The sequence below is a fragment of the Python bivittatus genome, unplaced genomic scaffold (genome assembly GCF_059951505.1).
Source record: "Python bivittatus isolate LINGU-HERP-01145 unplaced genomic scaffold, Pbiv_v1 ctg000700_np1212, whole genome shotgun sequence".
In the NCBI taxonomy this organism is placed as follows: Eukaryota; Metazoa; Chordata; class Lepidosauria; order Squamata; family Pythonidae; genus Python; species Python bivittatus.
Window position 1 is genome coordinate 49,117,438 of NW_028277098.1, and position 72,089 is coordinate 49,189,526.

At 36.4% G+C, this 72,089-nt stretch overlaps 1 protein-coding gene across 1 annotated transcript; it reads left to right on the plus strand.

Moving 5' to 3' along the window:
- Nucleotides 1-540: 540 nt before the first annotated feature.
- Nucleotides 541-44,790, plus strand: PIK3R3 (phosphoinositide-3-kinase regulatory subunit 3). Its single transcript, XM_088154421.1, has 10 exons — nt 541-1,391; nt 30,712-30,823; nt 31,977-32,075; nt 33,811-33,991; nt 34,832-34,957; nt 36,037-36,179; nt 37,602-37,778; nt 38,554-38,628; nt 39,149-39,319; nt 40,797-44,790. Exons 1-10 carry the CDS (start codon nt 1,286-1,288, stop codon nt 40,993-40,995), a joined length of 1,389 nt encoding a protein of 462 aa, XP_088010547.1. The 5' UTR covers nt 541-1,285; the 3' UTR covers nt 40,996-44,790.
- Nucleotides 44,791-72,089: the final 27,299 nt, after the last annotated feature.

Genomic DNA, 72,089 nt, shown 5'->3' on the forward strand with positions numbered 1-72,089 from the left:
CCAACCGAAAATGCAGGAAGTATGTGGTGAAAGATAACCTACCATTTACTTTGCTACGCGTTGTCAAATCATGACAGGAATCAAGTGCACACTTTGTTTTTTGCATCTTTTGTGTGCCGTTTGGGAAGAAAATGGGGGGAGCTGGGAGAGGGGTCTCCTATCTCTGAATATTCTGGCAGCATTACCGCTGAGCACGGGGGTGTACATTCACATGGCGCAGACGAGTGATGGAGGGGCATCCCTCGCCAGCTGCTCCAGCTGGAGGCATAGCTCCCTCGCATCACTACCACTTGCACTATATGTGTGAAATCTCAAAAGCAAGTCAGAGGTAAAGTTGGAAGCCGACTCTCCCACTCACTAGCAGCTTTTGTCTCCTCACACGGCCAGGGTACTCCGCCAGAAGCAAAAAAAAAAAAAAAAAGGAAGCCCTTCGGCTCAATATCCCATCCGAGCACGAGAGGGTTAAGCCAGGGGGCGGGGTTTCGTTCTCGCTCTGCCCTCTCCCATTTTCCACCTCGGGGGCGGGGCTTATCCCCGGCATAGAGGCGGTTAGCGACGGTTGGGGCCCTCGGTGCCTCTTTAAAATGAAACTGGCCGGGGTTGGGAGTAGCCGAGTACCAAAGCGCGCGCGGGGGCTGAGGTTGGGCTTGCGTGGAGCGGGAAGCCGGTCGGGAGCCGCTGCTTACGGCAGTGGGCGCCGCCGAGCGCGGGGTTCCAAGGGGGACGCCAGCGCCGCTGAACCGGCGGTGGCGACGAGCTTTGCCCTGAGGGGGTAGAGAAGCGAGGCGTGTCCCCGCCGTGGCTGCGCGCTGGCTTTAGAGAGCATCGGGAGGGTTTTGTTGTTCTTATTAATCAGTATAGACCTGTCTTAAAACTTTCCTTTTTAAGAACAGTCTCCCCCATCTTCCAACTGCCTCCATGCAGTTTCATTTTCCCAAATTCTGACCTTTCTCGTCTTAAAATAATTCTTGTTTGTCTACCCCCATCTTTTAATTTGGATTTGCGAAAGAAGCTGAAATAAGTGGCTCCATTCCCCCGAAGCAAAGGGGAAATTTAAAGGAGGGGGGCATTTCTTTTGCTTCCTGAGAGGGGAGTGGTTTTCCTGAAGAGGAAGCCATCGAGCTATTCTTAAAAAAGTTTCTCCTGTACCCCCTCCCTTTTTTTTTTTGTACATGTTTGGGAGGCTAGGCTTTATTTCGTGCTGTGCCAGACTTTTATTTTTTAAAAAGTAAAGACCTGGCAAGAGAACTCCCAGCGATCGTCGCCCACCTGCCTGTTTGTCACAATGTACAATACAGTGTGGGATATGGATCGCGATGATACGGACTGGAGGGAGGTGATGATGCCGTATTCCACGGAGTTGATATTTTATATCGAAATGGATCCTCCAGGTAAAGCAGTTTTTGTGTTCAGGATTAGAATCGTGGTGCTTTTACAGTGTCAGCCATCTGCAGAAGTTCATTGTTCTCTCTCCCCTGTGGTGCAGGCTTTGGCTTTCCCTGCCGGAGAGGGGGGGAAAAGCTATGCTTGTTTGGAAGCCTATAAACTTTGCTCTTATACTATTCTAGTCCTTGTTTTTAAAGGACTTTATTTTGTAAACGTGGAAAACGTTCTCTATTTAAATTCCAAAATCTAGGGCATCCAGTTTTCCTGTCCTCCAAAGTTCTATTTAGTGAGTTAATACCTTCATTGAAATCTAACCTGCCACCTTTAAGAGTTGGTTTATGTGCCAACTAAACTAAATATTTGGTTATAAACCTTTAATACTGCTGTTTTCTAAGACTTTTTTCCTTTTAGTTTTCAGTTCCATGTTGGGTTCTCGCAAAAAAAATCTAGTGTCCAATCCTGTGCTTGTTTACTTGAAAATCTGTCCCCTAAGTTCAGTGGGCTTTTAAGGCCAAGTAAGCATGCATCTTATCACAGCCTAAGTCTCTTAGAAGGGGTAAAGGCATTATAAAATTTAATATGAGTATTTCCATTGCTTGAAAGGTATTGTTCTTACTTTGCTCCTGCATAGTGCTTCTTTTGTGCCTAGGAAGGATTAAGATACAAGAGGAGCCAGAGGTTAGTTGACTCTCTGGTGATGTGTTTAGAATTATGATTGTGAGAGTTTCACAGTGCTTGAAGCTTCTGCTTTGGTGAAATCCTCAGTATGAAAAAATATATCTATACGTTTTCTTAAACATTATCATTTTTGTTTTTGAAAATGTTTTTGTTTTGAAAAATTTTAAATGGAGAAACCACTCTTGCCATTACTTGGTATTGCTCATCCCTGTGCAGATGGGAGGTCGTTACATTGTAAAGCAAAAGTAATAGCAGAAATCATCCTTGTCAACCAGATGTAATAGCATTATACTTTAGACTTTAACCATGGTGATGATGCTAATTTCTCCTTCACTCATATCTCTGGAGAAAGGCATTCAGTAGGTTACTAAGAAAGCCTAATTGATGAATGCATGATAATAAGAGCATTTTCAGGCATCCAAAGTTTATAAAGCTGCTGCTTCAATTTTCTCTGAGGTTTAAGCTTCTTTGATTCTTATAATAAATTATTTTCTGTTTTTTAGAGTAGTCTTCTAGATACTGAAAAACTGCCACTGTGATTCTTTCATTATTACAGGATTATAGTCTCAGTGTTGGAATCCCATTGAATTAAGTAGAATTTTCTTACGAATAATCATGTATAAGAATTCTGATAATCACTAAACTAAATGTGCTCAGTTTTTCAGTGTTTCTTGCATTCCATGAACTTTACAGGTTGTTATCTTTGTTTTATTAATATTTGGAGTTTGATAGAAGTTGTGGTACAGTATGGTAACAAAATAAGGTACTGTAGAAGTTTAGGATAACCCAGACTCTCAAAACTCTTGAAATTTTTATTTTAAACCTTATTTTTAATGTGTCTTTCCATTTAAGTTAAATGTTCACTTTTTAAACAAGAGCATGTCACTTTGGTGAACCAATGCATAGCTAAGTGCATCTAAGCAGTCCAACAAAGCTAAAATTCATTGTAAAGCTAGACTGTTACATTTACAGTCTTTCTAGGATACAAGCTTTTTACACTCTAGAGGGGAAAAAGTTATATTTCTTTGAATTAATAATGCAAATGGAGCAGATTCTGCATGGGACAATTTTGCAGTGTTCACTCCAACTTTAAGATGTTTTAAGGATAATATTGGTTTAGATAACAGAATGTAACAGCTTGTAATTAAAATGCTAGTTATAAGTTCATATTTTTAGCTGTGAACAGGTAATACTGCCTCTAAGAATAGAGCAAGCAAATCATTATAATCCTTATTCCCACTCAAATTTTGATGCTTCATCAGACTTTTATCTTGTTTCATTAAATCCATGAGGACAGGTAACTTGTTCCATAGGTTTTAAAGAAATTGTGTTCTCTGCGGGTTCCATGTGTATGCAGCAATCCTATGGTTGTGCGAAATAACATGGTTCTTCAAGGTACTTCTTATGCTAGGTAATTAGGTGGATTGTTGCAGTTCTGATAGGCAACATGGTATATGTGTGCCTATAGGCATATTCTTAATGCCCTCCAGGCTCATTGTGCTCTCTGAATTTTTTAGATTGTTTTAATTAAAAATGGGACACTGGCATACTGTAATGTGAAGCACCAGCCTGTAGCATCGTATTTGTTTATAATAATTTATCTGAGCTCCTCATAGGCCCAGTAGGTATTCAGAGGAAATAGAAAAGATAGTGCAGCTCAGTGTTTTGTTCAGAAGTATGCCCACCTGTTCAAAAAAAAGGCAAAGGTAAGTTGGAGGGATAGGGAACATTCTGGGGGGTTAGGGGAATAGGAGTGCAGAGAGCAACTTCACTTCTTTCTGTTCTGGTAAATATATGTTGTGTGGCTGATAATGAACACTGTTACAGCTATTTAATGAATAGGCAAACTCCCCACCCCCTGTCAATCATTTGTGAACATGTCTATAATATGCTCTCAGAATTTTAAATGTGCATATTTTTTCAAAAAGTTCATTACAGTCAAGATATTTGGATTTAACTATTTGCCTGTTGAATGCAAGTTTTCATTTAAGCTTTGATTTAACAAGACTTCTATTTGTGAATGTAGAGCTATACTGTTGCCTTTGGTGGCGGTGGGGGGGGGGGGAGCTTTTGTCAAGAAGATGTTGTTTTCCTATGAGGTATATACCAGACCCTAAAATCATGTATTTCATTTCACTGATTTGTTTAGAAAAAGTTTGTGATTTATGATAGAATAGTTTTACTAAAGCTTAGCATGTAATTTGACTTATTCAGGAAAGAACACTATATCCTGCATTTCATTTGCTGAATGTTTACTAAATTATTGAATAGTTAATACAGGCAAGTTCATGGAAAAATGAGAAGCAGACCCTAAAAGCTTTTTTTAGGTGCATAAGTGTAAAAAAAGAAAAATCAAAAGTAAATGAACAGGATAGAGAAAATAATATTGGAAGTAATCATCATTACTATTTGTAAGAATAGGGTATTTGTGCTTAAATAATCCTGATCCTTTACAACATGTTAAATCTTTTAAAATTAAGACTTGTTCAAGCACAATTTAAACTGGTTAATGCAACACATGAGTGGGGAACAGGGATATACTGAGTAATTCCACCCCTGATGTGTTGATTGATTAATTGTTCCTCTGATACCTGCATGTATGCTGTAATCATGAACACTGGAGGAAGGCATATTAGGGGTAGACTACTTGAAATGGCCCCATTTCTCTGCTTGATCATTGCCTTCCCCTTTAGGTAATACCTGACTAGGGCTTTATTGGATTTAAATTCTTATAGTTAAGAGAACTTCATCTTTTTTTATTAAGAAGTTTATTATAATGTTCCTTATTGTTGATTTCTTCTACAGTACTGTAGAACTTGTTTGTGAAACGTAGCACTGGAAAGATGTAGGCCCAATAGTAGTTTCCAAGATTTTTTTAATAGGTGAAACTTGTGTATTTTAATTGAAGATTTTGGGGATGTATAAGAAATCCAATGCATCTAGTCCTGATAGAGAAGCCCCACTCATTTCAGTGAACTAAAAAAATGCATGACTTAAGAACAGCAGTCTGCATTGCTGATAATATAATTTACTTATTTACAAAAATGGTATGTCATTTCAAGCACTGACACGAAGCAACTTCCAACAGTACAATAAAATAAATACGGTAAAATACAAACCAATAATTATTGAACCAGAAGATCAGTTATCAGTATCAAAAAATTAACAAACTCTGTCATAAAAACTCACCAGGTAACACACCCATAACTCGGATACAGCATAAAGCTTATTCCGTGAACGCTACATGAAACAGTATTTTAACCGCCTTCCTGAATTTTAACAGGAAGGGAGCCATCCCAACTTCAAGAGTGGGGGCACAAAATATTCTAGAAGTTGAAAGCCATCTTCAAGAAATATTGTTTCTTTAACCTACTCTACCTCTTTCCCAAATGGCAGGGTGTTACAATTTCAGCTCTGCTTGTTGAAATTGAATGAGCAGATTTTACGTGGTATCAAAGATACCCAGGACCGACACCATACAAGACATTATTGGTAATAACCAGCACTTTGAATTGCACTTGGAAACAAAACCAGTGTAGCTCCCATATTAAAGATGTAACATGGCTGTAACAGCTGTCATCTACTAACCATGACCAGCTGTATTTTTCACCAGCTATAGTCTCTGGACGTCAAGGGTAGACCCATATAGAGTGAACTGTAATAGTCCAAGTACAAGGTGAAAAGGATGTGAAATATTGTTACTTGTGTTTCCCATTCTGAGAACAGCTTCAGCTGGTACGCTGAAGCTGGGCAAAGGCTTTTTTTGCTTGTGGTTCCAGCAGGAGCTGCAAGTTCAGGAGGACCCCTGTTGCAGATCATCTCCACTTAGGGAAGTTCAAACCTGTCCAGAGCTAAAGATGGAGTGGAATATAGCTGCATATAATCTGTCTGTTAGTGACACATCACCTAATAAGAGAATGGCCTCTTTAGCAACTTCATGTAAATATTAAACAATATGAAAGAGAGGGCTGAACCCTAGAGTACCCCACATTGGAGTAGGGTTTGGCCTCTCTTCTACCCCACTCCTGACTGAAGCTACTCACTTAGGGAGGAGCAGAAAAATGCCTCTGACCCCAACCCATGTAGGTCAATGGTATTGAAGGCTGCTGAGAAATCCAGGAGGACCAAAAGGATTGTACTTTTCCTACCCAGATTCTGTCATCATACACAAGAGCAACCAGTGCAATTTCCATCCAATGTCCAGGTGTGAAGCCTGACTGAAAGGGATCCAGATATTCTACTTTATCTATGACCTCTGTTGTTGCCAACACTTTCCTTTAAGGGGAAGATTGGGAATGTGGCAGAAATTGTCCATCTTGGCTGTTTAAGGGCAGCCTCTTGAGGAAGGGTTTCACTTCTTCAAGTGATCTCTTTCAGGTCAGATGTATTCAGTCCTTGTTTTTCATGAGCATTACTTTAGGCATACCTCTGTCATTTCATCTCCTGGAAGTCTTCTGAATACCATAGAGCAGTGTTTCTCAACCTTGGCAGCTCTGACATATGTGGACTTCAACTCCCAGAATTCCCCAGCCAGCCAGAAATTAGCCATGTCTGTGGTAAGCCTAACATAAACAAACTAGTCTTTTCCCAGTTGTATTCCTCTGCAATTAGTATGTAGAGGTACACTGCCTGTGAAAGTAGAGACAGTATGACTAGTAACTTCTGATAGTCTTATCCTTAATTCTCTTATATATTTAAATAGAAGTGCAGACTATTTTTTCCCAGCCAGCATAAATGTGCTCAGTTTTTGCTGAGCTGGCTGGGGAATTCTGGGAGTTGAAGTCCATGCATTTTCAGGTGGCCAAGGTTGAGAAACACTGCCATAAAGAATCCCACAGTCAACTAATAGAATCTGCTCAGAGGCAATTATTGCAAGGATCGAATATCGGTATCCTCGTAACCTAACTGTAAGTTCCTCACACTTCCTGGAGTCTGGAACCCTCTCAGCAGCCCAGCAGATCATTACCCCTTTTTTTTCCCGTGTAAAATGTAACATTTTTATCTTATTCACACATATGTGATCTGCTTAACTAGCTGACTGTAATCAGACCTGATTAAGATTTGGTTGGGAGACCATAAGGATATATTTGAGCTGTAGACTACATGCGGCAGTAAAAAAAAAAAAAAACCCAAGAAGAAAGCAGTGGCAAACAACTTCTTTACTGTTGCCAAGAAAACTATGTGAGCATGTCTGTGAAGTCACCAGGAATTGAACTTAAGAAAAAGCTTTGTTTAGACTAGAGGAATCTGTAGACCAGCACTCTAATCCCACAGAAATTAGCCATGTCTGTGGTAAGCCTAACATAAACAAACTAGTCTTTTCCCAGTTGTATTCCTCTGCAATTAGTATGTAGAGGTACACTGCCTGTGAAAGTAGAGACAATATGACTAGTAACTTCTGATAGTCTTATCCTTAATTCTCTTATATATTTAAATAGAAGTGCAGACTATTTTTTCTGGAAGGTTCCTATACATACGAAATGTTCATCTAAGTTCAGTATTGTCTACTCTTTTATTGTAATTGAAGTTTTGCCCATATTGTCTCCATAAACTGCTTTGAGTCTTTGTTTTTTAAACAGGAAGTAAGTGGTATACAAATATTTTAAATACTGTAGAATAAATGCATGGACTTGGCAATTTAAATTGCCAAAATACCTTATCTTGCTTCATTAGTATTTAATAAAGGGTTTCTTGAAATAATGTATTGCAGTTACTAGTATAAGTGAGAAAAACTAAATAGCTATTTTTTTTTTACACATTTTATTGACTTACAATACTTGCAAATTAGGGGTTAATAAATTTAAAGCCTTTTCAAATATTAATGGCCACATTTTTCAGTGTTTTGGTCCAAATTTGCTGCTGTTTTGTATGCCAGAATATAATATCAATTGTTGACTTATTTCTATAGTCTTCATAGATAATTTCCAATGGTGAAATTTTAAACAGCTATTTTGTGCTGATTACAGGTTCTTGAAGAAAAATCTTCAAAGATACCAAGCAAAGAAATTGATTGTTGATTAAAAATACTACTATAGCTTGCTTATAGAGTTTAGGAGCTCCTTATTTTATCATACATGTTGGCATTTCTTCACTTAAAGGCTTTTTTCAAACTGGAAATACCATATGCGCAGATATGTGGTAGGTAGAACTAGGAGTTTCCTCAAATATTGTGTAAGCTTTATAAACAATGGCCCCAGCCAGGCTTTAAGAAGGAAGTTGGGTTTATCTTTTCTCCTTCCTTCTCCCAAGAGGGCACAACCAGGTTCTGAAAGCTTCAGTACTAGTTTTAAAATAATTGCTTTAAACAAACAAAAAAATGTTCATATTAGAAACAGAGGTCAGTTTCCTCACTTTTAGAACTTCAAGTTAGTTTTTTATGCAGAACTCCATTTGAAGTTAAAGCCACTGGAATTTCAGCAAACCAATCTGTTTGATGTTTAGTTGCCCATAGTTTGCAGAGATGCTAGCTCCTGCAAGGGAGATATGCCTTCTGAGGGAGGCTCACAGATGTGCAACTCTGTTTGTTTGGCTGTTAGCCATTAATTTGCAAAGATGTTAATTATTCTCTCACAACATGAAGCTTCTCAGTATCTTCCAGCTCTCCTCCGCTTTCCTGTGTTCCTGGCTGTTAATTTGGGCCTTGAAACAAAAATCTTATCTCTCTCTCTTCTAATCCAAGGACAGAACTTTTTGCAAGTCTTTCTACAATATTTCTCTTCCCTCATTATCCTTTTATAATGCAACAACTAGAAGACTAGCTGATTCATCCTGTCAACATTTATTTTCAAATCCTGATGACAAAGTTGCTGCTTCTTCTTTACCACATTATCCTCTCCTTAGTTCCCAAATAACGCAGTGGTATGGGCTACTGAAGACTAGTACATAGGAGAAGGATGTATCAGCTGAACTTGTCTTTGGAACTTGGAACATTTCTTCATTAGATTGGTTACAAGGTTTTTGGAGATGTATCTCCTTTCATTTGAAGTATGGATTACAAGTCTATTTGGTAGTTTAGTTATTTTTAATAAAGTTTATCTACCATAAATGGCAGCACTCTTCTCTTTTAATTCAGGACAAATAAACTGCCACCACGTTTTCTTTACCTGGGTCATGTAGTGAACTGATAGAGTTAAACTGCTAAAGACAAGCATGTGAGCCATGGATTGGTTGATTGCATGGCTTGCAGCCATCTCAGAGCCTGATGGTTGAAGGGCTTTTATGCTAAATAGTGATTCCACCGCCTACTTTAAATAGCTATGCATTCACACTCTGTAGTTGAGCATCTAGTTTCTCTTGGTAGTAACTTCTGGCTGATTACTATCAGGCTATGCTTATTGGGTGGCACTTACTCAAGTGTTCCCACTTCCAAAGCATACACCTTCATTACAGTATAAAGAGCTGTGAAGAATTGGAACATTTAGTACTGGAGCTTGATCGAAGGTGGGTTTCAAATTCTGAACACTTCTTCACATGCCCTAGTCCATTGCACTTTTGTTGATTTTGATTTATGAGTTGGGAGGAGCATCTTATCTGAGAACTTAAGGATGAACTGTCTATACCAGCCACCATTCCTAGAAATTTCCAGATGTTTAATATACCAGATTTATTTTGATAGCCATCCTCCATGCATGAATATTTCATAATTTAGACCCAGTGCACTATATAACGTTGAAGAGTCCTTGCCAGTTGTGATAGAAAGAAGCAAAAGCAATACTTTATATCCAAGGTGGAAATCTCGTAACTTAGTATTTCACTCATATAGCATCCTGTTGTCTGTGGACTTGATATAGTTTTTCTGCTGCCCCCTCTTTCATATTCTGATTTGGTCTAAAGTCTCCTGCATTTTCAAAATGTACCTGGTAGCACTTGTGATAGATTTGGGATTTTCCTCCCAGTTGTCTCTGACCATTTGGAGAGGTCCTCTGACCTGTCAAGCATATAATAATACAAAGAGAAAGAAATCTAAGAAAGCTATTGGTACTTCTCAGTAAGCAAGTGAAAGGTGAATCCCACCTGTGCCCATTGGAGCTGGTCCTAATAATGTATTTGATTACATCTATTTATATTTGATTAAAGCTTTCCTATGTACATGGTACTGGTCCCTTTTACTCTTATTTTTTATAAAGGAGTTTAATAACTTGACTAGTTAAATTTTTCCTTGATTGGTAATCAGCTCCTTGCACATTCTAATCTGCAAGAACAATTCAAACAATGCCATCCAAACTGCCTGGCATGGACCAATTCTGGGTACCTGATAACCTGATTACATACTCTGAGAATGAACTTGAATCTTCTTTGACTTTTTCATAAAGATCCATAGCTTTTCACTGAAAGGGAACAACCTTCACTGGGGCTTTACATAGTACTCAAGATTGCACCATTTCTGCATTGTTTGTATCTATCAGAATTATCAGCTGACATCCACAAATCTTCCCGGGCACCAAAGCATATAAACTATACAGGGAGTCACAGTTGCAATTGTGAGATGAGCAGCTATATAAATCAGTATAATGAATAAATAAATAATATACATATATTCATGGCTTTGATGCCTGACTTAAGGAATCATATGCCTTAGCCATAAGACTAGTGCCTGGCACTCAAGCAGCAGTACTAACATAGCCTCTTTCAGAATGTGGTTTTTCTGATTTAAAAAACCTCCTCTCTCCTGGAATCTTGCTTCAGTTTAGATTTTTTTTTTCAAGGTAGGAACAGCAGCTTGCAATTCCCAGGGAGTCTCACTCCAACTCTTCCTTGATTCCAAGGATCAGAGTGAAAGTTTTGCTGTGGTGGTCCAATTTATTCCCCGCTTCTGTTCTTGTGCCTTCTGGTTCTTCCAGGTTTCTTACTTAGACTTTTCTGTGGATCTTCAAGTGCATCAAATAAGCCACAGGTTGGGTAACTCTGAGAAATTAGTGTGGGGGTCATTAAAATTCTTTAATGAGGTCTTGAGATAAGGTCATAAGGCAGTTTGGGACTCTCTCCCATTCTCAAAAAAAAACCCTTTCTAGTCTTACCTGATAGTAAGAGTGGTGCTCTCACTATCAGATAAGGTCAGGACTCTGAACTCAAAATCTTTACACTTTCTCTTGGGAGAAACACAGCTTTAACCACATACCTGTCTCTATTAAAACTGGAAACAGCCTATCTCTAAAAATACTTCTAATGACACTTGGCTATCGCAATCACCATTTGATGTTTGGTTTCTATAAGATTAGGTACAGTTTCAGCCACTATGAAGTGACCATCACCATCACTATGGTGCCCCTTCATTTCACATTGTAGACTTCCTTTTAAAAAGGTTACCTTTTTGTCCTTTAGTTTATTGAGGGCTTTATTCATTGTTGCAGCCATTGGACCACTGGCTCCTTATCAGAGTAGTGTTTAATATGTTTAGGGATATTCTTAGTCAACCAGATCTTACAGTGTTGAGTCCTGTAGCCTTCTTTTCTACAATTGTGGTACAGTTTCTTCTAATTTCTTGGCTTTTTGTGGCTTTCTTTTAACCTCCAAGCAGTTCTCTTTCTTCCAGAAATCCTTCCCTTTTGAGGGCCAGTTATTTTTTTTCCCTTACAAAAGGCACTAGGACTAGGCCTGCCACCCTTGCCACCATGAAATCTTCAGCCAGTTCCAGAGCACAGCTACAGCAATCTGAATGGTATTCTGAAACACGCCGACATACAGCCTTCAGTAAAATGAACACATATTGGGAGACTGTCTACTATATCTTTGACAAGAGAGCTAGTGACCCTTCTATACCATAGGATAGCAATATATGTCGGATTCTGTCAAAGTCTATTTGTTGTTTTGAAGACTTATCAATTGAAAATTAGACTATCAACATAGGATTTAAAATCTTAAGCTGGCCACATTTTGATTGATAGCACTTCAGACATGAAGGCAGCAGAATTCATTAATCTTGCCGAATTAAAATCAAAAGTGTATATAGATGCTTAACCCCCTCCACTACAAGACAAATATATGCACATAAAAAAAAGAGGGTAACCATTTTAATGAAGGAAAAATCAAATATGTGAGACAGTACTTTTAGATCAATTGAAATGTTGTCATTGCATTCTTTTGAGTTTCTTATAACTCTTCATTTTGTACATCTGCCTGCCAAATGTATGTAAAGCATGCAGGGGCATATTTCTCCCATCTCCAGATATTGCCTAGTAGCATGATTAGATAATTTTATTCCACAGTTTTTTATTCCCCAAAGCTTAGACATTATAACATTGACAGTGGACGTTAAAGGCAAAATTCTTTTTAACTTGAATTACTTTAGCAACAAACTTTGCATTAGTGAACTGTTTTCTGTTGCATTAAATTTTGGAATTAAACCTGCTACAGCACACTGACTTCATAAAATGTCTTTTTGATTGTCCAATGAATTATAGAATGAAGGTTTTAACATGCTTTTGTTAAGTAAAAAAATGTTGGGAAAAAAAGCATGTTGTGCAGAGGTGTTATCATTTTCTAAGAATAATACTTTTGTGAAGAGAACTTTACTAGATGTGTGAAGATTAGATGTCATAGTTGCTGAGTCCACATAAACTACAGAGAACACAATGTAAAGTATATATGTGTGTATTCAGTAGCATTCATATGGTTGTCAGATGACCCAATCTGCTAAAATTCTGTGGTGTGAATCATGATTACATACATTGAATTTGATCTTTATAGATTTCTTTAGTCAGATAATGAAAGTTTGTGAAACATGCTTTTTCTCTGTTATCTTTCCTTCAACTCAACTTAAAACAAAATATTCTGACTTCATAGTTTTGTTGTAAATTTCTCCAACATTAATAGAAAGAGAACATGATACATAAACACATTATAGTTGTGGCATAATGCTGCTGCAGAACACTTCAGCCATTGTTATAGTTAATATTCTGTTTCAGAAGTCAATTTCCTTCTTACTGGCAAAGATTTTTAAACCAAGGATTAAATGTGAAGCAGTACTTATTGATGTTTATAGCCGCAAGTAACACTGAAATTATAATGAGTAGAAAATAAGTACAGTTGAAAAGGAAGGTTTTTTTCTGAGTATTAAGACTTCTAGTGGAAAGTAACACTGAAATTATAATGAGTAGAAAATAAGTACAGTTGAAAAGGAAGGTTTTTTTCTGAGTATTAAGACTTCTAGTGGAAAGCTATCTGAATCATTGGATACTAGGGAGAAGCACAGTAGTAGAGCTTGAGCATACAACTGATAGGATTTGTGTCATTTTGGGGAGTCTGATTATCATATTTTATACCGTACTCCAAGTGAACTCTCTGCACTTTGTGTGTATCTGTTGCTTCCCTTGTGCTTGGCATTTTTGAACTGTCTGAATTATTATTTTACTAATATATTTGTCTTTGAATCAGCAGTGTTTCTAGCATGGGTCATCATATTGGAGCCATTTATTTTTTTTCAAACCACTATGTAAAGATGATTGCGTTCTTAAATTTATGGTTATATACGGTACCCACTTGTTTGGAGGCTGATTATTTATGTACTCCATAAGAATAGATAATTGTATGTGAGAGGTTATTGGTCTACATGTTTCACATTATTTAAGAATTTATATGTGATCCTTCCCAACATTTTTTCCAAGCTGTCATAGAATAGCTTTCCATATCTACTATCGATATGACAGGACTACAACACTCAGAATGCTATTGACTATGTTCTTAGCAATTGTATTTTCACTATTGGCTTCCTATGATTTGTAGACTTAATGCATCCTATTAAATTTAGATCCTAAAAATTGAAGAAGGAATTTTAAAGTTTTAGCTGTGTCATTTTTTAAAACATACTAAATGAATATTTACAATATGGATGGACTGTAGAATGCTGAACAAAATATGTAATTTTAAGATGCTTAAAGGCTTTCTAGCAACAATTGATGGATATTGTGGAGTTACATATTGATTTGTGCTGGATTTCATAATTCCCTTCTGTGGGATTGTTAAAAGATAATGGGATTGTTTCAAACTTCTTTCTTACACCACAGAAATAGAAGGGTTACAAAGTACTGTACTTCTCAAATCAGAGATGTAGCAGGGGATAGCCCATCTCTGACACTGTTCTGAAATCATGCACATGCCAGAAGAGCAAATGCAGTATTAATCTTGGTGCTGCATTGTGGGTCTTTTGGGTCAGTTGTGCATCAACATGTAGATCATAATGGGTGGTTGGCATAATGGGATTAGTTGCATGTCAGGTATGTATGTTTGCACTTCTGTATCTTAGCATAGATATGTATTTAGCTCCTTACTGAGTAGGTCCTTTAATAGTTAGCTGTAATGTTTCTGTTTTTGACTTGAGATACGATAGTTGGTGCATCTGTTAGATTCATCTTTTTATTTTTGAAATTCCAGTGGCAAAATTGAAGCTGGCAAACTATACTTTGGTGATCTTACTCATAGTAATGAAATAGCTATGTGTTATGCTATTTGTTAATCAGAATAGTTATAACTGGACAACTTTCTGGAAAAATAACCATTAATTTGGTTCAGTTTGGACCAGTTTGTCTGTTTTTGTAAAATGTATTACTTCTGGCCACACTCAATTTACTTTATTAAGTTTACAAATTTTACTCAGATTTTAGTCTGAGTGAAATTAAATGGCATTTATGGCATTATGTCTTCTTCAATATACCAATAGATAACCAGTGTGCCCTAATAAAACAGCCTGTCTTTGATATCTTTTCTTTGTGGTAAGGTAATCAAGAGCAGCAGGTTTTGGCAAAACTCACACCCCTGTGGCTGGACATGACAGCCTATTGATTTTTCATGTGCAGGACTCTGTGGTGAGATACACAGCCCTATGCTGCAAACATCTGTCTGACTTCACCTTCCAAGTATTTAACTGAGTAACCTGTAATAGATTTGACTTTTATTTGTGGATGTGGATAGATTGAGAACTAAAGGAAGACTAATCTAGACAATAAGGTAATTTTATTTTTTATTTTATTTTACATTTGTACACATATATCTACTGAACTATAGTATATTTCATTAATCACTGCTAGCTTCAGAATGTTAAATTAGTTAAATGATCTAACAGTTTCCAGAAAATAGTAGTCTTTTTCCAAATCAAAATTATTATAAGATCTCCTTAGGTGAATTGTATCACTATGGGATTTTTCGGTATACATGTTTTTTTTAATCAGCATAAAGCATTCACATTATGTTACTGACCAGACTATTTCTTTAGGGTTTTATTTTGTCTTAGCAAAGCATGGATGCTATATGGAAGCTAGCAAAAGTTACATGTGTATTGATTTAGGGCCTATCACTGTATCTCAATCCAGCTTATCAAACAAAGTAATTATTGTGCAGAATGCTATATATGTTGCCTTGAGTTTCTGGAAGATGGGAATTAACTAACTCTATTAGAGGAAAGGAGAGCTCTTTTTCCAAGGAAAAGTTTTTTAAAAATCAGAATATAAATAACTTTTCGAAAGCTTATTTTATTTATCTCACTGGCTATAAATACTCATTTAGAAAGCTGAGAAATCCTGTCAGTACTCTATACAAATTTGGCTTAGGCAACTTCTATATCCAATCTTAAGTAATTGATCACCTGCTTCATGATAAAAGCCATCATTCTTTAAATGTAGCACACTATAAAGCTGTTTTTTCCTAGTCAATAATCCTGAATCATCCTGCTGGAAAACTGCTGGGGAGCCTCCAGGTATAAAGAGAATGTTACTTGTGATTTTGCATTCATCTAAATCTAAGGAGGTAAGGGGCTGCAACTTGAATTCAGTAGAAAGAAGGTGCTATTCATTAAAATGTTTGGTACAACAGAAAAGAAGCTACTTTTTCTGGTATCATATGGCAGCAAATGTGCCATTACTCACATGCTTGGTTATAATAAATAAAGGTTGCATCCCAGTTCCTTTTCCTCTACATATTGAGGGAAACAGTGCTGCAGGGCTATTTGTTTTCTTCTGCTTTTCTACCTTTCTCAACTGGTAGAGGCAGTACGTACAATAGCATTAATTTTAGACCACTTTTTGTGGTGTGTGACTCTTACTTTTGATGATCAGACTGTGGAGAAATAGAAGAGACCTAGCTGAAAAAATTGCTACAGTACTATCAAGAATTGATTTTGTCTGTCTTAAAAGTCTGAAAAATGAAGCTACAGAAGCTTTGTCCCACTGTTCCATCGCTCCCAAAAAATTGCAGAGGAATGCGGGTATCGTTCTTTTGATGCTACTATAGTAATATTGCAGGAAAAAAATAAGCAAAAAACAGAACCTATAATGGTTCATTAATGATTTTCAGAATTGGTTGAAGCAATTAGAGGGGTTCTTCAACTGCAAATTAATGAGAACAGTGAAAATGTTCTCTAGGGGTATCTTTTAGTGCCGAAAGTACAATCTTTCTTTGGCTTCCTTATTATAAGCAGTAACATCTTGGAGAATATTCTGAAAAGGAGAACCAAAATATGTTTTATGACAATTGGATTTCAGCTTATATCTCAGCCATATTTATATTACAAGCGTTCATTTGGAATAAAATAGTAAGATTCCATATAGCAAATAGCAAATGTTTCTATACATGCATGTAATATCTATCTTGCCTTCTTCCTTTAGTTTTGTTTTGTGTAATGATGTGGCTACTTGGCTCTGAGTGTGCACTAATATTGCTTCACTCCTTCCCCTCATCCTAGGGATGAATATATTTTTAGATTGTAGCCTGAGGGAAGGGACTGTCTTTTTATTGTTCTGTATGCTGCAGTGAGAGACATTCCTGCTAAAGTATGGGATATTAAATAAATAGTCCCCCCCCCAATGTTAGGCATATTCAGTTATCTATTTTCATCTTATTTAAAGTTTTATGTTACAGCTTGCAATTTTATTATATTGACCTGCCAGTTGTTTGGAAACCCTCTTCAGAAGGTACATGTCTTAAAAGGCAGGAAAGAAATCTTAGTTAAATAAATTGGTTCCTAAGAAAGAAAGAAAGAGAGAGAGAGAGAGAGAGAGAGAGAGAAAGAAAGAAAGAAAGAAAGAGAAAGAAAGAAAGAGAAAGAAAGAAAGACCTTATGATACTGCATTGAATGCAGTGGCTTTGTAATTGTCAAGAAGGCCACTAATCAGAGTTGTACAGTTGGCTTCTGCCTGGAATGAGAAGAACTGGTTGGTCCTGAGGTTGATTACTGTATCTGGAAAAAGTAGTATGTCTGAGAGAGATTAGCGAGTTAGGATCACAGCAAATTTGCATTTAAGGTATCTACATATTTATATAGCTCAGGAGCCAAGTAACAAATTATGCAGGTTATTTGCTATTGGATCTTGAAAAAAAAAGTCAAAATGATTTTTAGAGTGTCTGTATAACCTCTTTTTCATGCCATTTTTGCAAGCTAAATTGCCCTTCCTCCCCTTGGTTGCTATGGGGTGAGGATACAGATATCCTCCATGAAACATAGAAGACACTTAATAGCTTTTAGTTTAAGCTAAAGATACAAGTCTCCATTGAATATCCAGATTACTTTTACCTTAGGGATAAACAGGCAGAGGAGACTAATTAATATTATTCTAGGTACTGTTATAACTCTTCTTTTTTAATCTCCAAGGACTTTTCCCTTTATATGAAAACAAATTATAATAGTCATAAAAATGAGAAAAGTACATTCTATTTTTTCACGGCTCTTCTAATTCTTGATTAGCCTAATGGTGACATGTTTTTACTATTAAATACAAATGTACAATTAATAGCATACGAATATTCTTTTTTAATCTTATTACTGTTCTGATCAAATTTGTTTTGTTATGAGGTAACAAATCTACAAATAAGCATTGAGTAAAATCATCTTCAAATATTCGGCTGCAAAAAAAAAAAGGCAAAAGAAAGGATTTGTCTTATTTCAGAAGAACATGAAAGCAAAATAGCTGAACTAAATGAATGTTTCTCTTAGAGAGTAAGTTTTGAAATGATGAAAGGATGCAACGTAAGCCAGTACAATGTAGTGGTTAAAGTGTTAGATTAAGATTAAAGAGATTCACTTCCAGTCCACTCTTAGTGATATTTGGTTGGTCACTCTCAGCCCAGCGTATCTGACAGGGTTGTTAGAATAGAATGAAGGGTGCTCCCCATAAAAGAACTGGTATTCACAAGGAGGGAAGGGATATTATATTTGTCATTATATTGTTACAAGAATAATACATATAAAATAATTTGCATCATTTGTCCAATGACACTGAAATAGGCATAATGTCAGTGTGGCTTCCACCAGATGCCTACACGTGTAAGCCTCCTTGAGCTCCTGAAAAAAAGGAGGAATATAAGTTTAACAAATAAATGAAGACTATTGGATTTCATCCATTCTGCCAGTTGGTGACCACCTGATCTCATGTTTTAGCTTCATACTAATATCAGAACTTCCATCATTCTTTTATACACCTACTGGATTACTTCTCAGTAAATTTCTCAGACATTAACTGATTTTTAAAATTAAAAAAAATCATTAAATATTGTTATGATCTATGCATAAAGTATAGGGAGATTGTGGAGTTGTAATATTTTTCTTTGTGAGGGGAAAACATACTTTATGACAGCACATGTTCAAAATTTGACAGTAGTGACAGCTATGTATATTTGAGTGTCACATTGGCATACATGCTGTTAAATGTAATAGGATTTATGTCTGAGTAAATATGCATTATATTGTACTATAACAGCATTTCCTCCTCTAATATATTCACTTTGACCCCTTTGACATGGTTTAAGTTGTTCATATAGATCCTGTTAACAGCTGGTTTAATCTTTTGATAAGAAGAGCTCATGATTACAGCTGGATTGAGGCTGTTGGCCTCCTAACTTCTGAATGTAGTTCATAATATGCATGAAGCAAGAAATTCATTCAATAGTCTTGTGATACCTAAAGACTTAAAAATATGATATTAATGTTTTGTTTGGATGCACTAAGGTATATGTGCCCTAATAAATCTTTCATTTTGCATTTGTAAGTACACGTTTGATTTGGTTATTTTGCTATAATGGAATAATACTCATCAGACCCAAAAGAGATAGTAAAATAATTTGGTGGATGTATTATTTCCTATCTCTGTTATCAAATGTGATTCTAGAAAATTTAGAAGGTTGTAGATGTTATCACTTGCTTATTTAATATTTGATGTCATTATACAAATATGAGATATTAAAGGGAATTTTTTAAAGTTTGTTTAATGAAACCACTAGGAAAATTCTGAAGTGTGTAAGTAACTTACCATTACTTAACACACACAAAGCCATAGTAATAGCCTATTCGTGCCCATTGGTACAATAACCATATAAAGTTTGTTGCATCCATATTGTGCCTGACACTTACTTTATTCATTAAATTATGTTTTCTTGAAAATGGTATTGATAGTTTACTTAGTAATAATAATTGTGACTTCTGTCTCAATGTATGAACTAATAAAATGCTTCCTATTGATGAGTTTTAGGATTTAAATTCTTGAAACAGAATACATTCTAAACAAAAGCTAGAATAAATCCTAAATGAAAGTACAACAAAAGTAGTCAGCTTTTTAAAAAATTTTCACACAGTATAACAAATCTGCATTGCTTTTCAACAAGATGAATTGAGTATTACTCAAACAATAGTTAAACACAATCACAATCTGTGGATTAATGTACAGAATAAAATAAATGAGTGCATTCTCTTATAAGTGTAGAATTAATTTAGTATTTGCATGTACCCATTTTAAGTCTACTTAGTATCAAATAACATTTTTCTTTATCAGTGTTACAATGTAAGATTGCAGAAATATTTATTCTCTAAGGTTTATTGTGGTATGATTTAGAGCATTTCCACACTGCCACTGTTAACTCCAATTCCTCCAAAACAATACCGTACTGTATTTATCTTTACTTTTGCCAAACTCAGAACACAGAATATGCAGGAAATACCCTAAGAAAATCAGGGCTTAAGCAGGTAACAAGTAAGAGTTCAAACAAATCAGTTTCCCATTTTCTGAGCTGCTACTGAATAGCAGCAACAGCTCCCACTCATCCCTACTCCACATCAGAGGGAAATTTAAATTGTTAATATCCCCCACTTGTTGATACTAATTGATACTAATGTATTTGCTCATTTGTAGGGAAAGGAAACGTGATTGCTATGAAATAAGCTTTCTGGTTGCAAAGTTGCCTTTTCTCCTGTATTTAAAATCCTTTTACAAGTGATGAAGATGAAAGAATAACATATCAACATTTTTGTAACAAGATATTTTACCCGCAGCCTCTTAATCATGGGTTCCATACTGCTATGGTGGGCCAAAGAGGGAAAGATCCTTGTCAGTAGGCATTGTTTAGGGGCTATCAGAAACAGGATGCTGAAGCTAAGAATCAAGTGACAGGATGAGGCAAGAATTCCTGCCAACGAGAAAAACAACTCCATTTCTGCAGAACATCAGCATTGCAGAAGAAAGTACTAGCTTTTCTCCAGTTTCAGTTTGATATAAGCCACATAGAACCAGGAAAAAAGTGGCTCAACATTTACAATACAGACCATACTCTGGGAACCCTGGAGTTTGAAGCAGATTTTAAATTAGCATAAAAGTTAATATGGAAATGCTCGTGGTATGCTATGAGTTTCAAAGGTTATAGTCTAAATGAACACCTGCAGTAGATTTGAACATATTTTTGGAACTTAGATTTCTAATGTATACTTTATTAATAAGGAAAAGCATTGGAAAAACACGACCAAATCATCTGTTACATTTACAGTGCATTCGGAAAGTATTCAGACCCCCTTCACTTTTTTCAATTTTGTTATGTTGCAGCCTGATACTACAATTGTTCAAATTCAATTTTTTTCCTCATTAATCTACACTCAGTACCCCATAATGACAAAGTGAAAACAGAATTTTAGAAATGTCTGTAAATTTATTAAAAAGGAAAAACTGAAATATCACATTGGCATAAGTATTCAGACCCTTTGTAACACTTTAAATTTAGCTCAGGTGCCTCCCATTTCTCTTGATAGTTGCTGAGCTGTTTCTACACCTTGATTGGAGTCCACCTGTGGTAAATTAAATTGATTGGACATGATTTGGAAAGGCACACACCTCTCTATAGAAGGCCTCACAGCTGACAATGCATACTCTATCAGAGCAAAAGCCATGAGGTCAAAGGAACTGCCTGCAGAGCTCAGAGACAGGATTATTGTAAGGCACAGATCTGGGGAAGGCTACAAAAAAATTTCTGCTGCACTGAAGGTTCCCAAGAGCACAGTGGCCTCCATAATTCTCAAATGGAAGAAGTCTGGCACCACCAGACTCTTCCGAAAGCTGGTCACCTGGCCAAACTGAGCAATTGGGAGAAGAGCCATAGTAAGAGAGGTGACCAAGAACCCAATGGTCACTCTGACTGAGCTCCAGAGATCCTGTGTGGAGATGGGACAAAGTTCCAGAAGGACAACCATCACTGCAGCCCTCCACCGATCTGGGCTTTATGGCAGAGTGGCTAGATGGAAGCTTCTCCTCAGTGCAAAACACATGAAAGCCCACTTGGAGTTTGCAAAAAGCACCTGAAGTACTCTCAGACTGTGAGGAACAAGATTCTCTGGTCTGATGAAACCAAGATTGAACTGTTTGGCCTCAATTCTAAACGTCTGGAGGAAACCAGGCACCGCTCATCACCTGCCCAATACCATCTCAACAGTGAAGCATGGTGGTGGCAGCAGCATGCTGTGAGGGTGTTTTTCAGCAGCAGGGACTGGGAGACTGGTCAGGGTTGAGGGAAAGCTGAATGGAGCAAAGTACAGAGATATCCTCAGTGAAAACCTGCTCCACAGCGCTCAGGACCTCAGATTGGGCTGAAGGTTCACCTTCCAACATGACAACGATCCTAAGCACACAACCAAGACAACACAGAAATGGTGTAGGGACAACTCTGTGAATGTCCTAGAGTGGCCCAGCCAGAGCCCTGACTTGAATCCTATTGAACATCTCTGGAGAGACCTGAAAATGGCTGTCCACCAACAGTCCCCATCCAACCTGATTGAGGTTGAGAAGATTTGCAAAGAAGAATGGCAGAAAATCCCCCAATCCAGGTGTGCAAAGCTTGTCACAACATACTGAAAAAGACTTGAGTCTGTAATTGCTGCCAAAGGTGCTTCAACAAAGTACTGAGTAAAGGGTCTGAATACTTGAGTACATGTGATATTTCAGTTTTCCTTTTTAATAAATTTACAGACATTTCTAAAATTCTGTTTTCACTTTGTCATTATGGGGTACTGAGTGTAGATTAATGAGAAAAAAATGAATTTGAACTATTGTAGTATCAGGCTGCAACATAACAAAATTGAAAAAAGTGAAGGGGGTCTGAATACTTTCCGAATGCACTGTATATCCCACCTTTCCTCTAGGAATTCAAGGGTGTATATATCAAAATTCCTTCATTTCTTTGAATCTGGGTCCCAGTCCATGTCCTTAACCACTATACCGCTAACTTTTTAAAAATTAGGTATATTCAATTTTATTTTATCACATCTCAGGCCACTTCATCAGATGCATGGAGTGAAGTCCTATGAAAGGGACTTTTCATTGCATGGACCTGATTAAGTGGACTGAAATGCACAAGGGTTAGTGTGACAAAATAAAATTGTTTAATCTTTTAAGTTACCACAAGATTCCTGGTAGTACAGGTAGTCCTTGCTTTCTGACTGCCTTGTTTAATAATTGTTCAAAGTTATGACTGTGTTTAAAAAATAGCTTTGCAACCAATCCTCACATTTATAACTGTTGTAACATCCCATGGTCATGTGATCACCATTTATGTGCTTTGCAAATGTTTCAATTAATGACCATGGTGATTCACTTAACGACTGAAGGTGAAGTGAGGTTGTAAGCCCGTTGTGTTCACATGATGTTTCACTTAGCAGCGGAGTTGCCAGTCCCAATTGTGATCACTAAGTGAGGATTACCTGTAGTGTAAAAGACTAGTATGACTACCTTTTAGAAACTCTTTCTTTTTACTATCTAAAGCTTCAGTTTGTTTCATATTTTGAGAATATGAAGGCTGAAGTCTTGTACACACTTTATTTGTACATGAAAGCCCACTGAATGCAAAAGGCCATTATTTCTATGTAGATAAACACATTCACACAAAAATTGAATTATTGAGCTAAATTATATGTACAGAAAAGAAAAATAATTTGCAAAGCATGAGCAGCTGTGCTAAAACTCCCTTCTAGAAACTCATAAATAGTCAGTGTACTGACATCGCCAACATATGATCTCAAGCGCATTTCATATTTGGCTGAAATGCTGTTTCTTTCAAAGTTCAGTTTCCCAATTATCAGTTACCATCATCTGAATTCTGAATGCAGCAGATCGGTTGTTGATGTTGAGTTTAAGAGTGGAAGTAGGGCTGATACTTTAAAAGAGCCTATTGCATTGTGAGAAGTTGTGTTTCTTATTGTGGGAAATCATCTAATTTAGCTTGCATGTGCCAGCTTGCTCTTGAAATCTGAAATTGATTGTGTCGATTCCCAGATATAGAAAAAGAAATATTTGTCAAATCATTAGCTTTTAAATAACCATAGGTTATTTAAAGCCTAAACACTGTATGTAAAACTAGATATGGGTATTGTTAATCAAAGTTGCTTTTGTTGTACTGAATTTTTTTTCCAGAAGAATAGTTCAACTGTAATATCCGGGCATCTCAGGGGCAGGCAACATTCCTGACAATGAAAATCATTGCTAGAATTTTTAACATTGTGTTTTCAAATAGACCCTTATATTAAAGAAAACCTAAAATATTTAGGATTCTATCAAGAGACCACAGTACGAATAAGAGATCCCCAAGGGAAAAGAGCTATTCATGCATTTATTCACTATATTCATATTTTTGTATAATTTATATTTATTGCATTAGTGAAGCATTAAGTGAGGGAATCTTATTTTCAAAGGAAAATATTTTTTCTGTCTACATTCTTTATCCTCCCACTCTCCTCCCACTACATTAAACTATTTTATGTTTGGCAGCTATAAAATACATGTCAGGGTTTAATTTAAAGTGCACATGTGTATGTACCTCTGTGGCAGTGCTCTTCTTCATCAGTATGATTTTTAACAGTTATGTAATTCTGTAAATTACTCTTGTGTGATACTTCTGGAGCACTGATACCAGGTGTTCCACTGTTGCTGTATGCCAAAGACTAGAGATTTGTTAAATCAGCAGATCAGATATTTTGTTCATTAATGCTTTATTGGGAGAAAGAATCTAAATTATTTTAGGCATCCATTGCTTGGTTCAAACAGATGTTAATTTAACCTAGAACTGTGAGGTTTTATTAGCTGGCTATATAACTAAGGTTGCATGTGTCTTGTAAATCTAAGAACTTAATCTTGAGGGCCCATCATGTGACTCTTCCCTCTTTCTGTGTACTGTGTTAACTTCCAGAGATCTCTCTAAAGTAGCAAACTAATATATTTTGCTTTGAAAAATAGGCATCATTTACAACCAATTCATAGTGCTTTATTCCCACTGAATTTCAACAGTATGGGTTTTTAAAATACAGATTTTCAGACCCAAGGTATATTTATTCTTATGTTATTTTTTTTCCTTCAATCTTAGAGCAGTAGATCACTAATGAAAAATGATGGATTTTTTGTTATACAAAGCTGCCCAAATATGTAGTAACATCTTTAGCATCTCTATAGATGAGAGGATATTCCATGTTGAATTAGGTCCAATCAGCAAGATAGAAGTTTTTTTTTCCCTGAAAAAAAGCAAGTTATTCACCCTCCATCCAGTATTGCCTTTATACCTAGAATAGTTAAGAGGAAGTTGTCCCTCCAAATCTTGTTTGAACTAAGTCCCAGCATTTTTCAGTATTGGCCATGCTGGTTAGGAACTGAATTTCAAAATATTTGAGAATCAAAGGATCCATATCTCTGCCAGAAATAGTAGCTTTCCTGTTACACCCAGGGCCAAAAGACCAAAAGAATCCATACTTCCCAGCAAGTCAGGAGTCTTGTGCGATGCCTGTCTGACCCTTTTATTTTGGGTTTTTAAAAAACTACACAAAGAATCACAGAGTTCTTATAATGTAAAAGAAAAACAGTGATGTTTTCATTTTTGCCTTTGCTTTTTCTGGTTTTTTTTTTAGTTATATTGTTTAGTTTTCCTTTAAAATATATAGTTTTTTCTTTAATAGATCAAAATTCAATGTATAAGTTTTGTTCTCAATTATTATTGTTTATATTGTTTTAAAATGCAATAAAATGTGTAATTTGAAAAGTTGGTACTCTATTAAACAAAGCAATGGGATGATTTGGCATAGTTTTAGTTCTGTTGGACAAGTTTCATCTGGATATGTTTGCTTTCTGGTTCTCAGCATCGCTTGATAGTAACACAGCAGCTGGTATTGGATTGGTTTCTCCCTCTGTTAGTAAAATATTGGAAGTTGGTTATTAAAGATGCCAAGTTCACACCTGGCCTGGGAGACGAGAGAAAATCCACCGCAGTTAATTTTATTGCTCTGCTACTTGTATGAAGCCATTGAATGAAATTGCCTAGAACTTTGAAGTGGAACTTCTTTCACATTTAAATCTATTTTTCATAGAATTATAGAACTGGAAAGAAGCATTTACATTTTCTTTAGCAAAGAAACTATTCTGAATCTGCACTGTATCTGGAAACTTTGTTGAGGGTGATGTGGGTTATAAATGAAAGTTGCAGACACAATAAAAATATGAGTAACTTAATGTATGCAAACTCCTTACCATCAGTAATTTAGTTATGTGCCATCAACTTGGGCCTAACCCCAGCAGCTATAAATGCCTGTCACCTGGACTTGTGCCCAGCAATAATTTATAGCTCTTTCAAGGACATTCCAGTAATCTTTTTGATCCCATCCATTTATCTTCTCTGTTGTCTTCCCATTCTCTGACTTCCCTCAACTTCCCAAATTAAGGAGCATCGGTCTTTGGTTCATTCAGAACCAGTTGATTGATTCTTGCCATTCATAATGCTCTCAGTAAACATCTCCAAATCTGTAAGTTGAAGGTGCCTGTCTTTTTATCTTTCTTTTTCTCAAAGTTTTGATTTTACATTCTTATATATATCACTGGAATAACCATTGCTTTAACTTTTTGGGTCTTTTGAGGAGTGGGGATCATAGAAATACCTTTTGTGATCTTAATTTGTTGTTGTCTTTTCCTTAGCGTAAACATCTTTTTCCAGCACAATGCACACTATCTTTTCTTGATCCCAAGAAAACTAAATTATATCAAGCTTTACGATTGAGTGCCAGCTCAATAAGCAGTCTTTCTAATATTCAACATCAAGCCAGATTTTTCAGTTTCCATTTTTACTTTCATACTGAATTCTTCTAAGGCTTTTTTACTTTTAACTAACAAGGTGGTGTCATCTGCATATCTTAAATCGTTAGTATTTTTACTTCAAATTTTGATCCTAGCCATCATCTCTTCTTATCTGCCATTCTTATGATGTATTTGCTGTACAGATACGGGGACAATGTGGATCCTTTTTCAATCTATTCCTTATTCTCAACTACCCTGATTCTCCAATTCAGTTCTTATAGTAGCTTCTTGATCATTGTAAAGATTCCTCAGAAGAATAATTGGGTCTTTGGACACTCTGATTAGCCATAATGTAGGACACATTCTGGTATGATCTACACAAAAGCCTTGTTGTAGTCAATAAAGCAAAGGTCATTCTCTTTTTTACATTCTCTTGCTCTCTCTGTTATCCATTTTATGTTTGCTGTCTAATCTTGTGTCCCTCTGCCTTTTCTGAAAACTGCCTGTTCATTCATATTGCTGTCTCCATTTATGGCTTTGTTCTTCTTTGTAAAATTATAAGCAAAACTTCGTTGTGTGAGAAATTACTGTGAGGGTTTGGTAATTTGCGGGGGGGGGGTTATCTCCCTTCTTTAGGATGACTATACATGCTAATATTTTCTCATCTCTAGGCCCCACAATCTCATTTCATTTTTGTTGACTTGGACCTGTTAGCAATTTAGCTGCCTCTTTGCCTAAATTTTTAACAATTAAATAAGTATTTTTTTTTCAGCACCTAATGCTTTCTAATTGTCAGCTGGTTTATTTCCTATTGTACCTGGCTTTCCTGTGGAATTGGTTCCTGAATATATTCTCTTTACTGTATTAATCTTTCTGTCATTCTTTAAAAGGGGGTTGATATTTTCCTTTAATCTCTTTGGTCTCTATTAGATATTTTCTATAATTACTCTTGAGTAGTTCTATCTTAGCTGTAAACATTCCTATAATTTCTCTGTTCTTGGAACCATTTCTCATCTTTCTTTTTTATTATTTTCCTTTTATTTATTTTTTTTACATTCTTGATTGAGATATATTCATATTCCTTTCTTGCTTGATACTAAAAATCAGCATTCAATTACTGTGCATCCTTCTTGTTGTTCAACTCTTTCTTCTTTAAAATTTTGGGAATATTTTTTCCATTTCAGTGTTTCTAATATCTCTTTGCATAGCTCCTTAGCGTCTCTTTCACGTTAAGCATATTTAATCCGTTCTCTACACTGATCTTAAGTTCTAACTCTGTATCCTTCAGGTCAAATCTTGCTGGCACATGTTTTCTCTTTAATTTTCTAAATGTAACCCATATATTTGGTACCTAAAATTGATGGTTTGTTCCACAATTTATACCTGGAAGTATTCTGACTGAAAGTTCTCTTTCTTATTATGTAGCTGATTTGGTTCCAGTGTTGTCCATCTATGTGAACGAGGTTTAATAATGCGTTTAATTTTTTTCTCTACGGTTAAATACATTTGTTTCCTTAAGGTGTTTTTCTGTTATATGGGGTTTATCTTTCTCTCTCTCTCTCTCTCTCTCTCTCTCTCTCTCTCTCTCTCTCTCATAAGGAAGAATATATTCAAATATTTTGCCAGCTGCACTGACTGCCTATGAAATTGTGGGCTGCTTTTAGCCCACCAGGGTAACCAGAGCAGCTCACAGATTATTAAAAATAGCATGCTAGCACACAAATCCTCTTCTCTCTTTATGAACTGCAAATAACTCAGGAAGTATTCTTATCCTTCTAAAGAGACAGATCCAGTACATTGCATTGGGCTTTGGAACAGATGCTGTAAAAGATTATGAGAGAGGTCTTTGCTCTGGCCTTCTGAATCCTTTGGCATGCACACTAATGACTGGCCACTGAGCCAAGCTGAATTTTCAACCTCTGTATGTCTGCTTAGATTATGACTTTGCATACTTGCAAATTTTTCTTTATATAGCAAGTAGTAAATTGCAACTGACATACATTGTTCTTAATTCTGTAAGTCCCCTTCCAATTATAGAAGAGAGTTCAGAGTAACAATATTCTAGCATACTGTTGTTTATTTCCTGGAATCATAGAGTTGAAAGGGGCCATCTACACCACTGAATCTGGCCACTGCTTAGTGCATAAATCCAATTGAAAGCACCCATAACTGTCCAGAGTGTTTCAATACATCCAGGGAAATGGAGCTCATGTCCTTATTGGTTATTGATTTCTACTGTTAAACTGCTCTTACTGTTGAATTTTTCCTAATATTCAACTGAAATCTGCCTTCCTGTTACTTAAGGTCCCTATTCCTGTTCTTATATTCATGATTTATAGTATGTTCTCTTCATTAATAACATGTGAAGCAATTTTTTCCTTAAACACAGTATATTGAAAACTATTTTTTGAACAACTTCAGTATTTGCTTCTAGGAATTTTTACTTTGATCAGGAGTATAACGCTCTTGCAATTGAAGATATTTTTGATTTTGGGATGGGGATTGGTTTGGTTAGAGATTCACTGAAAAGCTCTTCTGCAATGCTGGCAAATAAATTACAGTAGTAGACTTTTAAAATAAAATCTAAAGTGAGTTTTACTATAAGTGTGGTAAATGTATGTATTTATTTATTTATTCAATTTAATGCTAAAAGAGTTGAATATCTGGATTTATATCTATTTTAAATCAAAGATCAATACAGTATCTGATTATTTGGGATCATGCTACTTGCAGAGATACTGAAATCCTGTTCTGTTATTCATAAGGACCTGGGGCTACAAATAATTGTGTGCTATGTCAATTTGTTCAGTTTGTTCTGTGAAACAGTGATGGTTTCATAGAGATAGAGTTAATTTAAATATGCCCTATTATTTTGAAAACGTAATTCAGTATATTTTTCTTGAGTTCATATTCTGCACTGTAATTGAAAGTAGTATGACTGGTTAATGATCACATGATGCTTTTTGCAAGCCCAGTGTCTAGCAGACATGTAATGAGTGTTCTAGGCCCAGAACAGAAATTGAGATAAGAATCCTAAATTTGTCATATCGATAGAGTTTTAAATTTATAGGGGCAAAAATCTATACTCAAATATTTATTTATCTGAAAGATATAAGGACATTGGTCTTGTAAATCTGCACCTTTTCAGCAGAACGTTATGTGCTGTAATCTGACTGCTCTGTAGTACAGAATGCTAACAGCTAAAGCAGGTGTTTAGAAAATAATTGTATCATAATTCCTGTTGCACTCTTATTCTAAATAGAAATTCATTCCAAATCTACCCCCAACCCAGCCCCTTTTCTAAACCTTCTGTTATCCCTATCTTCCACTCATCATCAAAGTAGCTAATAAAGATATTTGTTTTCACTCTTCAAATCAGGCTTAGAAACATATTTTGGGATAGGAAACATTTAGAATCATGAAGCTGGAAGGAACCTCAGAGGTCTAGTTCAATGTACTGGAACAACGTCAGTATCTAAACAAAGGGTACAAAATCTTAACAAGGGAAGTCCAACAGCTTCCAAGATAATTAATTCCACTTTTGAATAGCTTCTGCTAAGAAGTATCTTTTGATGTTTAGTTGAAAAATCATTTCTTTTGACTTGAGTATATTGGTTTATTTTCTACCCTCTGGAGTAACAGAGAATAAATTTGCTGTATTTACATGAAATTCTTAAAATATTAGCATGCAGTTTGGCCTCAGCCTTGTTACTTGTTTCCCCTTTATCTGTATTAGTGTGGCTACATTAGGATTTACTTTTCCTGCTTATGAACATACATAGCTGTCTTAAAAGCATCAAGGGGCATTGTTTCATAGGCCATCTATTTTATCTCAAAACACACACACACACACACACACACACACACAAAACCTGACCCAGTTTGGATAGGGTGATTTTAAATGGAGATATCAGGAGCTTTATGCATCCAAACCATGTTGCTTTGGTGATATACTATCAAGTTCCTTAAGGTGCAGCAGACCTCACATGCATATACAAAATGTACTCCTGAAACCAAGCAGTTTTTATTTTATACAATATCTTATGTAGTGCTAAATGTTTGAGAAAGAATTTAGGAAATATTCTTATATAAGATCTGTAATGGTTTGCAGAAGTCTTGCTTTCACCCAATATTGAAAAGACATGGAGTCCATCACTCATAAAATTGTATGGTCTCCTATGAGTCACACCTAATTCCTGATGGATACATCCAGGTATTTTTCTTGGCAGTGATACAGAAGTGGTTTGCAATTGCCTTTTCAGGCCTGGTATTTCTTGATGTTGTCTTATTCCCACTTGAATCTTCTCTTTAATGGTTTTAGATTATACTATGAAGTCAGAAATAATAGAACAAATCTCTCTTTCAGCGCTTCCTCCAAAGCCCTCAAAACCAATAACTTCTGTAAATACAAATGAGGTAAATGAGAATTGCAGTTCATCATTGCAGGATGCAGAATGGTACTGGGGAGACATCTCAAGGTAAAGAATATTAAATAATATGCAATTATTTAGGTAGTATTGTGAATAAAGTAAGTTTAATTTGGTGAAGAGTTTTTACTGAATGTTGTTAAAATTAAGATTTTGCTGATTGTTAAACAATAATGAAATCAGTGTAAGTTCCACAGTGAAGCTAGGGTTAATGAATATGTGTTTCAGAAATTGGACTCTTACTTTAATTTTTTTAAATTAAATTTTCCTAAGTGAAAACTAACTTTAACATTAAAATCAAATGTCTAAAATACCCTAATTTCTGGTGAATCTGATCTTAAATCTTTTCGCACTGAATACGGCTGTCTAATATTTCATTTAAGAAAGAATCAGGAGAAAAAGTATTTGTTTAGGTAATGCAGAATATATGATTCAGTAGATCATGTACAGAGCAGACAGGTGGCAGGGGAGTGGCAGTGCTTCTTTCCCACTGAAGCTACAGTTCCAATTATGGCCACATTATAACCATTATTGGGCAAATTAGAAATATTGTGATTGCCAGCAAGGCAGTTTGCATATCTCTTTTCATTTCATTAAAAAAAAAAAAAAAACCTCTTATGCTCAGTAACCTCCAGACATTAGTCTTTAAAAAATTTTGTTCTTCAAATCATTGATTCTGCATGGTTTTCTTATATTGGTTCAAAAAGACAACCAAAAAGTAGACTACTATTTAGGTATAAGCTAATACATCTTAATTGTTACAACCTATTATATGTTCAGGAAATAAACAGTTACAAAACAGGGAAGCTGATAAATTGTGTAAATGTAAATAATGTAAAATTGTCTTTTGATTCAGGTGACTTAAAACTATCAACAGTAAATAGTCTGATGTGAAGCAGTCCTTAGTTACTTCTGATTAATTATAGTTACTGATAAGTGCAATTAATGTCTATGTTCAAACATTAGCTTGGTTTTTTTTTTAAGTTTAATTAAAGATTCAATCCACACGAGTAAATTCTAAAAATTGACTGCAAACTACGTTAGGCAACAAAGTTCTGACAGTTTTAAGTAGGAAATATGTAATGGTTTTAGAAGAAAGCAAGGCAAGAGTCCCTTATATATTTTTGCAATTAACAGTGGTATTATGATTGAATCCCATTAAAGGTAAAAGTAAATGCATTTTATTTACTTTTTATACTTCCAGAGAAGAGGTAAATGACAAACTCCGAGATATGCCAGATGGAACATTCTTGGTGCGAGATGCATCAACAAAGAAACAGGGAGACTATACGCTCACACTGCGGTAAATAACTGGGATTTTATCATATACATTGTCCTGTCCAATTGTGTTTAGTGCTTGCTAATAAATTGCTGTAAGGGTTACAACTAGTGAATGTGAATGGTAAATATTCTTTGTTTTTCCTAGAATATTCTTTTATGTATGTGCTAAGCCATAAAAGTGTTGCATAATAGGAAAGAGCAGCATCACCTGTGCCAGAGCATTTGCAAACTGCATGGGAAATTGGCAGCCTAGGACTTTTTTCTTCGTCTGTAAAACCAGGTTCTAGTGCTGATGGCTTTAGAGTGGTTTCAAAGGATGTGGGAAGTCTGTAGTAAGAATAGGGTTGTCAGGATTTGTGTTGCTTCTGGATACTGCAGAGTTCCTTTACATTTTCTTGGTTGTTATTCTTGTCCTTAAAAGCTTCCCTATAGCTATTCTCCACATCTTTTCCTTTGTCCCAGAAAATTATCTGAAGGGAAACTTCAAAATAAGCATTAATATATGGTGGTTTTCTTTAATACTAATGATAATACTTGCCTTTCCTTGGAATAACTCTGGCATAAAGTAACTTCACTGAAACTTAAATACACAGGGGAAAGGAAGGGATGAAATTTCCCAGTCTCTGCTGTACTTCCAGTCTCTTGATATCTCTCACATCTCTTTCATATATACTACTGCCATATCTAGAACAAATAACTGAGCCATGCCTACTGTCCCTCAAATCAAAGGTTATTTTGATTATAGATGGGCAAGGCGTGTTGTTTTGCGTTGTATCCTTCTCTCTTGTATCTAGCTTCTAATCTGGGATGAGGAGGAAAGTCTTCTCCTTATCTTACCCTCATAAGCTTAGATCTCCTTATTATGGGATTCCTGTTTGTGTCTATATCTTCCTTTGTAAAGTAATTCTTGGTTTTTTCTTTGCTTCAGTTTGCCCTCAAATAGTGTATTATTTTGCTTTCTTGAAATTAATGGCATTTGTTTTTTAGTAAATGCCGGCTAGCTCTAAAAAAGAACGCAAAAGCTAAAGCCTTGTTTCTGCTCTCTGGTTAAAACATTTTCTTGACAGGCCATTAATATGTTTAGTTTTGTTACATATATATGTATGCAGCAACCACATATTTAAAAACTGTTGAAAATTGTATTTTCATATTTAGCTCAGCTCTCTTTAGGATACTAATTCTTCCAGTAAAGTAGAGTTCAGTGAAAGAATATCAGGGAATGGAAAGCATTGAATTTTCCTGGCTCACCCTACCAATTGTTTTAATGGATTGAATCCAGAAGAACCGTTATATTTGCCTATAGCAACATAGATATGCAAACAGTGTATTTGAGGCCAACTAAATTATTTTCCTTGTAGTTCTGTAGAAAACCTGTTGAATAACTGGATCGTATAATTAGGTAAAGAAGCCAAATTGTGCCTTATAAAATTTCTCAGGATTAAAAAAGAATGTGTTCTGTAGATTCTTAAAAAACTTCCTTTACTGAAATTTTAATTAAGCTTAGTGTTCTTAAAAATTAGTGAGGTTTGGGACAGCTCTACTTATGATGCATTTTCATATAAATATTTAAGTACTGATATTAAACAAGTGCATGAAGTGTTACAGACAAAAGTGAAAATTTATGGTGCAAAATAATTACGCAGGAATTTTTCTTTTTAGCTTTCTGTTCTAGCATAATTAAACTATGTTATATAATTTGTATGCATCATCAATGCAATGTGCTATGTACCTGATAATTTTTATTATCTCCCTTCTAGGAAGGGGGGCAACAATAAATTAATAAAAATTTATCACCTGGATGGGAAATACGGCTTTTCTGATCCGCTGACATTTAATTCTGTTGTGGAATTGATTAACCACTATCATCATGAATCTCTTGCCCAGTATAATCCTAAACTTGATGTGAAACTGATGTACCCTATATCTAAATATCAGCAGGTAAGATTTCAAAGAGCCTGATCTTACCATTATGTGCAGCTGGATTTCATTGAAAGTTTTGGAAAAATAGGTGGTGAACAATCTTTTCTACTCCTATATGAGTATTTTAAATTACTACAGCTAAAATTGTTTTTTTCAAGAGCCTTTATTTTAGAGTTCCCTTTTCATTAAGTATCTAATGTGAAAATAAAAGCTTATTATCTCAACGTAAGTGCAGATGCTATTCAAACTATTGTTAACCAGAAGAGGTATTTGCATCACCTACATGTATCAATTATTTAGCATCATTTTTATACTGTAATGGTTGAGATCTGTTTATCCTAGTTTCACATCAAGTTTTAAAAAATGTATATCTAAATGATGTGAATCTTGATGCAAAACAAATATGAACAGATCATAATTTTATCTACTTACCATAAAATCTGAGTCTTGATGTCTTATTGAAAATAATAATAATAATAATAATAATAATAATAATAATAATAATAATAATAATAATTTTTTTGTTTAAAGCCCCAAACGGCTTCATTGATAAAAACCTTCCATGCTTTGTAATGGGATTAAGGAATTAATTGAGAAGTTAGTCTTGGGCATTCATTCCAAAACAGTTGATCTCCCAAAAGTCCAAGAACTATATGGTCTTCAGACATACAGATTTCCTTAGTATTTAGAACAGTCAACATTCAAAACCTGGGTTGGGAAATGTCAGTGATTGAGAAAACTTTGTTCTATAGGATTAAGAAGATCGATGTGTTTTCCCTGAGGTAGTTATATGGCAAAAGCAGCGTCTGAACTTCTTCTGTACAAAATTATATCTATTTTCTGCTCTGATGTATGCAGGATCAGTTGGTAAAAGAAGATAATATTGATGCTGTGGGCAAAAAGCTTCAGGAATACCACACTCAATATCAAGAGAAAAGTAAAGAATATGACAGATTGTATGAAGAATATACTAGAACATCACAGGTATATTACAAGTTGATTTACATTCTCATGGTGACCTATGCAAAAAGTAGAATTTGACAGTAAATGCCAATGCAAACCAAATGGGTGCTTGATTTTCCAGTATATACTTTTCCTTACTATACTCTGAAACCCAGATTTGACAACTTGACCAGTAAAACAGCTGTGGAAAAGTTTTTTTTTAAACATACACACACGTTTGTTTTGCTCATTTCTACCCTGCAAATGCCACTTTATGCTATATATCAGAGGCTAATATGAAGTTAGAATCTGTGACTTGAACAAAGCTGCTATATTAGCAGTTATGCAGGGTCACCAATGACTGAGCGCAGACAAAAAAAAAAGAAAAAAAAGTTCCTTTGCAGGATTTGATATTCCCTCTAAATGAGCTTATATCATGGATATGCAAATTCTGGATTCCAGGTGGGGAATATTCTTGCAGAATGCAAGAATTAGGGGGTGGTTCCTACTTTTTTGGCAATAAATCTTCTGGAACAGGAGGTGTTTTGGTGTGTGTTAGACATTTTGAGACACAACCACATCTGGAATGCTGCAAACTACTTCCTGTTCTAGAAGTTTTATTTCTAAAAAAAACTCCCAGATTGGCACATCCAGGAGAAAAACAGAACATACATTGTTGCAAAACTTATTAGAAAAATCATCACATCATCTATGAAAGCTCCTCTTCATATCTTATCAGTATTATTTCATGCACATGATGTGTTTACATTACCTTTGCTCTTCAGGTTGCTTCTCTCCTTAAACTCTCTTGTTCATTAGGGTCTAAAGCTGGAGAGTTCATCCTTACACTTGGTTTTGGGGGCTAGGTTTACTCAATCCTGGATGCTTGAGGCTTTTTAAATTAATTTACATATTTGCTTCTTACAGTGAAAGTCAACAAATCTGGATTTGATTCAATTTTGAAAAATGTAAAGTTTTAGAGGCCTGAATTTTGTAAATTCTGGTCCCTAAATTAATAGTGTGTTATATTTTCATATAATGGTAATATATAGGAAGCCATTCTAATGGCTTTATGCTTCCAGTGGTAAATTATCATCTTTTAAATGGATTGCTTTGTGCAGGAAATTCAGATGAAGAGAACAGCAATAGAAGCTTTTAATGAAACAATTAAAATATTTGAAGAGCAGTGCCACACCCAAGAACGATATAGCAAAGAATACATTGAACGATTTCGAAGAGAAGGGAATGAGAAAGAAATTGAACGGTAAGTCTACCAAATACCACACCTACTAATAATATTTAGTTCAGTGTGGTAATTACATTGTCATCCCCATATTGTTTAATTGTTCCCACTCAGCTCCAAAGTAGCTGCATTAAATATTAAAGGATACCTAAATAACTGATCTGGAGTCATTATATAAATAGGTACTTTACAGCTATGAATTACAGGAATGTTCTGTTGAGTTCAGAAAGTTTAATGATTTTAACACACAGTATTTTAAAAAAATATTTTGAATTTCCATTTTCTGAATTAAGGGACAAACAGCTCAGGTATATTTCAAAATTCTTCATTATAAAAACAACTATAATTGAAAAAACTAATTATGCTGTTTGAAATCAGCAGAATCTCTACAAGAAAGACAGGAAGATACAACCAAGCAGAAAAATGTAATAACACAATCATGTGTTGAATGAAGTTTTTACATATTATAGAGGTATAATTAGAGCAGCAGAACAGTACTCAATTTTATAACTGATTTCTCTTTTTAGTTCAGATTCTGATATCTTATGTCAAAATCATTTTACCCAGCATGTAAGTCAATTTCCTCACACTAACATCTAAATAGTACCTGAAGGAAGGAAATGGTAGTGGTCACACTGAAGAGAAAATAAATCCCTCCTTGGGTAATAGGAATGTTCAAAAGACGGGGGCAGATGTCAGCTGCTGAAGGTAGATCAGGCTAACCAACAAATGCCAAATGCTACAGTAACAGAACCGTGCAAGTCTGAATGTGCTTGCCTCCTCCCTCACTTCATCTTTGTATAAATTAGGGAGGGCCCTGTCTGCGGCATTTTCTTAAACTTGTTTCTTCGAACGGGCTCCTTGCTTATCTGATCATTAGATTGGTCATGGATCTTCCCACTGTCCTTCAAGGCCATTCTCTGTGCCCTCTACAGCAGTCTTAGCATTCATCAGATTCTCAGCCCCCTCTCACACTTGTGCTTGGGCTTTCCAGGATTGAGCTATTCCATCTTGTCAAAAAGCCAGCATTGGAGGCTGGCAAAAATTCAGGAGGAGGCCTCAAACAGTATTTCCCCTCTGAGATCAGTTCTATCTTCATTCTCAACACTTCTATAACTCCAGATACATCAAAGCAATTTGTAGGGATACAGGTACATTCTGGATACCATAAGGATTTTTCCTAATATAATGAAGATAATTTAGCTTACTGAAGTTGGCATGAGTATATATTATTAATTAAATCTAAAGGCTTAAAAAAAAAAAGAAATGGAAATGGGATGTTTTCAAATTGGACAAGGAGTAGTATCCTGCAGAGTGCCCGCTATTGATTTTGTGTTATAGAATTATGGATAAAATATGCACATGCTTTTAAAGTCAGAGTTTAATATTTTAGTTTGAGAAGTGTAATTGTAACTTTTAAAAACACTAGATATTGTTTTATAGAATTATGATGAATTATGAAAAATTAAAATCACGTCTGGGTGAGATTCACGATAGTAAGATGCGACTGGAACAAGATTTGAAGAAGCAAGCCCTGGACAACCGAGAAATTGACAAGAAAATGAACAGTATCAAACCTGACCTTATCCAGTTACGCAAAATCAGAGATCAGTACCTTGTGTAAGTAAGGACAAGCTAAGCACCTAACAGTTATTCACTGCCTACTACAACACCCAATCTCTACTTTAATACAAAGCAAGGGGTGACCAAACTAAACATTACAAAAGCATTTTTAAAAAATGCTTGAATAGTTTTTCATTCATAAAATATACAAGGGTCCTGGTTCAAATTGAGACTCTAATTAGGAGCAAAAAACCATGCCCAATCAGATAACCTTAACCATCACTGCTTGCCCCTGCTAATAACATAGTATAAGGTAAGCTGAGTTTCTTGACACAGAAGAATTACAAATTTAGTTAACCTTTTTTCAGTGCTCGTTCAATACTGTTCTTGTTCCAGTTCCATATTCCCATACAATTTGAAACGAATGGCAATGCAGTGTTCATAGACTAATTAGTTAAATTATGCCATTCTGTGATACGGTGACTTCCTACATTAGTGCTATGATGATTGGGGGCATCGTTGAACAAATCAGCCATTCTCCCATCATTATGGAGGGAAGAGATGTGTGTTCTTACATACCACAAATATTTTCTGTGCCATAATTAACTGTTTCTCCCCAGAAAGAAAATGCCACACAATGTGTATCTGTACATGAAAAAAGAAGCACAACTGTTTTCCTCATTGTTATTGTTGGGCATATTTCTGTAGTAAAACCATTCATATAGGTGAAGGCAATAGGTCTAGTTATTTTTGGGATCTTGGAGAGACATTTTGGTGGAATGATCCAAATTATTATACAATATTAATAACATGCATTGTATCTGTTTGGCAGCTGGCTTAATCATAAAGGAGTGAGGCAGAAACGAATTAATGACTGGCTGGGAATCAAAAATGAAACTATTGATGAGTAAGTGCAATTGCTTAATGTTACAATACTATCAAATTGCATTTAAAATCCTAGTATAGGGCCATATAGATCTGTGCTAGAATAGTGCCTGGTCACCACATAAACATGTATATTGTTCTTAGTCAAATGACCCTGGCTAAAATCCATAAGCACAGCCAAATAACACTAATACTAATATTTTCTATTTGCTATATATACTTTCAGAAAAAAAGTAATGTTCATCATTGTAATGCATTTTATCATAGGTAGAATATAACATGAAAGTTGTAACTAATGCTTAAGAAGTTATAATATCATTATTCATTACTTTAATTATATACATGCACATATATGAGATAACTGATACCCACTCCATAGTTTGTGTTATACTTCTAATAGGAGTTAATGGTAGTAGTGTTGCATACTGTTTTTTTAAGGCAAGCTTTTGCTGATGTTTGCATAAATTGTTTCAGTCAAGAATAATGATCCTATTATAAAAAATAATCCTGCATTAAGGAAAAAGGATTTGTTGTTTTCCTAGTACATATTTTATGAATGAGGAGGATGAAAATCTGCCACATTATGATGAAAAGACTTGGTTTGTGGAAGATATCAATCGCATCCAGGCAGAAGATTTGCTTTGTGGGAAACCTGATGGAGCATTTTTAATTCGAGAAAGTAGCAAGAAAGGCTGCTATGCTTGTTCTGTGGTGTAAGTATTGGCTTTATGAATTTCCTAAAAGCTGAAATCTGTTAGCACGCTTACAAAGCATAAGCCGTATTAAACTCAACAGGGACTTGCTTTAGAGTAGGAGTGGTTTAGTCTGGCTGCTTTTTGCTTTAAGATGTGTTTTCCCCTTTAGTTCCTAAAATTTAAAAAAAAAATACTGAAAAAAACTTTAGATTTTTTTAGGTGTTGCAAGAAGTGTTTTGTGAATTCAGCGTCCAAGTAAAATACTTAAACTCAGTTGAGATGGGTGTAGGAGGCAGACACAGTAATTGGCACATTATTTTACTAGGCAAAATGTAACTGATACTACAGGAAATCCAATCTTCAGGAGAAGTGCTCCTGTCTGTGGTATGGCTTACAGATGGCCATTTGTCAACAAAATGGTGGTGGCTTGACAGTGGCTTCATCAGAACAGGGTTCTTAACCTGGGTCCATGGTCCCTGAGATCCTTAGGTCCATGGATAGATTTCAGGGGTTCTATGAACTTGGATAGGGGAAAAATACAACTTTATTTTCACTAACCTTTATGGAAATTTTGCTTTTCATTCAATGATATATGTAGGCAAGAAAGGTGTGGCAGCCTCCCAAAATATTTATTACCTATGATAAATCTCACTATCTAAAATGATTATACCTTTATTATTGATTAAATGGATTAATAAAATATATTACTCTGTTATATATTTGTTACTTTTTAAATATCTTTCTAACTGTATTTGAGCATCACAGGTTTCATTTATAATGTAAAATGCATTTCATTTTATGCATTTAGGTACATTTTTCCAACAGGGGATCCCTAGATTTCACCAGACTCTCAAAATGATCCATGACATAAAAAGGTTAAGAACTCCTAGAGTGTTAGGAGTATGACATTTAGTTGAGTCTTGCAGCTTTTTTTCATGATCTCTGTCAGAGGTAGGGTAACGCACCTGTATAGAACCACCATCAGGAACTTTCTATAGATGTGGAGATTTTAGTTAAGTCTTCTAAAGTAGGAAGAAGAAATACAATTTATTCCATAAAAATAAGACTTGAATAAATCTAAGGCTGAAGATTTGACAAATAATTTTATTAAAAGAGCAACAACAAACCCAAGAGAGTAGAAGCTCTATTCTGCTTTTCTCTGGGTAAGAGTTTCAGATCAGAATATGAATACAGCATTAAAACTTTAAAAAACAAAAACAAGTTAGTTAAGAAAAGTAAACATAACATCTAATGAAAGCAATTTCCAACAGAGTTAGAACAGTTTTGCTTCTAAGCTTAAATAACTGAAGGTCCTAAAGTCTTCTGAACAAGAAACTTCACAGTGGCCAAAAGCTTCTGATGGGGCAGCAAGCCATTGTAAATACAGACATTACTTACGATGTTTTTCCTTGTTCATCAGATACCTCTGCGTCTTTTTTTATTGTAATCTCCTAGCTGACCTATCACATTAAATGTTGTTTCTTTTCCTTAACAGAGCTGATGGTGAAGTTAAACACTGTGTGATCTACAGCACTCCGAGAGGTTATGGGTTTGCAGAGCCATATAACCTATATAGTACCCTTAAAGAATTAGTCCTTCATTACCAGCATACCTCCCTCGTCCAACACAACGACTCTCTCAATGTCCGTCTTGCTTATCCTGTCTACGCACAGATGCCCTCCCTTTGTAGATAAATTTTAGAAAGATGGAGTGTAGGTGAAGTGTTGGTTATCTCGAATTTCTTTTCTACAATTTTTATTAGAACCCAGAGGGCATTCTTTCTCCTTAGACTGCTTGTTTTGCACAAGAAGTGATATGATGAATGTGAATTGGAAACCTAGCAGCAACAGCTTCAGGATAGGTACCATGGTGCTACCTGAAGATCAGCTGTGTTCATAAGGAGACTGCCTCTTGATTTCCCAAAAGGAACAAGAAAACTCTCTCAAACTGTATTTAAAAATCCACTGAAGCAGAATTGTAGAAACATTTTTGCCAGGCACCATCAATGGAATTTCTACATGGATTTTGCTTTTCTGAGGTATTGGTAACGTCTTTCAGTCTTAAGCTCCAGGAAAATAGGAGGAAGGCTCATCTAAAGAAGCTTTTCCCTGTTAATTTTAGCAGCTTTGCTGCAAGTTAGACAAACTTACAAATGAGGGCTCATTTTGATGTAGCATGGTATTTGGTGAGAGGAGACCAAAGGAATTTTGGGGGAAGTTTCAGGTTCATTCTTAAAAGAATATCCTCAAAGAAATGTTGCTTTATATTTTACCAACAATAACAAAGTTTCAGTTTCAACAGCACTACAGGTCTTCAAATAAAAGAAAGCAAACTTTATCCACCAAAACTTCTCTCATTGCTGGACTGAGCACTTATGGGGATAATTGCATTTGCAATCGCACACTTGCCAAAACTTGAAGAGAAAATTATGAAAGCTAAAACTTTCTCATGTCATTTTTATAACTGACCTGATGTAACTGCACCACTTTTCCCCATTAGTTTTTAACATTTTTCTTTTCTTATAACAATTTCAGATTTTCTTTTTAAAAGATACTAAGCTTTGGAATGTATACCAGAATGAAGCGGGCTCCTGGCATGTTTTGTAAAATGCTAAATAATTTTTGCTCTGTTTTGAAAACGTTTGATTTTGTTTTTATAAAAAAAAATCCTTGAAAAGTGCAATGGATTGCTTCTCAGTGGCTTGCTAAACCAAAAACAAAACAAAACAAAATCCTATGAGTGCAGTCTATATATTGTTGAAACTGGCTACAATAATTTTACTTGTAATATATTTGGATTGCACTCTAAATCAGTTCCATTGCACAGATTGTATACTTATCCTTATAATTCATTGTTGTTTTATCATCAAGCAAATATTTGGGTAGCTGAATTTTGTCAGACTACTCAAGCTATAAAAGTGGTAGAATTTATCAGAATATAAGCAGCTCTGCTTGGTTTTCTGCTGTTGTCAGATCCATCTAGATTGTGTGTAACATCAAATAATAATAGCAAGTAATGAGAACTGGATCCACTAGACTGTGAGAATTTGTGCTGAATCTGTGCTCCTAAAAATGCTGTGTTGGACTATTTTGTCACTCCATATATGACTTTCTTGAATCTTCTCTGTATACTTGAGCTAGAACAATTACTTACACAAAGGGGGAAAACAAGCAAATTCAGCATGAAGTGCATGCCAGGGAATTGGGACATGGACCTCTTCTGTCTTTACCTTGCTTTCATGACACACCTTGAGCCCCCAGACTGTTACAAATGTTTACATATAGCAGAATGCACTACAGAAAGCATAAGTATTATGCAGAATATGAAATTGCTGAACAGGAAATGAAAAATCTTAAGTTCTAATCAGCAGCTGGAGGGGCCAAACTAAACTGCGTAATATGTCCCAACAGCACTTCTGACTTGCACTAATCTACTGCCATTTAAGCCAAGAACTGCAGTAGTGTCTTCAGAAAAAGAAACTGGTTTGACTGTAGTTGTCAAAAGAACTACACTGTAATCCCTAGGTTTCTGCAAAGATACTGAATGACTCAATGGACCCCCTTCTTTTCATCCTTTTCCATCCTCCAAAATAAAGCCTGGGCACCACACACTCCTTTTATTCACCAGCAAAATCTTTTATTGTTAAGTGTGGCTTTGAATTTTGCCAGTTGTCAGAAATAGCATGGAGATCCTCTGGGAGCCAGACAGGTTGTACAGTCCGATCTGGAACTTGCACATTTTTCAAGTACTAGTTAGGCTACAAAAGTCTTATGTCAGCATCAGTGAAACTTTTCTGGGCCATTAGTGATCAATCCTGCTATTTAAAATAACTAAATGGTAAAATGAATTGATTGACGGTATAAAAACTACCAACTCCCACTGTTAAGGATAAATTTTGCCTTGTTTATCCATTCAAACTTACTGGAATTTTTTTGTTTTCAGTAAATTCAGAAATGTACACTTCCTTGAAACTATCTATTTCATGTACACCTCAGCAGCCACCTTGATCCAATTACACTTATGAATATGGCTCTCTCTTGTTTGCCACTCTTTATACTTAAAACCCAATGGAAATATATAGGGAATATATTCTACCATCTGCATTCAGCTTCAGCAGCTTTCTTGATTTAATGTCCTTGACTGCAGTAATTTTTTTACATTAGTGAGACTTAGCTGACCTCAAGTGGCAGCATTCTTAATTCTCTTAGCTGATTGTTAGGATCAGCTGCCCTACAAGCATCACTGGCTGATATCAAAGCTGAAATGAAAGTAAAATAGAAAACAGCAAAATTCCAGAAATCAAATCAATGAATACAGCCAAAGCAAAGCAAACATCTTCGCTTTTTAAAACAAAAACATTTGGGTTGTTAGAGTACGATTTAAAAAAATATACTGATCTTGATGATCCATTGATTTCTTTGTTTTTGCAGTGTTAAATGGTAATGGGGTGGGGAAAATAGTGTTTTCTAATATGCAGAGTTATGATTGAGAATTTTTCAGTATTTTGCTTTCTCACAAGTTGACAAGTTCATCTTTATACAGTTGCTAAATTTGCTGTGATGCTCAGTGGATCAGGTTAAAAACAATAATTGAACTGCCAGTACTTCTGCTAATTAGTTTTTTTGCCAGTTGTACTTAATAAGAACCAATGCATATATTTAATTGGAAGTTTCAAGAAGCATTAATATCTAGGATACAACATAGCTTCTCTTTTGCACCCTTAGCCCTAAGCAGAACCCTGAACCACCCATTTAATCATATTAATAGTTTATAAAATAGAGACCCATTTTAAACACATACAAGGGCTTGCATGAGCAAACTGGAGCTGTTTGTTCCTCCATTTCCTCTTACACTGCTGCGGAAATTACTTCTGTATACCCCTTGTTTTTCAAAAAGGACTTGGCAGGTAATATGGACTACCATTGTCACTCACAACTTCTTGCACACCCATAGGATTCATTGGGATCGTAGCCTAAAATGCAGAAAGGAATGGATTTAATTCCCTTTATGCTGGAATACGATTTCTAGCTACATCTACCAAATCTACCTATACTGTACTCATTTATATGCAATTTCTCCAGTCATATTTCATTTATAATAATGTAGCACTCAGATTGAAATAAAAGATATCACATTAATTATACAAAACACCAACCTGCATAATCTCAGGAATAGAGACAGGTCGTTTAATCTGTCTTGGAATAAGTGGACAGTGGTCTGTTGAAATAAATAAGGACGTGTTTAGTGCTATGTTATGGATTTGGAGGGTAAACATTGGCACTCACTATGGAAAGTCTTGACAAGATGTACAGTGACTTAATACAGTGTTTGTTCATGTAGCAATTTTCCTTTTTTGCTCTTTTTCAAATCTGGAAAAGCCCTTTTTGGTACTTGATTTTTTTTCCTGATGAAATGTATGGTTGTTGGTTTTTGTTTTAAATTTTGTGTATTTTAAATTTACAGTAATGGGGAATAAAAAGCTAAAGTGGTAGCGTGTATTGTGGCAAACTTTTTTTTAGGTTACAGGTTATAAGTATGGTTATGGCCAAGCATTTTAATATACGGTCAACCATTGGTTTCATAATTTTATTTTTTATTTGTGAACATTAATTCTTAAATCAATGGTTTATGGTTGGGAAATTTGGATATATTCCTGAAGTAAATTTACATACAATCTTGTTTTGCCCTTATAGAGAATTGTAGTTTGAAGCAGAATTCTTCTCATTTCTTAAAACCCCTTACTTGCTCATAGTACAGCCAGGATTAACTGTAGTTTCAGTGATCTGTATCTTTAATGGTAAAAGTTACTCTTGTTCAAAAAACAAAACTTAAAATCTAGTTCTGAGAATAGAATTGTTTTCAAACACCACAGTGGAACTATGTTAGGGCATAAAACTACAGTGTCTGAATTCAACACCAAAATAGGGGAGCCACCATTAGTCAGTGTGTGGGGGTGGTCCTTGCCTTGTCTTTATACCTGCCCCGTCAGTCCTTCTCTTCAACCCTGGACTTTTCTCCACCTTCCTAGGAGCTTCAAGAATGTCAGAACACTTCCTTCATCCTATCTTTCCCCTCCTCGTTGCTTTCCTTAAATCAAGAAAAACATTCTGTGTCACCAGGTGGTAGAGACAAAGTTGGGCTCTGCAGCCCTGTTGCTGTTGTATTTAGGGCAGGACTCTCTATCCTAACATACTTTTTAGTGGCTGCATTTGTTTGCCAATGATAGACATCTTCATTACTCATGGTGCCTCCTTCCCATTCTCCCATGTTTTCACTGCTCTGGCAATCTTCTATTATTTCACAGTGGGAAAAAGCAGTCAAATAGAAGTGGCAGTTAACTAATGCTATGGAAGTGCTGGAAGAAAGCTTCCTACGGGATATTAAGGCCCTCCCAAAACTCAAACCACTGAAATCAATTTCAGCCAAAATTAGGGAAAACAAAGTATTTTACAGATGATATTTAATGCCAAGGAAAGTTAACATGATAAATTCTAGTATAAACACCATGTGTTGGAGAAAATGTAAAGAAATATACATACATGATGGCCTTGTGAAGTTGTTCAATCTTTTTGGACTGAATTTCTTGTTCCAATAGGATAGATCACAACCCAGGCTATTATATTAGATCCTAAGATGGCCTTGCATTTTTGATAATGCAAAAACCACATTGAAATATAAAGAATTGATCGTTTTCTTATTGGTTGCAGCGAGACAGTAGCTGTAAGATTCTGGAAAACAGGAAAGGATTTGAATATTTCTATATGTAGCAAATATGCAGAAGAATCACTAACGATAACAGATGATTTTTACTTCACCTCATTTAAACTTATTTAAACAACAAAGACATAACAATTGTCTACTATCCAGTTCCATGTTCCTAGATAATCTAATTCAATAAGGCTATAGATATTTCATTTATAAATATACGCCACTGTATTGTTAATTGTTAATTTTAAAAAAGGGTGGAGAACCTCCCAAAAACTCAGAGTTGATAAATCTATAATCTTTTATATTAAGTAGTTACATCATGTGAAGAGTTGCCATTCATATGGCTTCTGCCAGTAGATTGTCTCTATTTTGTCACATGTTGAATCATGATATGAAGATGTATCCCTCAGACTGTGATCTTCCAGATGGTGATTAACAACTTCCAGCAGACCCAACTAAGTTAGCCAGGAATATCAGTAGGGCTTCAGATTACCCGTGTCCACCTGTTTTATTCAAATTTTCATACAATGATTGCCTTTTGTCATAAGATGGCATTACTTACAGCCTAATTTCATTTTAGCCCAAGTCATACAAGACAAAAATTCCAACAAAACCAAAAAGGGTGAAGCAGAACTGCTGAAGCAGCTGTAATATGAGGAAAGCTATAGAAGATTATTAAAAGATGTTTATGAAGATAATAAAGTTTAGTTAAAAGCTTTATTCTGAGATAATTTTTTTTCTCTTCTACATGCTAACTTTATGATCTAAATCAGTGCCCTGAAGTGTTTTTTACCCTATAGAGGAAAATGGGAGATTTAACAGTCTGGTGCCTGAATATATTTCCACCCAGCAGGGGCAAATACCAGCTTTGAAAATGATTTAGAATGGGAATACAGCAGCAAGAAGAATCAAAGTCACAACTCCTGCCAATTACCATTCTTCTGGGGTGATTTGACACTCACATGGTTGCTCTAGATTAAAAAAAAAAAAAAGTACCTTAATCATGTATCTCCAACAACTTGCTTATTTGCAAGCTAAACTTCATTTGGTTAAAAAAAAAAAAAGCTTTAACTGCATCCTAACTAAAAGTGCAAAGATTTGCACAACTGATGTTCTGGAATCCGCTTCTGTAGGGTAAGATGGAAATAATTTTGCTTGCTTTAAAAGGTCAATATCAATAATCTATCTGACTTTTCTGGGAAAAAAGGTTCAAGCACTGCCATTTTGGGCTGGCACCATAGTTTTTAAGCCAAATTTTTCTACTTAACAGTTCTTCAGCAACATGCCTTGTTCCTGACCTATGGCTAATACAGATAATTCTTGTTGACTTAGAATATAATTTAAAGAGCTTTCCACAGCAAATAGCACAGAAGCAACTCTGAGTTCAACAGGAGAGAATTGAAACACTAAAAATAAAACAATGGCTCATTTAAAGTCCATTTTGATTTTCCACATTATCTGGTAATGTAAATTACCAAACGGAAGCATTGCAGTTAGCACCTCACAGCATTTTGTTCAGGCAGGGAGCAAGGATTTGTAGGAAAGGAAACTATTTCAAGACATTTTTAGGGGACAACATTCTCCCCTACCCCTTCATCACAGCTGTTATTTGAACTGATTTGCACCCTTACTCCAGGCCAGCCACCTCTACAGAGTGTTTGGTTTTTGGATGACTGACTACAAAGAAATATGACAGTCTATTAATAATTGTACGTTTTGCCAGTTTACAGCCCCATGGGATCTACTAGTCTGCAACCTTTTCTGTTTGTGTATGTGCATATGTGCACATATGCTATATGTATATAGATAAATGGAAAATACATTCACCTTACATCTATATGCATTAGCCATGACAGTGTCCCACTGAATCCAAATTGCCCACCTGGACTTGCTTTACCCATTCACAGTCTGAAACTGGGATCATATTTTGATTGCCCTTACTACAAAAAGTGGGGTTCTTTATTACTTATGTGTTTTTAAAATTCTAATTCTCACTGATTCAAATAAAACATTAATAGTTTATTCAAAGCAAAGTTATAATGCTTTCATAAACCCTCAACTCTTTTGAGATACAGTAACATTTGGACATTTTTAAAATGTGAAAGCCACATCATCTAGAAATAGTGAGCAAAGGAGAGCAGTACTGTAGCATTAACTGCAATGTATGGAAATGTTTATATCTATAGATATAAATAGAAATCATTATTTTCTCTAAGAATATATGGATAATCTTAATGGAGTATGCTAAGAATGTGCACTCCTTTGTACATCTCACACCTAAGCGCTACATTCTTGAAATCCATTTTGATTTTCCTTTTAAGGGATGCTATTTGTCAAAAGATATGCTTCTCATGAAGCCACGGCTATTGTTTTTATTTTTATTCTTTTTAATATGAATTCCAGCATGTAACTTTGGTATTCGTGTTGGTATGTAAAACCTGTTCTGTCATTTTATGCTGTAGCCCAATTCATGTTGTCTAACCTTTGAAAAGAAACTGCTTCATGAAGAAAACAGTTGTATGTTAATCATATTGTAGTTTCTAGATGAGTAATGCAACATCATATGTGTCACCAAGTGTGCTATGATGTTTCTGTATGTTTTTATTTTAAAAAAATAGATGGTTGAGCTTTGGAATTCCAGACACTAAGCATTCTGGCCTACTTTGCTTTAGAATGAAAATGCAATAAAAGATTGCAATAAAGCACATTTAAATGTAATGTTTTAGAAGGATGTACTGACCGCTGTTTCTAATAAATTCAGAAATACAGCCTAGTTGGTATGATGTGGTGGTAAAAGTATGCTGGCTTTCTTTTGCAATTGTAATTTTTGATTTCTTAAAGATAAATTTCGATAAATCATGATACTTTAGATCTTATATTATTGTTGAATCTCCAAAAGTCTTACCATTTTAAAATCCTCATCAGTAAACTGGTTTGTTCCTTAGCTGGAATACCAACATCAAATTTTTCTTGTTTCAAAATTTCAAATCTATCTGTACCATCTTGTCTTCAAGCATTTTGTAGTCTGAGGGAAATACATCATTGGAACTGAAGAGAGTAAATAATTGCCTACAAAATTTAATCAGCATCTACAACCTAGCATTATGATATTTAGCACAATATGACAATGCTAAAACAGTAATATTTTTAGAAGAGGGATACCTGTCCATCTTAAATTCAAATTAATGGGATTTATTCTCCGTTGTGCTCTGACAAAAACCAACTAGCTTTCATAATAAAAACTAGTGTTATTTATGTAATTCCATCAAGCATATACCACCTCTGTCCTGAACATGCCACCTCTGTCCTGGGTGTATTAATGCATATTTTGAAGCTAATTACAGCAACTCTCTTTTCAGTTAAGGGAGTCTTTACAGGCTGCTACTGCAGTTTTGCTGTTACTAATAAAATTCTAAAGATGCCCTCTTCCTACAGTTCTGTTCCCTTTGCAATGTGCTTTCTAGATCATTCTATTGGACAATAAATCACAAAATAGACTTATTTTCTCAGTTTTGACAAGATTCAGCTAATAATAATGTTATAAAGTGCACCTGGCAGATGCAAATATTCTCTGATCTGGGTTCAATGCAATTCTAAGATTAAATGCCAAATATTATGAATGTTGATTTTAATTAGTGTGAATTGCATCCTTAAACATTTTGAAACATAATAAGATTTCTTCCAAAGAGTAAAGTGTACACGCATTTAAACTAAAATGCTTTTTTTTTAAAACTCAATTTTTAGAGGGACAAATCCTAAAGTCATGTTGTTTGCACTCAACAATGTTTGCATAGTGTCAGACTGAAATTGGAAGCCATCACATAGCAAGGCAAGTTAAGATACTCAGAATATGGTTTCCGAAGAAAAAGAAAATTGTTTAAAAATCATCAAAAATATTTAAATAAAAATAAGCAATAATCACAGAAGTTTAAAGCATGTTATAAAAATATTTTTAAGCAGTAGTTAGTGGTCAGGGGAAGAAAACAGAAAAGAAAACAAAATACAAAGGGAGGGTACCTGAATGCTTTTTCTTATACACAAAACTTTGACAGCTGCAATATCTCCTAAAAGTGGTTGCAACATTTTTTCTATATTTTTTTAATTTTTAAATTGCTATCTCTTATTTTGAATTTTCACTTCAACTTTCACTTTAGTGTAAAGCTTATGCAACAGCAAAAATATTAATAAGTTACAGATGAGTTATGTGATGTATTTATATGTATTTACTGTATTCTTTTCTCTTTTTTGTTTTTTTTTTTTGTTTTTTACTCAAAAATAAAAATTATAAAAAAGAAATTGGAAGCAATCAAAGCTATTTATCGGCAAGGTCATAGGTGAGGATGAGGAGATGCTTGACTCTGACAAATCAACTGTGAATCTTGTGATACTCCTGCAAGACAAAGCTGACAAAATTTTCTTCATTCTGATTCAAGCACACTTCCAAACATTGATTTCTTCCCCGTCTTTAAACAGAGAAGCAGCCCTGCTGGATCAAGCCAAGGCCTATCCTAGTCAACATTTTGTTTCTTAAGGCTCTAGGGTGCTCACAAATAGGAGATGGAGACATGCACCACTCCTGCCGTTGTTTCCCTGGAACTGGTATCTGTCAGATGTCCTCAACTGGGAGGTAAAACTGAATCTTCAAGGCCAACAGTCCTCAATAAGTTTGTCCTCCATGAATTTATCCAATTCCATTTTAAGACCATCACCTCTTATGGCAATGAACTCCACAGGTAGTAAGAAGCGTGTGACAAGCACTTTCTTTTACCTGTTCTAAATCTTTCAGTCAGCTTCACTGGATGATTCTTGGTCCCAGTGTTATGAGAGAAGGAAAAAAGATTTCTTCTTTGCTACTTTTTCCATGTCATGTATGACTTTCTGCATCTTAAACATGTCCCTCTTCACTCACTATTTTTCCAAACAAAACAGTCCCAAATACTACAGGCTTTTCTCACAAGGTAGATGTTTGAGGTCCCTGATCATTTTGGTAGCTTTCATTTTTTCCAGCTCTGATATATCCTTTTTCCAGTGCCACATTCAGAACTGTGCAATATTCCAGATGTGAGTGTACCAAAGATTTGTAACAGGGCATTATAGTGTTGATATTTTTATTTATATTCCTTTTCCTAATGAATCTAGGATGAAATTTGTGTGGGTTTTTTTCCATAGCTCCCATTTCACATTTTAACTGAGCAATCTACTTTGACACTAAAATATTTTTCCTGGGTAGTTACAAACAACTCAAATCCCATCAGTGCATATAAGAAGTTAAGGGATTTGTCCCAATGTGCACTGCTGTACACTGAAATTCAACCGAATCTGCTGTTTGCTTGACCATTCACAAAGTTTAATAGATCCTTCTGGATCTCTCATAGTCACTTTTGGTTTTACCACCCTGAATAGTGAATCAGGGAAATCATCATAATATCCCTTATTTCAAGATAATTTATGAACAAAAAAGGCACCAGTCCCAACAGAGTCCCAATCCTCTTATCACTACTAAGTTTACTCAAGAGCCATGGCGAAGAATTTTGTCAAAGATTTTTTGAATATTCAAGAATACAATGTCATCTGGATCACCTTCATTCATATCCTATTCTATCCTATCCTATTCTCTAAATGTCCAGAAGATTGGTGAAACAATTTCTTTGCAGAACCCATGATGATTTTCCTTCAGTTAAGTTTGTATTTCTGTGTGTTTTTTTTTTATGATTGTTTCTTGTAGTTTGCCTGGTACAAACATTAAGCTAACTGGCTTATAATTTCTTAGATCCACTATTAGTTTCATTAAAATTGGTGCTACACTCGCTACTTTCCAGTCCTTTGGCACAATGCACAATTTGAAGAAAAGATTATTTTTGCTAGATCAACAATTTCACATCTGAGTCCTTTTCAAAATTCTCAGGTGAATGTTATCTGGGTACATGCACCCACATCCACATCATGGGCCATCTACAATCTACGAACCAGCACTGATACAATGCAAATATTAAAAACCTCCAACTCTTCAGGAAACCTGTTGCCTTTTTTTTCTCCTGTGTTTCAGGGGAGAGCATCTTGTCTATGGCAACTGTTTTCTCACTGGAAAGATCATCAGCCATATCTTCTGCCTCTGAGCTAGTGTTTTATTCAATCCAGCTAGGGCTAAAGCCATTTAGCTAGCATATTACACAGAATGTTTATTGCCATCCAACACTCTCAGGGTACATTGGGGTAACACATTTCACATGGCTCATTAGAATGCTTCCTCATAGGGTTTACTCTATACCAACATAACAATCAGAAAGTTTTGAGACTTCTCAATGAATTTACTAAGAGTTTCAAAAATCAATCTTCCCTTGCAACTCCCCAAAGCGTCCTGAAGGAATGTTTGCAAAAGGCCAAATTATATTACATCTAGATAAATGCACTGACTGTGCATTGAAGGGAGTGTTTAAAAATGAGTTTCTTATCTTTCTGTGAAGGAAAGGGTGAAGGGCTGTATGCTCATTCACAAAACACTGGAAGCCAATTTGATATAAGAAGAGCAAACACAGATTGACTAATGTTCTGATTGTCAGTTCAGTTGTTGTTGTTGTTGTTGTTTAGTCGTTAAGTCGTGTCCGACTCTCCGTGACCCCGTGAACCATACTGCGCCAGGCCTTTCGGTCCTTCACTGCCTCCCTGAGTTTGCTCAGTTTCATGCTCATTGCTTCAGTGATGCTATCTAACCATCTCATCCTCTGCCGTCCTCTTCTCCTTTTGCCTTCAATCTTTCCCAGCATCAGGGTCTTTTCCAAAGAGTCCTCTCTTCGCATTAGGTGACCAAAGTATCTGAGCTTGAGCTTCATTATCGATCCTTCCAATGAGCAATCAGGGTTGATTTCCTTTAAGATTGACTGGTTTGACCTCCTAGCAGTCCAGGGGACTCTCAAGAGTCTTCTCCAGCACCACAGTTCAAAGGCATCAATTCTTCGGCGCTCCGCCTTCTTTATGGTCCAACTCTCACAGCCATACATTACTACTGGAAAAACCATAGCTTTGACTATGCGGATCTTTGTCGGCAAGGTGACGTCTCTGCTTTTTAATATGCTATCTAGGCTTGCCATAGCTTTCCTCCCAAGGAGCAAGCGTCTTTTAATTTCATGGCTGCAGTCTCCATCTGCGGTGATCTTGGAGCCCAAATAAATGAAGTCTGTTACTGCTTCCATTTCTACCCCTTCTATTTGCCAGGAATTGATGGGTCCAGATGCCATGATCTTAGTTTTTTTAATGTTGAGTTTCAAACCAGCTTTCGCACTCTCCTCTTTCACCCTCATCAAGAGGCTCTTTAGTTCTTCTTCACTTTCTGCCATTAGGGTGGTATCGTCTGCATATCTGAGGTTGTTGATGATTCTCCCTGCAATCTTAATTCCGGCTTGTGATTCTTCCAGCCTGGCATTTCTCATGATGTACTCTGCATATAGGTTAAATAAGCAGGGTGACAGTATACAGCCTTGTCGTACACCTTTCCCTATTTTGAACCAATCGGTTGTTCCGTGACTGGTTCTAACTGTTGCTTCTTGGCCTGCATACAGATTTCTCAGGAGACAGGTAAGGTGGTCTGGTACTCCCATCTCTTTAAGAATTTGCCACAGTTTGTTGTGATCCACACAATCAAAGGCTTTTGCATAGTCAATGAAGCAGAAGTAGATATTTTTCTGGAACTCTCGTGCTTTCTCCATGATCCAGCGAATGTTGGCGATTTGATCTCTAGTTCCTCTGCCTCTTCGAAACCCAGCTTGTACATCCGGTAGTTCTTGGTTCATGTATTGCTGAAGCCTAGCTTGTAGGATTTTGAGCATAACCTTGCTAGCATGTGAAATGAGTGCAATTGTGCGATAGTTTGAGCATTCTTTGGCATTGCCCTTCTTTGGAATTGGAACGTAAACTGACCTTTTCCAATCCCGTGGCCACTGTTGCGTTTTCCAAACTTGCTGGCATATTGAGTGCAGCACTTTAACACCATCGTCTTTTAGTATTTTAAATAACTCAGCTGGAATACTGTCATCTCCACTAGCTTTGTTGTTAGCAATGCTTCCTAAGGCCCACTTGACTTCACTCTCTAGGATGTCTGGCTCAAGGTCAGCGATCACACCAGCGTGGACATCAGGGACATTAAGATCTTTCTTGTATAGTTCTTCTGTGTATTCTTGCCACCTCTTCTTAATCTCTTCTGCTTCTGTTAGGTCCCTGCCTTTTTTGTCCTTTATCATGCCCATCTTTGCACTAAACGTTCCTTTCATATCTCCAATTTTCTTGAAGAGATCTCTAGTCTTCCCCATTCTATTGTCTTCCTCAATTTCTTTGCATTGTTCATTTAAGAAGGCTTTCTTATCTCTCCTTGCTATTCTCTGGAAATCTGCATTCAGTTGCTTATATCTTTCCCTTTCACCCTTGCTTTTCGCATTCCTTCTTTCCACAGCTATTTGTAAAGCCTCATCAGACAGCCATTTTGCTTTCTTGCATTTCTTTTTCTTTGGGATGGTTTTAGTTGCTGCCTCCTGTACAATGTTACGGACCTCCGTCCATAGTTCTTCAGGCACTCTGTCTACCAAATCTAATCCTCTAAATCTATTCATCACCTTCACTGTGTACTCACAAGGAATATGATCTAAGTCATACCTGAGTGGTCTAGTGGTTTTCCCTACATTCTTCAATTTAAGCCTAAATTTTGCAGTAAGAAGCTCATGATCTGAGCCACAGTCAGCTCCTGGTCTTGTTTTTGCTGTCTGTATAGAGCTTCTCCATCTTTGGCTGCAAAGTATGTAATCAATCTGGTTTCGGTATTGACCATCTGGTGATGTCCATGTGTAGAGTCGTCTCTTGTGTTGTTGGAAAAGAGTGTTTGCTATGACTAGCTTGTTCTCTTGACAGAACTCTATTAGCCTTTGCCCTGCTTCATTTTGTACTCCAAGGCCAAACTTGCCTGTTATTCCGATTACTCCTTGACTTCCTACTTTAGCATTCCAATCCCCTATGATGAAAAGGACATCTTTTTGGTGCTAGTTCTAGAAGATGTTGTAGGTCTTCATAGAAGCGGTCAACCTCAGCTTCTTCAGCATCAGTGGTTGGGGCATAGACTTGGATGACTGTGATATTGAATGGTTTGCCTTGGATACGCACTGAGATCATTCTGTCGTTTTTGAGGTTGTACCCCATTACTGCCTTTCCCACTCTTTTATTGACTATGAGTGCAACTCCATTTCTTCTAAGGGTTTCTTGCCCACAGTAGTAGATATAATGGTCACCCGAATTAAATTCACCCATTCCCGTCCATTTCAGTTCACTGATTCCCAAGATGTCGATGTTCAATCTTGTCATCTCATGTTTGACCACATCCAGCTTGCCTTGGTTCATAGATCTTACATTCCAGGTACCTATACAATATTGTTCTTTGCAGCATCGGACCTTCTTTTCGCTTCCAGATACATCCACAGCTGAACGTCCTTTCGGCTTTGGCCCAGCCGCTTCACTCTTTCTGGAGCTACTTGGAATTGCCCTCCGCTCTTCCCCAGTAGCATATTGGACACCTTCCGACCTGAGGGGCTCATCTTCCGGCGTCATATCTTTTAGCCTTTTAACATTGTCCATGGGGTTTTCTTGGCAAGGATACTGGAGTGGGTTGCCATTTCCTTCTCCAGTGGAGAAGCATAATTTTTATTTGCTCTGTCAGTTCAGACAGAGCAACAATTGGCTGAAAGAACTCTTTGTGAGATCCAAACTCACTAACATATAGACAGTGCCCTGCTGAATGCACTTCAAATCTGCAGACAGTGAGGACAAATTACAGATTGGTTTTAAACTGCACTGTGAATAAATCTCAGCTGGAAAAGTCAGTGTGGTGTGGCAATTTCCTAATAATTCCAGAGGCCAGCAAGTTTTGCTGAACTGAAATAAGCGTTTATTCACAACACTTATACAACAGAGAGGCTCTAAGTACTATTTACTTGTCCAGTCTGTAGTACACGCTAAAATAGGTCAAGACAGGGCTTAATAAGTAAACTTAACACATGACCCTAATTAGTGGGAGAAATAGAAGGAGTTTGGGCCAAAACTACATCCTCTTTTCAGCCATCTCCTGTAAACAGGTTACGAAGATTAACAAAGCATAAACCCTTTCTCCATGCTTATGAAACCAAGTCAAAGTCCTTGAGTAGTCCTGCAAAACTGAGGACACAAAAATGGGAGGAAAGGGTGAGATGGATAAATTGCCCCCAACTCTGACTCTGGTGATGTCAATTCATATCAGGCCCCATCTTAAACGTTTTCCTCTCAGTCTTCATGGGAGGAGAGAATAATAAGAAAGTGATCCACTTATCACTTCCTTTTTTAAGGCTGGGATTACTCTCTCTTGACTGCATCATCTTGTCTGTGCCCTGCTTGGGTGTGAGCCAGTTGCCTAGTGGTGTGGCTGACTTTAGTTAGCCATTATGTGAACACAGATGTTGAGAACTATGTGCATATATTTCAATACTCTCATTTTTCTTTGGTTGGCACTTTGCTTAATCCTGTTCATTGTATCTAAGAGCCGGGGGAGACTATAAATCCCACAGTGCAGTCATTGTCACCTATTTGCAGATCTATACCACAAACACAACTTGGGACTTTTTCATAAAACATATGGTCAGACTGAGTCAGGGTTATTTTTGTTAGTAGGCTTAGTGTGTTTATCAGTGTTTGCCTCTTGTATTCTACTCTAACACATTTGGTTACATCCTAGCACAGTTCCTGTATTGCAAAAGAAGAGAAGTATCTTACGCTACTGCAGCACTATATCAAGATAAGCAGAAAGACTGATCACTTGCTCTTCCCTTGAAAGAATCCCCCCACTTGCTTCCCTTCAACCTCTATACATTAAATTTACATGGAACTATGTCCTTGAATAGCTTCAAGAAAGCCTTTAATTTATACTGAGGCTTTAGTCATGCTTTTAAATAAAATACAGAAGATGTAGCTTAGTTACTAGCCTATACCACATAAAGAAGTCTCTGTAGGTAATGATATTACTGGTCAGTTTGGGCACATTTTGGCCAGTATGCCATAAACACAAACAAAGCCCAGTGACAGTTTTATCCCAAGCATGCTCACCCTATTCTATGCAAGTCAAGACCTCTAATCTAAATACTGCTCTGCAAATCAACATGCTGTTCCCCGCATCCCGCAGCATGCAGTTGCCTGCAACTGGGATGACACTTAACTTGATGGGGGACTGGACTAGAAGATCTCCAGGTTCTCTTCCAATCCTTAATTTCTATGATTTTATGATTCTATGATTAAATCAAATCAACATGCTGTTGCCCGCATCCCGCAACATGCAGTTGCACGCAACTGGGATGACACTTAACTTGATGGGGGACTGGACTAGAAAATCTCCAGATTCTCTTCCAATCCTTAATTTCTATGATTTTATGATTCTATGATTAAAAATGCAGAGAAAATTAAGAATAATTTTGATGCAATTAAAACAAATGTTTTGAAAATAGACAAAAAGGGATAAACAAGGAGCCCCCAGCAGAATGAATGGAAAAAAGAACAGATGGATTTGGGACGAAGGTGAACTGAGAGAAAGCTGGAAGGAATGTTTTAGAAAACAGAAAAGTGATATGTTGAAGAGCAGAACAGAAACGAATGTATTTATTCAATTTATATGGCTACCCATCTCAAACATATGACTCTGGACAGCTAACAAGGAATTAAAAAACAAGTAAAAACATCATAACAAAAACAATAAAGAAAACAATACTTAAAGATAAAACCAACCAGCACAATCAGCATTACCACAGTACAGGCTCAACCACATTATTATTAATGTTAGCATTCAAAGGAAAAGATGAATGTGCTGGTATGTTATACAGTGGTAGGCGTAGATGGTATAACTGGAAAAATATTAAAATATATACATGGTTTATTTATGGAGTGGCCATGCAACTTATTTAACATGTGCGAAGACTATATCTGTGGCTGACAATTGGAAAAATGCTGTTATTATTCTCCTATACAAAAGGAGAACTGGCAAGAGTCCATGCAAAAACTACAGAGGGATTAGTTTGATGCTTGGGAAGGTGTCTGACAGAATTCTGATTGAAAGGGTACAAGAGGCAATCAAAAACAAAATTTAGGAAGCACAGTACAGCTTTACACTAAACAGGCAATGAACACATTAGATGGTTGCTTTTCAGTCGCTCCCTATGTAATGTATGAATATGACAAAGCTTGTACATTTGTTGGTTTAAAGAAATCGTATGAGAAAGTGAATAGGCTCTGTGAATGGATGTTTTGCTTGAATATGAAATTAAAAGTTGGTTACTAAATGAGGTAACAGTGATGAATGATAGAAATAACGCAGGCATAAAAAAACCCAGAATGCTTAGTAAATAGTGCAGCATTGCTGGAAGAAAGAGAATGATAAATAAGAGGGTTGTTTATTTATTTATTAAGCAAACGCATATGGCTGCCCAATTTACACAAGGTGACTCCGGGCAGCTTACAGAAATCAGACCCCAAATGATGTGTAATGTCTCCTTGGTTATTTAATGTATTTATGAATAAATGTGTAATTAGTGCTTGTGGTATTGTAAGAGGTGTGTTGGTTGGAGACATTATCATACATGTACTTTTATATACAGATCACACTGAGTTATTGACTGAGAACCCAATGACTTCCAGCAAATGCTAGACAGGCTATATGATGCAACAAGGAGAATGGATTTGAACATTAATGTATTAAAAGCAAGGCAGCTGCTGGTAACAGGAATTTGATTTGTAGTTATACTAAATGGTGAAAAAGAGCAAATAAATAAAGTTGTGAATCTGGGTATAAAGTTTACTAAGGATGAGAAAATGGAGAAATGTTTAATATGCACAAATACTGGAAGAAAGACAGTGGATAGCATGTGGTCTAAATCAAAGTTAGTGGGTGGTACAACTGTTCGCTGAAAAAAGCAAAAATGGTTGTGTGTAAGACCAGACTCTCTCACCACACAGAACTGGGTACTGTATGTCAGGAGAAACATAAAGGTAAGTTGAATGGAGTGGGTATGGATTACTTATTGTGAGTATTAAACCAAGAAGAGACAGGGTCAAGAATGAATGCTGAATGAATGTGGACTTGAATGAGTGATGAATACTGATGAGTGATCAGTGCAAAATAAGTACTTTGAGGTGGTTTGATCAAGTAGAAAGAATGAAGAGGATTCAATTGTACAGAGATACTGAAGAAAGAGTGAATGGGTTAAGAGGAAGTGAAAAACTGTGAAAGTAGTGTTGCAGTTAATGGTGTTGATAGAAACTAGTTTTGTTTTGTTTTTTTGGCTAGGATTAATGGACAATTAGAAAAGAGCCATGGAAGACTATTCTTATATATGATTACTGATGCAAGAGTATTATATGCACAAAAATGGAAAGACTTTGAGGTACCCACAACGGAGGGATGGTTGGTAAAGATGATGGAACTAGCAGAGATGGCAAAATTAATTTGTTTGCTTAGATAAAGATCAACTACTACACTTATTAGTGATTAGAAACCCCTTATGGATTCTTTGCTGAAAAAAGCAAAAAATTAACTTGTATTTTTTTTATTTAATGATTAGAAAGGGTAGATTGTGGAAAGAAGGAAATTATGATGTAACCTAGAGAAAGAGGGTAAAATATAAACTCATTTATAACCGCTGCTAAGAAGATCAGAAGCCACTTCTTTATATCTTTTTTCTTTTTCTTTCATTTCTTTTCTATTTACTTATCATTTTTTCCTTTCCTTTCCTTTCTTTACTTTTTTTCTTTAAATTTGTATTGTTTTTACTTTGAAAAAAAATCCTTTAATAAAAATTAATTTAAAAAAGAAACTAGTTTTAGCTTTTTTTTGTATCTTATGACTTTAATTTTTTTGGCTAACTCCTTCTTACTGTTTTTCTGCATTTTGCATAGCATTGCTTATCTCGAATGGGCAAGTATGTATATTGAAGCTTTATTCTATACAGAACTATTTAAATATAATCAACACTTAGGAACCAGCTGATTAAGCAGCTAAGAACTGTAATTGGTCACCAACCTTAATTAAGTATACTATCATTATTCTCCTTGTGATACTTACAGTATAAATCAAACCTTACATTTCTTGACAATTTTTTGCTATTGGTAATATTGCTCAGCCAAACAGCATCTCTTCACAAACTAAGTTCTCATATAACTTCTGATTAAAGTTTCTTAAAACCTGTCTTACGAAACACTAAAGAGGGATTTTTAAAAATGCAGCATGAATATCTGAGATAATTGTTTCTAACGTCCATTTCTTAGGTAATAAATTGATCACAATCCAGCCCAAGATAAGCATCCTTGTCTGATTTATTTCAACAAGAAAAGAAATATTTACTTAGCTTTCCCACAAAAATTAGTTCTAGCCAGTTCCTGAGATAATAAGTTCCAGATACATGGATGGGGCTCTTCTAAAAAGCTCTGTGAGGAGTGGAGCCTTCTTTCTCAGCTATAGCCATTCAAGTATAGGTAGTCCTCGCTTAACGACCACAATCTGGCTTGGAATTTAGGCTGCTAAACCATGCGATTATTAAGCAACTTATCATGTGGCCACTTTGCTTAGCAACCGCAATCCTGGCAATCCCTGTTGCCATCATTAAGTGAATGCTCTGGTCGTTAGGCAAGGCAACTTCCTGCCAGCTTCCACAATCAAATCAGTGGGGAAGCCAGCAGGGAGTTGCAAGCCCCAGGCACTGCCAGTGGGAAAGGAAGTGAGGGGGTGCATGGGGGTGTGTGGGTTGGTGAGGGTGTGCGGCGATGCAGTGTGGGTCAGGTGCGCAAGGGCCTCAGAACTGCTTGGATTTTCTGAACCCTCTCTACTCCAGGGTTAAAAAAAATCCTGCTTGGATTTTGGCAGGTGGCAGCGGCTTGCAATTACGAAGTGCCCTGCAATCATGTGATCACCATTTTCAATCTTCCCCTCCGGCTTCCCCAGAAAGTCAGTGGGAAAGCTGGCAGGGAAGGAAGGTCACAAGCCACTGCTGCCTGGTGAAAGGACTCCCTCTCGACTCTGGGGCCTGGCTGAAAAAGCTCCATGGTAAAATCCTGCTTGGATTTCAGCACAGAGCTTTTTCAGCCAGCCCCCAGGGACAAGAGGGAACGCTGCGAAGTGGGGGGGAAGGCTGCTTTCAGCTCTTTTCCCCTTCTTCGCAGCACAAAGCCAGCCCCATAGAGCCCAGCAGCAAGAGCAAGAAGATGGCGGCAAAGGTCAGCTGGGACGATGGAGTGCAGGGCAGCAGGGGCCAAAAGGGCAGAGATTGGGGGGGGAGATAAGTGGGTGGGGGGCGTTGAAGCGCCCCTGCGATCCTAAGTCCAGGTGGGCTGCCAAGTGCCTAAATTTTGATCATGCGACTGCAGGGGCACTACAATGTTCGTAATTTTGGGCACAGGTCCTAAGTCCCTTCATTCAGCATCGTCCTAATTTTGAACGGTCCTGAATGAATGGTCATTAAGTGAGGACTATCTGTATCTCATTCAAACATCAAGAAGAATTGGGAGATCTGCTCTCTTGAACTTAATTCCAACAGAAATGAATCAGTTGAAATAGGAGTGACTAGAAACTTAGGAGAAAGTGACCATGTCATCTTTGAATTCATGACAGCAAAAGAAGGAAGAACAGTCAGACTCTTTCAGAAGAGTAGTTTTCAACGAACTCAAGAAGGTAGCTCAGATCCAGTGCCTTGAAATCCTGAAAAAAGTGTCCAGGAAGGATAGGAAATCCTGCTAAACAAGACACTGAAGGCTTACTAACAAACAATTCCTAATAGAAAGAAAACTAGGAGACCTCTAAAGCTGGGGAAAAAAGGGGATATGCTTAGGAAATTGAAGGAGGGATTTATAATCAAAGAAGGATACAAAGCAGTTGCCAGAAACTCTAGGGATTATGTCAAAAAAGCTGAATCTCAGAGGTTCATGAGAAATACTCAAAACAACAACAAAAGCTTTTTGGGATACAGCAGAAACAAAAGAAGTCATAAGTCTGTGGCAAAAAGAAAGGCGTGAACTGGTAACAGGACAGCTGGAAGGCGGAATAGTTTAACTTGGATTTTACATCTGTCTTCTCTCAGAAAAAAGCAAAGCTTAGCTGGCCATCTTTGTGCCACTGGTGGAAGGAAGAAACTGCAGCTTTGGGTAGGCAAGAAGTATACTTAGGTAATTTAATTGATTTCAAGTCTCCAGCACCAAATGAACTGGGTAGTAAAGGAACTCATTAAATACTGGCAAGTTCCAGAAGACTTGAGGAGAGCAAATGTCCTTATTTGCAAAAAAAGAGGACGACCTGGGAAACTTGTCATCTATCCTGGGCAGGGTCCTTGAGCAGCTTATTAAACAGCTTGTTTGTGAGCGCTTGGATAGGGATGCAATATTTAATAAGAGCCTACATGGGTTTGTCACAAATAAATTATGCCAGACTAATCTTCTCTCTTTTTTGACAGAGTTTCATGCTTAATAGATTGGGGAAATGTCATGGACATAGTGTACTGTGACCTCAGCGAAGTATTCAACAAAGTCTGTCATGATATCCTAATTACTAAAATGGTAAATACAGGCTAGATGATACAACTGCAAGAAGGATTCATAATTGGCTGAATGACTGCACCCAGAGAGTACTTATAAATGGTTCCATATCAGCTTGGAGAGTAGTACTGAATGGATTGCCAATGGATTTAGTCCTAGCTCCTATGATGTTTAACATTTTTAATAATGATCTGGATGTATGGACTGAGGGTATGATTATCAAATTTGCAGATGACACAAATCTAGGAATGACTAACATTTTAGCAGAGAAAGAGAAGGCACAAAAACATCTGGGTAGGCTTAAACAGTGGGTTCAGACAAGTAGGATGAAATTTAATAAGGCAAACCTTTGGAAGAAGAAATTAAAGGCACGAGTGTAGAACCAGGAACACCTGGCTGGACAGTAATACCTGTGAAAAGGAAATGAGTGTTCTAGCAGATCACAAATTGAATATGAGCCAACAGTATGATACAATTGCTAAAAAGGCACACACTGTTTTTTTAGCATTTATTAACAATAGCACAGAGTCCGTATCAAAGGAACTAATTGTCCAACTCTACTCTGCCTTGATCAAGCCCCAGTTGAAATACTGTGTCCAGTTCTCAGCACTGCAGTTTAAAAAAGACATCAGCTAACTGGAGCAAGTTTAGAAAAGGGGGACCAAGAGGGTTAGGGGACTGGAAACCATGTCCTACGAAGAATGTTAAATAAAATGAGTATATTTTGTCTGCATAAGAGTTAGGGAAGATATGATTGTAGTCTTTCAGAGAGTTCAAAGAATAGACTTATTCAGGCAGTGAGCTTGTTCTCCATGACCTTGGAGGTAGGACTAGAGGCAATGAGTTGAAACTGCAGAGAAGCAAATGCAGGTTCCGTATTAGGAGAAATGTTGTGAAAGTAAGAGCTGTCAACTGGTGGAATAGTGAAGTGGTGTATGTCCTTCCTGGAATGTCTTCAAACAGAAGCTGGATAACTATGTATCCAAACTGCTTTAGAAGATCCTGCACTGAGATGATTGATCTTTGAGGTCCCTTCCAATTCTGATTTCATGAAAAGTGGGGAGTGCACCCAAGATTTTGGCAGGGGGCACTGCATGTTGTTAACTGCTTCTCTAATGCAAGCTCACAGTACTTTCAACATATTCATTATTAAATCTGTACTGTCCTATTTCTGTATTACTGTACTTTTTTAATCTGTGCAAAATGCCTATTTTAAAAAGTGCTTATGGGATTGCTGGTGTGGGTCTTCCGGGCTGTGTGGCCGTGTTCTGGAAGTTTTGTTTCCTAACGTTTCACCAGCACCTGTGACCGGCATCTTCAGAGTGCAGGAGCACAGGCAGGAGCAGTTCTCTCTGTGCCCAGGGGGATGTGGCCCTTTTGTGGGTATTTATAGAGATCTGAGGGGGGGGAAGGGGGATTGGAGGTTGGGGGGTTGGGTTACTGAGTGGCTGCTTGTTTTGGTGTCAGAATCTGTGTGTATCTACACACAGATTCTGACACCAAAACAAGCAGCCACTCAGTAACCCCCCACCCCCCCAATCCCCCCCTTTCCCCACCCCTCAGATCTCTATAAATACCCACAAAAGGGCCACATCCCCCTGGGCACAGAGAGAACTGCTCCTGCCTGTGCTCCTGCACTCTGAAGATGCCGGTCACAGGTGCTGGCGAAATGTTAGGAAACAAAACTTCCAGAACACGGCCACACAGCCCAGAAGACCCACACCAGCCATCGTATGCTGGCCGTGAAAGCTTATGGGATTGCTTAAGAACTCCCTTTTAATAAATTATATTTCCTTTTTATTTCAATTTTTCCTAGGTATTAGTTGCCTCAAGCAAGTAGAAAGTCTGGCTCCATTTAAAGGAGTTGGTAAATGCCCATGGAAGCCAATGAAATGCTGTCCCCCTCAGAGATACTCTAGAAAAGCGGGGGGGGGGGGAGATATGCCAGATTTTCAGGTCACTAGATTGGCTATTACCTTTTTAAGATGATGTTGATGATGATGATTGTCAAACTTTAGCAGAAAATTTTATTCCCATGTGGATTCCAAAGAAGCATTACTTTCCAATCCAGCTATTAGTCCAAGTACAGTTCAGCTGAATTTGCTTTGAAGTTCAGGCTGAATAAATTCCACCAGCATCCCTAACCGCAAGATAAACTACATATTCAGAAGGAAAGGAAATCACATCTTTGCTAAAAATGTATAAGAAAAACTATTTTGCGATTTTGGCATTAGATAGAGAAGACAAAATTGCAAAGTCAGTATGTATATGTACATGACATTTGTTCATTTTCTTATTAAAAACGGCCTGTTAACAAGAGAGAGCCCTCTCATACGGAAAGGGTTGCCCCCATTCCTTTATTAAAACTGGGCAGCTGCCTCGGCAGACACTGAATTAACATTTCCTCAACATGATGGGCAGACACAATAGAGCTTTGGTGCACTCTAATCAATATATGCAAATGAGGTCCCCTCTTTGCACTTCTATTCCATCAGTGGGCACAGATGAAAGTGCAAGTAATTAAGAACTTGCTTCAGTGATACTGAATTGAAATCAGCTTAATAAGAAATTGTCAGACTTGAAGTCTGTTGGGTAAACAGTACGTGAGCAAGACTGGGCTAGCATACCAAAAAAAAAAAAAAAAAAAAACCCACCCTCTTTCTGCATGGATCCTGTTCCCTTGGGGCTTCCACAGAAGACAAGCCAGGAACTTCTGAGGTTACCATTTATGACTTCTAAAGATGACTGTGTGTCCCCTTCAGAAAGAGATTTAAACAGAACAGTTACTGCTCTATCAATCTAGTACCCAATCAAAATTGATCATAGGGTCAATGAGTGTCTAAAAACAAAGAATTACAACCATGAGGCAACAGAAACCCATGTGTCAGAATGAATTGCTGTTGGGATTTGCCATGCTAGTAATAACATGCTAGAAAATGCATAACAAGACTTAATATAATAAATTAGATCTGTCCATGCTTTGAAAATGACTCATAAGAAGTGTTTCAAACCTTGTACAAGCACAGCACTTCTCCACTCATTAAAATAGTCCAAATTTGTTCAGGCCCCCAGATGAGGCTGAAAAAAAAACTGATGCTTTTTTAAGTAACTATAAGTGGATTCCTTAAAACAGTGGAATTTTTTTTTATGTTCATGCAGACAACTGGAAATAGTCAGGCTGCATTAACAAACAGCAGAGAAGTTTTTGAATCATTTTTGAAGTGTACACAATCATATTGAAATACATATTGTTAACCCCTTTTAATGATAGTCTAAACATAACTTAGCCTACACTAGAATAGGACATCAATTTAAAAAAAAATGATTACATACTGCAATTGAGGTAGAAAACCTGTCTGGATCTTTCCACTTCATTCAGGTGAAGGCTCAGGTGATAACTTGCCCATCACCACCACCACCATCTTTAGATGCAGTAAACTATCATATCAAGGGCAGTATTAGGCTGGAACATCTCCTCTAAACAGAATAATTTTTATATGTGCATTGATTTATTTACAGAATGGAGAATTCACGTAAATCACCAACTACAGCATGAAGAAATATAGCCCAAAGTTTGGCAAAAATATATGCTGTTTACAACTATCTGTTTTATTTGGGGAGTTTTGGGCATATTGGGAATAGAAATCTAGAAGAGCCACAGTCAGGAATGGAAGGAAACCTTTGTGAAATCAAAATTTTGGTACCTAATTTAATTCACACAGTAGGTCTATTTTACTTGAGGGAAGAAATCTGCTTGGATTCTGAAATGCAGGAAAGTAGAAATAGTAACAGGGCTGCTGCTGAGATGAGATTATCCACTAGTGGAAAGATGATTAAGGTACAGTGCTTCCTATTCAGAAAAACATCAGTTCCACAAAACAATGGAAATTAAATCTTGCAGGTGTTGCCCATCCTGATAACCTTATTCACTAGTCCAAAACTGAATTTTTATCGTGAGAAAACTTTGAATTAAGAGAGATAATAGGCAAGTCAGGAGAAATTTGGGGATACTGGGGACTTAAACTGATTAAATATAAACACAAATTAAACTATGATTCGTGTATGAGTTGTACCTTCCTATCACAAACACTGCAATAACCCCCCCCCCTCAAAATCTCTCACATTTGGTCTGCTGTAGTCTAACTCTGATCCCTCCTGGTTGCCATCATTAACTTGCTGGAGTCAGCTCAGTAGAGCTAAAATATGCTTGCTGCACACATGATTTCATCCAGATCTGAAATTTCATGTTAATATTCTATTTTGCCAACTATATAATAATTTTTGCTTGACCTTTCCTCTTTTTAGGACTGAACACTGTGGAATAATCTTTCATCAAAGTCTGTACTGCAGATATTGATTAGCACATACATTTCATGGTTTTGCTTCCCTTTCCTAACAGCCACTCCTGCCAATTGTGTTTTACACCCTCCCATCTAAACTTTCAACGTTGTCATTCATTACTGATTGGCAGGGGAGAAATATTTTCTTTGGAATTTTCATTTCTATATCTCATAGCTATTAAGCATATGTCTTCTCAGCTCATATGTCTTTTTTGGGGATATGGCATTGAGATGCCTCCTAGTATCCCTAAATGCCTCTCAAACCCTTAATGGTACTTGCAAAGGCCCAATAGCTATCCATATGTTCTTATACAGGCAGCACCAACCATAGACCTAGGACACTGGACACTTACGGAAATTATCCTTAGAGACCCACAAAACAATCTTAGTAGTTATGAATAAAAGTCACACTAAACCCAATCGTGCATACTCCCAGGTAACTGTATACTGGAAGTACATTTCAATTAAAAAATAAAGAAGACGTGAATTTGCATATTCCCACAGCCCATACAGAAAACATCCAACATTCAAGAAGAAGGATCACAAATTTCAGACTTCTGCTTTCAAACAGCATCACCAAGCTTGTGCCTTAAACACACTAAAGCTTTGATCTGACAATCAAAGAGAAAATACAAAATAATCCCTTACACCCAATTAAAAATGTTAATCTCTTTTTCCCCCAAAACATAAACTATGTATTAATTCATCTATCATGCTTTACAGAGAAAGATTAATCATGACAAAACGAGAAGCATTAGCAGGAGTGGGTACCCTTGAGTAGGTGCTTAAGGGTGCTGCAGAAGCACTACAGAGTATTTCAGATGCTTTGGAAACCAACTATGATTGCTGAAAACAGAAGCAACTTAATCTGGCATTTGCCAAAATGTACCAGGAATTAGGAGAAGGTCAACAAAATAGTAGGAGGAACCTGGAATATTACAGTGTTTTTCACTTTGGCAGCAAATAACAATAGGTCAACAAATTTCTAAAGGTGGTAAGGTAGTATAGTTGTGAAAAGGGAACGTAAGAATTTTGCTGGCTAGAGATAAATTTGGGGGTATAAAATAAGGTTAGTCCTAAATGCCCAGAAGTTACACTTTGAGGGAAGTAGTTTAGAAACACATGTGAGCATAGGACCACTCTGTGACCATTAGCTATTTCAGGCAGCTGCCAGAATCCAATACCCTGGTAGGATTACTAACTGATGGTGGGAAACTTAAAAGGTGGCCAAACCAACCTACTTGGCATTGCTTAGATCATTACCAAGTAAAATAACTAGCAGGGTCTCATATCTGAAATCATGCTTTTATGCAGTTAGTGAGAAGAACCTGAACTTATCCATGCAGGATAAGGCTATCAGTAGCAAGTAGCACTGTTGGCTATAGATTCCTTTCAGTATCAATGGTAGCATGTCAGTTACTGGAGAAAGGTGCCATAATGCCCATGTTTTGCTTGTGGGCTTCTCAGGATGGCTTTGCTGATTAATCAGCAGTGAGAGCAGCAAAAAGATGGAGACAGGTTGGGATAGCAGAAGAAGGGGGCTAGGAGGTACCTGGGAGGCCTCTTGCCTCAGGAGATCTCAGGCCTAGGGGTGCCACTGTACATACTTGGTTTGATCTAACAAAACTCTTATTAATGTTTTTTTAAGAATGAGTGATGTGGAAAACAATCAGTGTGATAAAGAAATAAAGAGCTAATTAGGGAAAAAAAGGTTCAGGCCAAAAGCTTTCTAGAATGTGTATGCTGCTGAAACAAAAATATAGAACTGAAGAGGCTTTAAGATAACAAGCTTGGACAGCCAAAGCAGTAAGTGGAGAGACTGAAATGTACATATTGATTTGAACTAAGCAGAATATTTGACTCAAAATCCCCAATTTGAAATTCAGGTGAGTTATGACAGATTTCAAGTGTTCCTAGCTGGCCACTTCCAAGGGCAAAGGAGTATATTATGTTTGTACAGCAACCACAGAATACAACTCTGTAAATGCAATCAAGAGTTCTGATTTACATGTACTTGAAAATTTCATCCTGCTATTTCTAAACTACTGAAAGTTGTTCCATTGTGACCAACAAAACTGATTATGGAGCAATGAAAAACAGCAGAGACAGTTCAATAAATATGATTGGAATCTAGAAAAAAATTGAGCATAGGTGAATGTAGAAAAAGTAACTGGAAATGAATATACATCCCTCAAAAGAAAATATTTTAAACAGAATAGGAATTGCATTCAATCCTTCCAAAAGCTGGAAATGGAACTTACATATCGAAATGGAAATTTACATATGCAGCAAAAACAGATATGAAGATAAGTGCCAAGCTACTTATCCCATCTACAATTTTGCTTTTCCACTGGCTCTATACCCATATTTAATGGTCGCTGAATGAGTGGATGTTAGACGAGGACTACCTGTATATACTTACTTTTATCATTTGTATTTTATTTTATGTATTTCTAAGGAAGTCTTAGAAAATCGCTTTGAATGTTAGGATAAAATGTCTCAGCAAATAGCAATAAATACATACTTAGGAGTAAATCTCACTGAATTTACTGGACTTACTTCCATCCCAACACATTGGTCTCGATGTCATTCCTATAATATAGCTCACATGCAGGGCTTTCAAAGCTGATGTGTAAAGATCACATGACACCTTTCTGGCAGTACGCTCCATGAAAATGGTCCTTATTTATTTATTTATTTATTTATTCATTCATTCATTCATTCATTCATTCATTCATTCTTTTCTTTTAATTTTATCCTTTCCTCTCCACAGTGAAATGCTCAGTGTTGCTAACATCATGAATCTAAAGACAAATTACTATTTAAAAAAACACTAATTCCAAGAGGAGCAAAGAAAATTACAGTGAAGATAGGTCAAAGGGCTTTTGGAAGATATAAACAAAAATGACTTCATGTAGTAGTGAATGATTTCTCCAAAAGAGCATTGTTCATGCTGGGAACTGCATCCAAGAGATCCAGAGAGCACAGTTTAGGGTCCATATTCTGCATACTAAGAAAGTACAGTCCTTTTCCTTATTTCCCAACAGCAAACTGCATCTGGAGCTGTCATCAGTGGATGTCCAGAATTCAACATTGACTGCAACCCTATGACAACTAACCTCTCTCTGGGGTCTGCAACATGATAAGACTTCCTCTGGAGGAAACAACTTTATCTTTTCAATATAAAGGCAATAAAGATAAATAATATTTTTCAAAAATTCATGAGAAACTATCCTAAACAACTTATCTTTTCTTCCCCCAATTCCAGACACCAGAATAGATTACCACTTCTGATCATTCTTTTTTTTAAACCAAGAGTCAAAATTCCACTATCAACTCTACTATCCAGTGTAGAGTTGCACAAGCTACTTTTTTATATGGGAGTAATATATTCTTTTTAAAATATCTTCTCTGGGCAAAACAGCTTTTAAAAACAACCCATATCAAACTTCACTGTGCATATATCCTTTTCTATTGCTTACCAAACTTTTCCATAAGAATTTGTATGGCATATCTTTACCCCCCCCAAAAAAAAAACCCAGTTGTTTATCCAAAATCATTGGTCTCCACATAAAGTTACAATTATTAATTCTATGGTGAATTAAGACCAGTTGAAGCTACAGACTTCTAACAGTGTGATTCTATGCATGCTTTCTCATAAGTGAGTTCCCACAAGTCAATGTGGCTTACAACTAATAATGATGCTTAGTGTTGAACTATTACAGAGTTAAAATACCAGCATGAAAAACTTCAGGAGGAGGCTTTCTCAAACAATCCACTGACTATGTTTCAACCTATGTACACATACACACGGATGAATTTTTCAAAACGAGGAAATGAAAATCAGCCATGCTGTGTCAAACTCTTTGAAGAGTGAGAGAGACTGCATACCTTGATAATATTATCAAAACCTGAGATAGGAAAAACAAATCTTTGCGCTCTCAATAAATATTTTTGTCATGTTTGTCAAATGAAATATACAGGTTGATTGGTTCAAATATTTGATTTAAAAACAGTTCTTTTCTAAGTGATGCACTGAATGTTAAAAGGCACTTGTGAATATGCCAACAGAGTAGAAGAAAGCAATTTATTTGATTGGCCAATCTTTCAAGAAAATGAAATACATAAATAAAGCCTAAACTGACAATTTGACTTTCATTAATCTTTTCTTCTGCTAAAATAAACAGAGAACAAACCAAAAAAGGAAAAGGAGGTCTAAGCTGGACTGGATGGCACATCAAAGACGAGCACAATACTGTATACTGGTTTGAGAAGATCAAATACCATAATTAAAAGCAAGAGCCTAGGCAAGAGAATAGGTCTTTGTTTATTAAGCAGGTATTTCTTTTGCTCCTGCGCTGATTTGACCTCTACAGAATCCTGCTTTTGAGTAGGAAGTGGATAAAGCAACAATAAAGTTGCAAGTTGCATTAAAGAAGGTAAAACATTAACAATATGCTATAGATAACAAGGTAATTCAGTTGTAATTCAAATGTTGGAATATATCATAATGTATGTGCATAACATTCACAGAAGTATTAGCATTAGAAGTTTTCCCAAAATTGTTTTCAGCTTCTGAGTTTCAGAAAGTCTTCATCATAATCCAACAAGAAAAACAGAGGAGGGAATATGAGTGATATTGGAGCCAAGCATGTACCATATAACGCTTACAATGGAGAGCCTTCAGACATGCAGATTACTTCTTAAAGGGTTCAACAATAGGAGAGCCATATTAATCTATAGTTGCCAAAAACCAGAAAGAATCTGGTAGCATCTTTTCAGACTAACCATTTGTATTAAAATGCATTATTTTTTGTGAGATTTTAAAGATCACAGCTCAAACCCCTCAAACACATTATGAATATACTGCAACTAGGTACTGAATGGCAGGCCCATACCTGCATACAGATAAACCATCCAACCTAAAGCAGATTTTCATAAGCAACAAGAAACAACAGGACATGGGAACCAGACCCTGCAGCAAATCCAGGGGTCTACTTTGTCTTCACATTTACATCTGCAGCACCATCACATCCCCACAGCTACACAGACAAGATCAGAGGTGACTTCACATGCTCTTCTTCTAATGTGATATATGTCATCTCAATTCTACAAAGGATAAACAGGCCAAACTTTGCACAAAAGAATTAAGGGACATCAGTTTGGCATCA

Bases quoted from the DNA above. Each gene is read 5' to 3' on its own strand.
- PIK3R3 (XM_088154421.1), top strand. From the start codon at position 1,286: ATGTACAATACAGTGTGGGATATGGATCGCGATGATACGGACTGGAGG. The intron at 34,958-36,036 runs GTATATTACAAG...TGCTTTGTGCAG, and splicing joins AATATACTAGAACATCACAG to GAAATTCAGATGAAGAGAAC. The intron at 39,320-40,796 runs GTAAGTATTGGC...TTTCCTTAACAG, and splicing joins TGCTATGCTTGTTCTGTGGT to AGCTGATGGTGAAGTTAAAC.